Source organism: Protopterus annectens, chromosome 2.part2 (assembly GCF_019279795.1).
Source record: "Protopterus annectens isolate FY-2018-M chromosome 2.part2, PAN1.0, whole genome shotgun sequence".
Lineage (NCBI taxonomy): Eukaryota > Metazoa > Chordata > Ceratodontiformes > Protopteridae > Protopterus > Protopterus annectens.
Window position 1 is genome coordinate 1,147,928,091 of NC_056730.1, and position 72,089 is coordinate 1,148,000,179.

Below are 72,089 nucleotides of genomic sequence, written 5' to 3' on the forward strand. Positions count from 1 at the left end.
AGTTAGAACAAAATGGGTATTACGTGCACAAAAATGAAAAGACCCCAAAGCCCACAGTTAACCGAAGACGCAAAATATATGCAATCACAATGCGCCGACAACGTTAGATATTATACTAAATGGGTTAATAAATATGAATTTGATGGGAAACTAGAAATTAGGAGTTCCTCGGGCACACAGGTGGATTGAGGAAGTAAACCGAAGGGAACAAAAGAATAAAAATTCAAAAGCAATGTTTCTAGACAAAGAGGATAATAACTTAGTTATAGCATCAGCCCCTCCTCCCTCACCGATTCCTTTACCAGAATATGAAGCAAAAGAACAAACTGGCCCACCTCCACGATATCCAGTTATTCCTATAAAACCACTACCGTTTGTCAGAGATCCTATCGAGACTAGGTCTCGAACATGTAATTTAAAAGGGGATATTGAATTATATCAAATAAATGGAAATTCATGGGTTATGAGTGAAGAAGAGATATGCCCACTCATAGAAGTACCAAATCCTCAGGCAGGACAAGAAGGGCAGGACCCAACTCTCTTAGTATACAGACCGTGGACACCGGAAGACATCCGGAAAGCCACAGAGGGAATTCCCCATCCAAAAGTTAATTTTAGAAAGTTCTTAGAAGACTTACAGGGCATGAGGTTAAGTTATCACTTAAATGGAGAGGAAGTAGAAAAAGTAGTCAGACAAATAGTAGGTCCAGATTGGCACATGATCAGTGGCAACTGGAATCCCCATGATGCTGCACTTAGGCCCCTCCCACATAGCAGCGCAGAACTAGATAACAGAGTGAAAGGTCTGACAGACCGAATTTCTGAGAAATGGAAGCCTAGGGCAGACTGGACTTGCATTAATCAATGCATCCAACAAGAAAGTGAAACTGTTGATAGATATTTTGCCAGATTATTAGAATGTTTTAACAACCACTGTGGAATGCAGCTGCCTGAAGACCAGACACAAGATTCCCCATATGAGAAGCAGTTAAAGAATGCATTTTTGAAAGGCTGTATTGCACCCGTAAATAGTTTCATTACTAAACATATGGTAGACCATCGTACAAGCAGATTACAATCACTGCTTGAATATGCTAGACATGCCGAAAGGCATTTTAATAACAAAAAGAAGAAAGCCCAAGTATTTGCTGTGGAAGATGGAGAAGTTTATTTAGTACAGTCCAAACAAAAGGGCAAAAAGAATGCCCAGGGAAACAAACAATCTAATCAATGATCAGAGGACTTTGAAGGGAGAAAGAAAAGAGGTGAGTGCTTCAAATGCGGGAAAAAGGGACACTTGGCAAGGGATTGCAAGAAAAATAAGAAGGCAGCAGTGGAAGACAAAAACGATGAGGGTGAGGACTGACTATATGAAAGTCAGGAACCACTAGATAGGAATAATAGAGAAAGGATAAACGAGAATGTGATAGAAGGAGCAGAGAATGTGATAATAGAGGAAGTGCAGGAAGCTACCGATAGTGAAGAAAATGAAATATTAGACCTAGCCTTACTGAGCTTAGAGCTCTATCTAGCTGACACAAAACCAGAAGTGACACTCTTGGTAGAAGGGAGGGAAGTCAAATTTTTGTGTGATTCAGGGGCATCACAAACCCTAGTACACCCCTCTAAACTACCAGAAAATTCAGAATCACATGACTTTATACTAGTAAAAGCAGCTAATGGACAGCTATATTGGGAGCCTCTCTCCCATAACATTACAATAACAGATCCTGTTTCAGGATTAACCCAGAAAAACAAAATTGTTGTTTCTGCAAAATGCCCAGTGAACCTTTTGGGCAGAGATCTTATGCAACTATTAGGCATAGCAGTAGTTCCAACCATGCAGGGTATGGAAGCACAGCGACAAACTAATACTTTTGCAGTGCAAACGGAAGGTGAGACATTTTACTGGTACAGCCAGGACTTGGTTACGACTGGCCCTGGAGCAGTAACTGAAGAGTTAATGAATGCAGCTATCAGTAAGTTCCCCTCCATTTGCATTGACATACAACACCTGTTGCACTGTACTCTGTATTATTGGAATACACCAGGACCTGACAAAGAATATGAACAAGAATTGTTTAGAAATCATGCAAACAGATTAGTACTGTGTAATTTGTACTGGGACATGAAAGGGAACAGTGTAGTTAGCTGTTCATTACCCCAGGAGTTCTTTGCACTTTACAAATTAAATCTATTACTGCATGTTAGTTTAACTAAAGAGAAAGATTTAAAATGGGTAAACCTAGGAGAAAAAAAATCACAAAATGGGAAAAACAGACAGAATCAGAACTGTCAGAACAGGGAATACAAAGACAGAAACTGAACTGGATAGCACAAACACATCCAGCTGTAAACTTGCAGTCCAGCGAAAACAGCTGAGAAGCCCTCCTATTAGAAGAGGAAGAAAAAGCTTTGTTAGACATACCAGAAACTCTCTGGTCAACAGGAAAGTCAGACGTAGGACTTATTCGCACAGCAGGACCAGTTACTATCACGCCAAAGTCAGCATTTAGACCACAAAAGAGACAGTACCCCTTGAGAAAAGATGCAGAGGCAGGTATTAAACCAATCATAGCAGCTTTACTTAAGAAGGGAATACTGGTGGAATCTCCTGATTCGCCATGTAACACACCCTTATTCCCAGTTAAAAAAGCAAATGGAGAATGGCGTATGGTCCAAGATTTACAAGCTGTAAATGACGCAGTAACACCAAGAGCACATATGGTGCCAGATCCACATACCTTGTTGAATGTTTTAAAAGCTCAACAGAAGTATTTTTCTGTGGTAGATATCAGCAACGCATTCTTTTCGATACCGATACACCCTGACAGCCAGTATTGGTTTGCATTTACATTTCAGGGGAAGCGGTATACATATACGCGACTACCACAGGGCTATAGTGAAAGCCCAACAATATTCTCACAAGAGATGGCAAGTAATTTAGTGGGATTTATCCCACCGAGAGGTAGTCAAATTTTACTTTATGTTGATGACATCCTGCTGGCCGCCCCTACTCAGCAAGATTGTAAGGAAGATACTATAGCATTATTAAAATTTCTAGCAGTTGAAGGACACAAAGTAAGCAAAAATAAATTGCAGCTTTGGAGAAAACAAGTGAAATACCTTGGATATGTAATATCCAAGGATGGCAGAACATTAGATGAGGACAGAAAAGTAGCGATCTTACAAGCACCAAAACCCACAACCAAGAAGGAAATGATGTCCTTCCTGGGTACGACTAATTTTTGTCGAAGCTGGATCCCAAACTATGCTTTTGAATCTGCACCTTTAACTGACCTGATTTTTAAGAAGCCTATGGCAGCACAAGATTTAATGCAGTGGACACCAGAAGCAGAATTAACCTTCTGCAAACTGAAACGATAGCATCATCATTAGTTTTAGGATTACCGAATTATCACAAATGTTTTTTCCAAACTGTAGATTGTAACAAGGTTATATGACATCAGTATTGACTCAACAGCATGGGGACAAAGAACACCCCATTGCTTATTATTCATCACAACTGGACCCAGTGGCGCGGTCTCTACCCCACTGTGTACAAGCAGTAGTTGCAGCTGCAATGGCAGTGCAGGCTTCAGCCTCAGTAGTGTTATTCCACCCTCTCACATTGAGAGTGCCTCATGCAGTCGCAATCATTTTACTGCAAGAAAAAGTAGCATATCTTTCCCCTGCTAGGCATCTTTCTTGTATGACTATATTGCTGAGCCAACCTCACATGACAATTGAATGATGTACTACTTTGAATCCGTCTACCTTGCTCCCAACTCCTGTGGATGGCACACCCCATAGCTGCCTGCAGGTAATTGAGCAAAAGACACTGCCTAGAAAAGATCTCACAGATGTTCCCTTGGATGATGCTGAGGTGACATATTACGTGGATGGCTCGTGCAAAAGGAGTCCTACAGGACAGAACCTAACAGGTTATGCAGTAGTTTCTGATACTGAGATTGTAGAAGCGAAACCTTTACCACATAGCTTATCTGCACAAGCAGCAGAGTTGATTGCCTTGACACAGGCATGTACCTTAGCAAAGGGTAAAAACATAAACATTTTTACAGACAGCCAGTATGCTTTTTCTACTGTACATGTTTTTGCACAACAGTGGAAGAATCGAGGAATGGTGACATCTACTGGCAAACCGATTAACCATGCACAGTTTATTTTAGATTTGTTAGAATCTATTCAGTTGCCTCAGAAAGTAGCTATTTGTAAATGCATAGCTCATACAAAACAACAAGATAGGATTTCAAAAGGCAATGCGAGAGCTGACACAGCTGCAAAGCAAGCAGCCTCAGAAGCATTTCTTTTGAACGAGGAATTACAACCTTCTGAGATTTTAGACTTAGAAATGTTGAAAACAATGCAGACAGTTACTACACAAGCTGAAAAAAAAATGGAAAAAATGAGGAGCAATTCTCAAGGAAGGGCTGTACATCTCCAAAGAGGGAAAACTGATATTACCGTCTAATTTATTTAGATATGCAGCTTTGTTGAGCCATGGGCAGAGCCATGTCTCAACAGGGGGGATGGTACAGTTAGTGAATCGGGTATTCGCTACGTACGGATTTACAAACTATACTAAAAAATTTTGCCTGTCATGTCACACTTGTAATAAACATCATGCACAAGGGGCATTAAAGCCCAAGCAAGGGAGTTTCCCTACACCACCATATCCATTTCATACTATCTGTATGGATTTCATAGAATTGAACAAATGTGAAAACAAAAAGTACTGCCTTGTCATTGTGGATATGTTCTCCAAATGGGTAGAGGCCTTTCCGACTAGTAAACCAGATGCAGCCACTGTTGCAAAGACCCTAGTTAAAGAAATTATTCCTAGATTTGGCATACCAGAAAGGATCTACAGTGACAATGGTACACATTTCGTTAACCAAACTATACAGCAGTTGAGCCGGTATTTTTTGATTTCTTTAAAACATCACTGTGCATATCACCCTCAATCTGCAGGGTTAGTAGAGAAGCACAATGGAGTTTTAAAGAATAAGCTTAAAAAACTCATGGTAGATACACAGAAGAACTGGGTGTACTGTCTGCCCCTGGCACTGTTGAGCATGAAAACTGTTCCAAATGCAAAAGGACTGACACCTTTCGAAAAGATTTTCGGAAGAGCTTATTATATACCTCAGTGGAAACCTCTCATGCCTGCAGACCAGGAAGCAGATTGGACACTTGCAGAGTATATGAGGAGTATGCTGAATAACAAACATATTTTACAGTTTAATTCTGTTTCAGATCAAGACCAAACCAAACCATCCGAAGTGGCAGTAGCCCCAGGCACTTGGGTCTGGGTGAAGACAATCAAAAAGAAGAATTGGATGACACCAAAGTGGGAAGGTCCATATCAAGTACTGCTGAGCACGCCCACAGCAGTCAAGATTGCGGAACGTTCATCTTGGATTCATTTGACACACTGTAAATTAGTTAAAAACTTTGAACTTGATAAAAGTCTTGCTAACACACAGCAGCAGTAGAATGACAAGACCCAGAGATAATAGAAATGCTGAACGACTTCAGCAGTGTTGCATAATCATCTTAATAACTGTATTAGTGGCAATGTTCTTTTTGCTGTGGCTTTTGCTGTGGCCTTTCTTTTCTTCAGCCACACCAGCTAGACTGAACAAACATGATTCAACACTCATAGACTGGCATCCAAACTTTAACACTTAGCAAGCAATCAAATATGTGTATTCTGAGACTTTTAATATTTCAAATTGTTGGATTTGCACAGCTATACCAACAGCATACGGGGGATTACTGATGGCTGCTGTCCCCCTAGGGGTCAATGATCTGGGAAAACTTGATTTTTGAGACTACACCTGTAAAATCTAGAGACAAAATTGCATTATTCCTACCTGTTACACAAACAGGAATTGTATGCTTTTTCAAGAATGACATGGTTCAAGTAGGTTGGAGTAAATGTAATGTAACGGTTTCTTATAAATGTTATATTAAACCTAAAAATGCTAAAAATGCAGAAACAATTTGTGATGCAGATTATGACTCATACTTTGAGTCCTTGCATAAAACTGTCAGTGATATACGACATAATCCTGTTCTTTTAAAGCAACTGTCTATTATAGATAAGAAAATGTTTCATGCAGGGAAGGTGTATATCAATACTAAGGTAGAAAACTGTTATTTCATATGTGGAAAAAAGGCATACAAATGGTTGCCTGAGAATTGGTCTGGCAGTTGTTTTTTGGGTTACCTGGTCCCGGCCATACAACACACTACAGCTTTGCCTCATGGGAGAATTCGAAATGTCAGAGATGTCGCATAAAAAACTGAAAATCCAATCAAGAAACCTGAGAATCTGATGGGACAGATCGTAGCAGGCTGGAGAAACCATAACTCCGTGAAAGCCAAGAATAAACTAGCACACATGGACTTGAGTGACACTATCATATCCTGGGCTGGCATAGCCCCTGCATATGGTGCAGTTAAATCAATTTGGGAACTGAGAAAGCTATCCAAACTTCTCGAGGTCATGAGCAATGCAACTTTTTCCACTCTTGAATTAATGACTGATGAACTGAATGCGATGAGAACTGTGGTGCTTGAAAACCGCATGGCTCTTGACTTCACCCTAGCGGCGAGAGGTGGTACGTGCACTTTAATCAAAGACGAGTGTTGTTCGTTCATTCCCGATAATAAACATGAAATCAACGATCATTTGGAAGTGATTCAGCAAGTGTCCAACATGACCAGGCCAGGCCCGAATCCACTGACAGACTTTTTCCAGAATTTGTTTGGGGGGTGGGGTGCCATCCTAATGAACATCCTGATTGCCATTTGTGTGGGATTACTTTTGTTAGGAGCATGTATTTGCTGTGGTATTCCCTGCATGAAAACTAATCAAAGATTTTATAGACATGTCAGTTTCTGAGACTTTGTATCAAAGTACTGAAATTGAAGAACTGTTGAAAAAGGAAACACTTTCATAAGTTTAAACTGAATGACTCTCTTAGCTGCAAATCCTCAAAGGAAGAGGTTAGGAGAAGAAACAAACTGTTTATGCTTTTGAAATAGAATAAAAAGTATTAACAGGGGGAAATGTTAGAAAAATATGTATTAACATATGTGTGTAGTGCTTATTTTAAATAAGGGAAGATTAACACGTTTTTATTCTATATGCAGCATTAGTTCTATTTGAAACTGAAAACATGCTTTTCTGAAATTGTGCTTTCTGACACTGCAAGATGCACTCTGACCTAGTTTGCTAGCACAGCAAAATACATGTTTATGCTTTGGAAATGTACTGGAAAGCAGGTGATTTTCTGCTAGGTCAGGAAATTAAATAAAGAATAATAATAATTTCTGTAGATCCATTCATTATGGACAATAAGCTCTGTTCATGCTAATGAAAAAGTGCACAAGCTGCAAGAAAGTTAGATACTATAAACAATGAACTGCTTCAGAAATCTGTACTTGCATTGTACTCGAATTAGCCATAGTAACTAGACTTCTAACATCACATAGCAAGAAAGTTATAACTGACCGGTGGTCGTCAAGGCCATCATGTTTACTGAAAAATCTTTTTTAAACTTTGAAGAGTCAGCTAGAAATGTCATAAACATCTGTAAAGTAACAGAATTGTGAACTGGTGATCTGCTACGTCAGTCATAGTGGGCAATGTCTTGAAAGAAAGGTATAATAATTGTGACACTTCCTGATTTTAGTCAGACAAACTCTGTATCTGCATTTTTTGTCTCCTTGCACAAGAATAAAGATGCCTGAACTGAACCTTATGCTTTTGGTCTTTTGAAGTATTTTCTTTGACACCCATCCACTCATCAAGATTTTTCTTGAAGACTGCTAATGAGGAACTTTGCTTTACATAGATGGGTAGCTTGTTCCAGAGTATGGGAAGTCTTTGGGACAGGAATTTATCCATCCAGCATGTCCTGTTTATTGTGGTGACAAGGTTTTGGTCCCTACAGCATGTAGCTTGGAGGGATTGGGATTTCTTTAGGTGTAGCATGTCCAACAGCTCTGGGTTTGACATAGCTTTATATGTTAGTCAGAGATCACCTCGGAGTAGGCGATATGCTATGGAGTAAAGCTGGAGATTTTTGAGACAGTCAGTGTAGGGCATCTGTTTGAGGCCAGTAATCTTCTTTGTAAGGTACTTCTGTGGCCTTTCCAGCTGCTGCAGATGTCTTGTGAGGTACATTCCAAAAGGGGCATTGTACTCTATAATGGGTCTAATGAGTGTTGAGTAGAGGGGAACAATGACCTCTTTTTTTCCTGGATGAGAACCCTTTTGTGATGGGGTGTGCCATGTAGAAAGACTTCCTGACTACTGTGGCAATGTGATTATCAAAAGAGAGACTACTGTCCACCTGGGTCCCAAGGTATCTTATCACACATTCGGTGTTGAGTAGACTGCTGCCTATGTGGTAGTTCATGGGTACAGAGTTTTTACCAAAGGAGATGACAATGCATTTTTTGGCATTGAGCTTGAGGCCATGGCTCTGACACCAGGCATCTGTCTCAGTGAGGCCCTTCTGTAGGAAATCCACATAATTTGTACCTATACCTAACCTAAAAACTCACTTGCTGTGGAAACGTACACCCCAACCCAGGACCCAATCCATCACTCCACACAAACTTAAATCAACAAAAACCCTCTTTATCAAAGGGCAACCTCCTATCTCCTTCTCTGAAGCATAAATGTAAGAAGTATACTTAACAAAATTCAGGACCTCTATGCCCTATTAGCTTTATACAAACCAGATATTACTGTACTAACTGAAACTTGGCTTAAACCAGAACATCATGATAATGAGATTGCACCCCCTGGCTACAATATTATACGAAAAGATAGGACAGGGAAAAAAGGAGGAGGCATAGCCATACTGTTTCAAAATCATCTCACTTTGGAGCAGGTTGGCTGCAGTTCCCAGGAAGTCAAAGATATAGAACTAATTCTTGCTAAATTAAAATTAAACTCTAGCAAACATATAATAATAGCAGGTGCCTATATCCCACCAGGCAATAACATTGGTACTATGGAGAGCCTGCTATAATGGATGGCTACCTTCCTTCCACAAGAAACCATACTGTTAGGAGATTTTTAATATTGACTGGTCTGACTGTACCAAATACAATCCCTCTATCCACATTAATCTTTATGGTTTCACCAAAATCATAACCACCCCCACAAGGGTCGACAAGACATCCAAACGACAATCCATCTTAGATTGGATACTTCTGTCTGACCCCACCTTTGCACACCAATCAGGCTGTCTGCCTGGTAATCTGAGTGATCACCAACCAACCTACCTAATTAGAAATAAATCCCACCATAGTAATCAACCCATCCTTAGAACTGTTCACAACAAAAAGAACTTTAAAGCCAAAGACCTAAACAATGAACTAAAATACTGTAACTGGTCTCTCCTAAAACAGCTACCCCAGATGAAGCAGTAGATTACTTTAACTCAACTTTCCTCAAAATCCTAAACTGTCATGTATCAGCCCGTACCATCAGATTCAAAACAAACTATACCCCTTGGTTAGCAAAAGACACTAAAACCATAATAAAGGATAGAGACAGAACCTGGCCTCAATATCATAAAATTAAAACCACTACCTCAAAACAAAACTACTTAACACTCCGCAACAAGGCCAAAAAGCAAATAAAACTCGATAAAACCAATTACTACAAAACCTTGCAAGAAAAACACGCTCACAACCCTCAAAAATTCTGGGCCTCAATAAACAGTTTACTGCACCCAGGTAAAGCCACCACTCCTATACCCATTGTACCAACCAACAAAGAGGACACCCCCACACAATTCAACAAATTGTTTACTGAAACAGTCCTAGCTCTATCTAACACCCTAAGTAGCACCACTGGCCCTATACCTTCTCCCACCTCTACTAACCCCAGTACACAACAAAATCCCTCTAGCTTTTCCTTGTCTCCAGTGCCTACAAAAGTTATTACTAAACTCCTCAAAAAACGTAAGCCAACCACTCTGGCAGCTGACAAACTTCCCGCTGATTTCCTTCAACTTTTGGCAGAAACCATAGCCTATCCTGTGTCAGTCCTCATAAATAGATCCATATCTGAATGCAAAGTACCTGACCTGTGTAAAATATCACATATTATTCCACTCCACAAAGGTGGTAACTCCCTTGAGCTCACCAACTACCGCCCAATCGAAATTTTATTACCTTTATCAAAAATACTCGAGAGAGTAATACATTCACAACTAATGCAATACCTCCTGAAAAATAACCTTATATCTAAATCTCAACATGGCTTTCGACCCTCCCATAGTACCACAACAGTACCACTGTCATATACCAAAATAGTCAACCACCATAGAAACAACAGACTTTTTGTATCCTCTGTATTCTTAGACTTATCTAAAGTCTTTGACATGCTTCTCAAAACTCTATCTACCCTTAATATAAACTCCTCCACTATATCATGGTTCAATAGCTATTTATCAGGCCATCAGCAAGCAGTTCTTTGGCAGGACCAACTGTCCATCAAGGTTCCATACTTGGCCCTTTACTATTCTCCCTATTTACAAATCAGATAGCTGCATCCTCACCCTTTGCCTGTATAGTGCAATATGCAGATGTCACCACCATTATATACACCGCTCCCACCTTAAGCAAACTTCAAACAATAACACAACATAAGTTTACTCTTGCTGACGCATGGTTTTCTAACATTAAACTTATACTCAATCCCAAAAAAAAACGAATTCTCTTCAGACCTGGTAAAGCTCCTCCTCTGAACAATGATTTCACCATAAACTCCAAGGATAATACCACAATCACCCCAACAACACACACTAAACTACTAGGTGTAGTAATCGATAACAATCTTAAATTCGATATACGCATAGCTCAAACAATCAAAAAAGTAAACAAAAAGCTTGGTCTCCTGTACAGGAACAAGTAATTCATGACCAATTATACCAAAGTCACTATTGCAAGAACTCAACTCTTATCCACCCTACTTTATGCCTCCCCAATCTTGACAAATCTTTTCCATCTCGAACTAAAAAAAATGGAATCTTGCTATAACAAGATTGCCAAGTTTGCTACAGATGCCTCTGATAGATCCCATTACTGCCCCAACTACTGCTTATTAATCAACTCGCTATAGCTCACAAACTGTATTACCTCCCTGACAAAACTCCAGCACCACAAGATCTAACACAGCCCTACACCACCACCCAAGCCATAAGATCCACCAACCAAAATTTCATAAATGTCATCAAACATAGAAATGAAGCTGGTAAATCTCTCTTTGCCTGTATGATAGCCAAAATTTGGAACTCACTCCCAAATCACATAACTTCTACAACCTCTGCTCCATAATTAAAAAAAACTTCTCAAAACCCATTATTCCCACAACTGGCTTTGCCCATGTGATTTCCCCAGGCTAATCCATTACATTGCAGCGTTGCAAGGATTCAGCTAAAGATCACCTGTTAGTCCCTCTAACCTCTTGAATATTAATTCTTACCTATACATACATATAAATAACCTGCTCTATTGAGTTCACAAAAAAAAATGCTGAAATGGATTCTAATGTGTATGCAGAAAAGTAAAATATATTCTTATATGTCTATTTGTAGGTCTTAATGGTATGTTTATGTATCTGTACACACATTCAGCGCTTATGTACTATTGTGTTAAAGTGGAGCTTTTCTCCCGGGCCTCTGCTGAAAATGGATCTGTGCCAAGTTGGATTTTCCCGGTCATCAAATGTAAAATAAAAATAAATAAATAACATAACATACATTTGGGGACTCGACTATGGCTCCTAGTTTGCAGTCATCTGTGAACTTCGTTAGCCAGAGGCCTTCTGTGTTAGCCTGTAATTCAGAGAAGTAGATACCAAACAGGAGAGGTCCCAGGACTGAACCCTGTGGTACTCCACTTGTCACTGGTTTGAAGTCAGATTTGGAGTCTGCAACTTTCACAGTGTGGATTCTGTCAGTGAGCCAGTTGGCAACCCATCTTGTGACGTAGGGATTTATACCTAGTTTAGTGAGCTTAGCTATAATTCCATAATGGGGTATGGTGTTGAAAGCCTTGGCGAGGTCATGAGAGGCTGTGTGAACCACCTTACCCTCGTCTACGGCTTTGGTGACTGCCTCAAATAAGTCGATCAGGTTCAGGAGGCATGATCTGCCTTTCACAAAAAAGAACTGGGTGAGGTCTAGAGTTTGAAGGTTACCAATGTCTTTGTTTATGAGTTCCAGGATGATACATTCCATGGCCTTGCAGACCAGGCTCGTCAGGCTAATAGGGCAATAATTCCCTGGATCAGTAGTGGCTCTCCTTTGTGGAGTGGGATAACTGCTTCTGTGCACCATTCAGTAGACACAAAGCCTGATATGAGGCTATGATTGAACATGGTGCTTAGGTGGGGAGCCAGTTCGTTCTGAAGTTCATGTAAAATGCAGCCTGGAATGTTGTCCAATCCCATGGATGTTGTGTTTTTGGCTTTAGAGAGTGCAACTTTTACCTGCATAGTTTTGATTACAGGGACTCTGCATTCTTCCTGTATAGATATGGGCCTTTTAGGGGGTCAGACGGGGGTAAAGTTAGCACTGAAACTATCTGCCAGGATGTTGGCAATATCAGTTGGTTCTGTAATTTTCGTGCCATTGTGCTGTAACTCAGAGCAGATCTGGGTATTGCCATTGAGATTCTTGACATAGATATAGAATGGCAAACACAAAAGGGGCTCTCCACAGCTGAAAATAATGAATAGCTCCAGTCTTCACTTCAAGAGATTTAATGAAATAAAACAGATGCAGGATCCAAGTAAGTGCTTTCACGTTCAAAAAACGTTTCATCAGACTTCAACAACAGCATAGCACTCTACTTTATCTTATATAGCGTTATCAATTAGCCGTCATTAAAATAATTCAATTAAAATTTGAAAATGTTCAATTAAGATTTAAAAACACACTTGTTTGTTTATAAAACCATTTAAAACAATGAATGAAACATTTCATGTATATCTTGTGACACAATACATAAATGAATAGCTGAAGTAATGTTCAAATTACAATAATATCAACAGCAACATGTTTTTATGCCATAAAGTATAGAATTTTAATGCTTATAAGGTCTCGCTGCCAGAAATGGTTTCAGTGAGACCTTTTCATTCAAACCATATGCTTTATGTGCTTGTAGCCTCATTATCCATTTACATTCTATCTCTTCAGTGTAATTCTTTATATTACCAAGTCTATTGGTCTTTTTCGCCAATTCCAAAACCCTAAATTTAAAAGTGTGTGTCATGCCATTATCAATTACATGTTGCGCCAAGGCATTGCTTGTATTCTCTTTGTTAATGGCATATAAATGTTCCCTGATGCATTCTCGTAATGTCCTATTGGTTTTTCCCACATAAAAAAAACTACATAACTGGCACTGAGCTAAATAAACTAAATCCCTGGACTTACAATCGGCATAAAACTTAAATATATACTCACGTCCAGTCTCTGGATAAATAAATCTATCATCATTATTTATATACATACACTGGTTGCAAGATCTACAAGCATAGGTCCCTGTCCTCTGGGAAAATTTACTATCTTCATTATTTCTATTATTATTTATTTTTGTGTTTGCTTTTCTTTTGGACATTGACTTCTTGAGGGGCACTTTACTCAGCATATTGTGTTTTTTGCTGACATAGATATAGAATGCTTTGTGGTTGTCCTTAGAATCAGTGTCGATTTTGTTTTCATAGCTAGCTTTGGAGGATCTTGTAAGGGATCTCAGCTTCTTACTGAGGCTGAACAGGGAGCTCCTCCACTCATGGGATTTTACTCTCTTTTTCAACAGTTTCTTCCTTCTGTTGTACAGTTTGTTTATGGCAGGAGACCACCAGATTGGCTTCCTTTTTTAGAAGATAGCGTCTTGGTTCTGTTTGGGATAGCACGAGCCATGCACTCGTGTAAGTGCTTATAGAGTGCATTTGTGCAGTATTTAGCAGTCGTAACTGTATTGTCCATCTGCATGGGTGTCATGAAGTTTGGCACTTCTGTCTTAAGAAGCATGAAGTTGGCTTTGGAGAATTTTTTTACCGTGGTTTCCTTAATGGGGAGCAGGACTGGGATTTGGATATCTAGGGTTATTAGCTTATGGTCGGATCAGACCAACAAGGTGTTGACTTCAGGTGTGGAACACTGGTCATTCATGCTGGTAATGACTAAGTCTAGGATATTGTTGCCCCTGGTGGGGGTGTGGATAAGTTGATCCACGGCACTGGAATTTATAAATTCCAGAAAGTGTTGAGCAAAGGAGTTGGTACATGAGTCGCTTTCCCAGTTAATGGTGGGGTAGTTGAAATCGCCCATCATTAGGGTGTTTGGTTGAACCCTAATATTTTCCAGTATATCAAGAAAAGAGGAGTGGGAATCCTGGGGCATGGTGGGGGATCTGTAGCAAGCTACAATTTGGATTGCAGTTTTGCCCAGAGTTATTTGCACTGGATAACCTTGGATGCATTATGCTGAGCAACTAGCCTGGAGGTGTGGATATCCTTAATGAATATGGACACACCTCTGCCTCTGGTGTTCCAGTCCAGGATACATGGCCGAAAAGTGTGGTATGTGTTATGGCCTGGTAGTGCAAGGGTGCTCTCTGGATCCTTGAACCAGGTCTCAGTCACTGCACAAATATCAATGTTTTCCATTTTAAAGAGTGCCTCGAGTGAGTGCATTTTGAGATTTAGACTTCTAGCACTGAGTAGCATTATCCTCAGTTTTTGCTTGCCTGTTCCTGTTACAGTGGTGAATTTGTCATTTGAACCTTGCCTAAAAAAGGCACTATAGGGGTGGCAAGAGCCTTAGCTAGTATCCAGAATCCCAGGGGCGACAGGTGCAGGCCATATCTGGCAAAGCATCGTGGTCTGTCGATCATGTCATCCCAGGCAGACAGATACTGGATCCCCTTAGAATTACACTGGAAGCTTAGCCAATTGTTGAAGTCAATCATTTTGTCCTTATGCTGTGGTATCATTCTGGGTGATGGCAGATTGCTACTCAGGGCTAGGGTCATACCTGCCTGGGGTACAAGATCGGAGAACACTTTCATGTCTCTTTTCATGTAGTCCAGGGAGGTCCTTCTCAGGTCGTTCACACCAACATGGACAATGACAGAGTCATATTTGTACTTGTTGTGAAGTGACCTGAGTGCATGGGTTATGTGGCAGATTCTGGCACCTGACAGGCAGCTGACAGTACCCTTCTCCTTTTTTAGCCTGGTGAGTGGGACATCAGTGTGTCTGACTGCAGAGTCACCCATGACTAGTGTGTTGGGTATGTTGTTTTTCCTTATGGGTTGCGGTTGAGTGGCACACTGAGTCTGTGGGCTATGTGTCATTTGGGTTGTGTTGAGGATGGAGGTTGCTTGCATTTCTGCTTTGGAGGTCTCTGTTGCTTGAGCAGATTATTATTGAGAGCCTCCGTAAATGTTTTTCTGTTTCTATGTGTGGATTTTGGTGGTGTAGATTTAGTGGGACTATGTGATGAGTGTGGTGTGGTGTGGTGCAAGTGTTTACCTTCTTCTCTTGACTGTCAAGTTCAGTCTTGGTTGGAGAGAGCTTTACCTCCAGTTTGGCTAGATGAGTGCATTTCTCACAGGTTGTAGTGTTGGCTGGTAGGAGGAGAGGGTTGTCTGTATACATGAGGCAATTGCTACTTTGCCCCAAGATGCCCAGATTCATCAGATAGACAGGAGAGAACACTGGGAGCTGACCCTTGGACATGCCTGAATAAAGAACTATTTTCCTCTAGATAAGTGAGAAAAGTGAGTACAAGAGCTGTTTTTCTCTAAGCAAGTGAGGAAAGTAAGTACAAAAAACTGTTTTCTTCTAGCTAATGAGGAAGGTTGAGTGCTGTAGTAATTTGTAGCTTATTTATTGCTTACAACAAGTTCTGAACAAAAAAGTGCTGAGCATGAATAATCAAATTCAAGTGCTAAAACTAAGAATCTGTATCTGGACTAGACTAGTTACAGGAAAGAAACAAGTGCAAATGTGGGCTTTTAAATCAGAAAGTTGACAGAGATGGAAAAATTGCCCAAACTGCCGATAACTACAATTTCTGGGCCAAAAAACATTCCTTATGTGGTAGATAGGTTACCTAGTGCTTACCACTCCCACTGATAAGCTAGCAGGCTTTCTTTCAACACAGAAAGGCTTGGGGGGTCAGGAGCTTACAAACAGTCCTGGATACAGCAAACCTGTATCTGGACTAGACTAGTTACAGGAAATGGGGAAACAAGTGCAAATGTGGGCTTTTAAATCAGAAAGTTGAGGGAGATGGAAAAACCTGCTCACACAGCCAATGACTACAATTTCTGGGCCAGAACCACTCCTTATGTGATAGATAGGTTACCTAGTGCTTACCACTCCCACTGATAAGCTAGAAGGCTTTCCTCCAACACAGAAAGGCTTGGGGGCTCATGAGCTTACAAACAGTCCTTGATACAGCAAATCTCTAACTGGACTAAACTAGTTGCAGAAAGGGGGGCAAACAAGTGCAGATATGGGCTTTTAAATCAGGAAGTTGAGAGAGAGATGGAAAAACTGCCCAAACGGCCAATAACTACAATTTCTGAGACAGAAACCACTCCTTATGTGGTAGATAGGTTACCTAGTGCTTACCACTTCCACTGATAATCTAGCAGGCTTCCCTCCAACACAGAAAGGCTTGGGGGGCTCAGAAGCTTACAAACAGTCCTGGATGCAGCAAATCTGTGTCTGGACTAGACTAGTTACAGGAAAGGTGGGAAACAAGTACAAATGCGGGCTTTTAAACCAGAAGTTGAAAGAGATGGAAAAAACTGTCCAAATGGCCAATAAACTACAATTTCTGGGCCAGAAAACACTCCTCTTGTCGTAGATAAGCTACCTAGTGCTTACCACTCCCACTGAAGCTTACATACAGTCCTGGATACAGCAAATCTGTATCTGGACTACACTAGTTACAGGAAAGGTAGGAAAGAGGCCAATAGTTTTTTTTTTACAGAAAAGCAGCTAAAACAGCACTAAAAACAATTCAAGTGCAGTGCAAGCTAGCACACTTCAGTGTGTAGCAGTATTAAAACAAATACAGCTTAAATAAGTGCAATTTATTCAAAATGTATTCTGAACTGAATTTAATTATTGTTTTATTCAACTCTGAACAGTTAAAAAGTACCAAAAATATACATATCAGCTGAGAAGCACACTCAGTCAGAATACAGGGAGATTCTAGCAAAGTTTTTTTTTTTTTTTTTTTTTTAGTAAAGTGGAAAGGGAGAAAGGAGGAGCAGAAGATAATTCAAGTTTAACAAACTAATTGGGTTGGGCTTCTCAAATGTTTTCTCTGTAATAGATAAAATGAGCTAATGACTCTAGACTGGGGGGAGTGATCCAGACAAAATTTACAGTAGGGGTGGGCAACTGCAAAGTCACCAAGTATAAGAACAAGATACCAACAGTGAGGGTGGGTAGGAATACAGCACCAATATAAATAATAAACAAATGTATAAATAGAGCACAGTGCAAATTAATTTGCAAAAAGTTGACTTATCAGTTTGGAATAGATTCCAACTCTGCCCACAGCCAGGAGATCTATCAGCTTTGCACCAATTCACAGAAATGCAGTCTCCAGACCTGATTGCATGTAACTGCATGCACAGAAGGTACTGCATTATTAAAATCATTCCCTATCAAGACATCTGCAGGGATATTCTCAAACACACCTACGTGCTTGTTTCCTTTTCTATCTTTTCAATCAAGGTGGACCCTGGCCAAAGGTATTTGGAATGGGGTCCCTCCTGAAGCTCTGACTGAAGTGGACTTCTGAACCAAATACTGTTCCTCTTTATCCACTGCAGACTTCTCAACTGTTATTTCAGAGGCTGTGTCTCTTTTGGCAGTGACTTTTTTCCATCCACCAGGATAAGATGCAAACTCCAGTGATAGACTTGTACCCCTGTTGTCTCCAGACAACTTATCACTGGCATACTGCTATTCCACTTGCTGGCTCCTCCCACCTTTTGTTCCCCACCTTACTTTAGTAGACATTTGTGTGTTACACAGCCCCTCTGGTTATATTTAATACATCTAAACCTTGATCCTGTCTGTGTACCTGAACTAGTGTATTCTACTGTTACTGGTGGACTCTGTTGGGATGGTTTATGCTGCCCACCATGGGTTTCCTTATATTCATGTGCAGCACTGGGTATCTCCTTCTTATGTAATGGTAACCTGCTTGCCAAGTAGAGATCGCCTTTTCTCCCCAGTTCATCTGCAGAGGTACATTTCTGGTCTGCTAACCAGATTCTAATGTCCTCAGGCAAAGTGCTAAGGGCTTTTTCCCTCACCAAAGTGTCTGCCAGCCTTTCACAGTGGTGCCCTGACACCCACTCATCTACCTATGAAAATAAGTGCTTAGCTCTGCAATATAGTCACATACATTTTCATCTGCCTTTTGTCCATACTCATAAAATGTTTTTCAGTAAGCTTCAGCTGTTAACTTAAAGCATTTCAATAAACATTGTTTAACCTTGTCATAATTTAAACAATCAGTATCAGACAATTTAAAAGCAGCAGTTACAGCTTCACCATGGATTAAGGGAGTCAGAAACTGTACCCAGAGCTCTTGGTCAACATTATACTGTTTTCATATTCTTTCAAATATATGAATAAAACTATCAAAAAATATCACCTTCTTTATACTGTAGAAGAAAGTTACTGACCTTTGTTGCTTCCGGCATTCAGCTATTCCCTTCTTATTACCTCCATATTCCTGTCGAAGGGTCAGCATGTCCCTCTCATGTTGATGCTGCTTCTCATTTTCTTTGACCTCCAAACGCTGCAGTCTCTCTGCCGAGTCCATGCATTCTCCCTCCAGGTCAAGTCTCTTTAACTCCAGAGTTTTTAAATCCTCTGAGGAAAAGGTGAACTGTCCTGTTTCTGAAAACTGCACATTCCCATTTCCAGACTGGCTGTCCTTCTGGTTGCTGGTATGTACTGCAGCTTTGACTAAGGCTGAAATAATTTCCTCTTTAGTCAACTTGCTGTGCACCAATTTTTTGGATTTGCACACCTTAGCAAACTGGTTTACTGTCAGCTTGCCTTAATCCTCTGCTGACATCTTTGACTGCTTTCTCAGACTAAAGTATACTAATAGAAATAAATAAAACTGTTGTGAAAAATGAAACTCTGCATATTTACCTTGTGGCTGCTGATAGTGCTCACACCTTTAGTGATAATTGCTTACAGGCTACCTAAGTTCAGTTAATATCCACACCACTGCTCACCAATATGTGATGCCCCTCTTCTGGGCCAGTAATCAAAGAGCCTCAATCCTCACCACTGACACCAGTGGGGAACATTTGCTTAGAACAAAAATAGATATACACAGTAATTTCAGATTCAGCTCTCTGCACCAAGCACAATTTCCATTAAGAGCACACAGGGACCACACTCCAGACCTGGTGCTAGACTTCCTCCAGTTTCTCTGGAGGCATGGGTTTGAATCCCACCACTGCCGCCAGTATGTGATGTCCATGCTTGAAGTAGCTGAGACACACACAAATACACACACACACACACACACACACACACACACACAAATACACACACACACACACACACACACCTGGGAAAGGCTGGCACAGATTTACCCTCTATGCCACCTCCACCTGGACTATAAGGTAGATTCACTGCCACCAGCCAGCTACTTTAAGGATCTTACCAGGGTACCCGATTGCTCTTAGTAAAATTAATGCTTATACAAATGGTAGTGTTAACCAATCAGCAAGACTTTCAGGAGTGTAAGCCATGGTGCCACCAAGTAAATGCAATTACTCTCAAAGGTTAAAATGTTTTCTAAAAGACCAGTTAAGTTACTTACTTAAGCAAGGCAAGATGAAATGTGCGAGTGGTCTTGTCAGTTCCAAAACAGAGTGCTGAGTGTTTTTGTCACATCTCTCACTAGTATCTAAATAAAATTTCAGTGCTGGCTACTAAATGACATCACATCTGGTCACTTGACTCTGTATTTCCCACACTACCTCCTCACTAGAAATTGAGCCAGGATCTAGCACAGTTGTTTCACAATACACACCTCAAACTTTGTTAAGACTTATTCCAGCATCTGGAGACTGTAAACCAATTCGAACCCTTTCATCCTTCCCACAGAGGCTAACCAGCCATTTTTCTGGTACCTCAGGGTGACAATTAGTTCACCACTAAGGACAATAAGAGCAGGATCCCAGCACAGACATTGCATCTCTGGCTGCATTTAGGCCTGAGAGATAAAACCTTTATGGCCTAAATCAAATTCTTTGATTTCAGGCTATTTTTCTTCAGGTAAGCTGGGCTGAGCTTAACCCCTTCCCTTCCAGCATCCTCTGTTAACATATATACATTTCATCAGTTACAATACTGTCTGACATACATGTACATTTCTTTTCTTTCCAGCAAGACCCACTGCTGATAGATTTTTAACACAAGCAACTTTACAAATATATTTTTAACACAAGCATTTGTACAAATCAGTTTGATATTCAAATGACACAACATTCTTTACAAAATTCAAGCTAATTATGCTAATATGCTGACATATGTTACACATAGACTGCCCTACTCTTTTTGGCCTAACGGCACTAACTTACACCATCACAACTACCTGCAAATGTGATATACAATGCATTAATGTGTTTATTTGACTTTATTATCTTAATATTTACTCTTAAGACTACCACCACCTAACAGATACCTTTTACTTTTAAGACTGCTAGCTCCTAACAGATCCACAATATGCTACAAATTGCAGCAAGTACTCCTTTACATCTCCATATATTGCACATATGCATGTTCCACTTATACAGATTACAGTTTATAGCAGGACTTGTGTGTCACTGGTATAGAACTTTGACTTTAAAGCTTTAAGTTACGCATGATCAAAGAATTAACAGTATTGTATATTTGGGAAGTGTGGAATTTGAGCCCCATAACCGCTGACTAAAGTCTAATATTGTACGCTTGGTTTGTGCTCAGACTAATGCATGCATACTTTCTTTTACAGTTGAGATATGGATGCTCATTTTGATACAACTTTATACAATACCAAAAAAAGCTATATTTAACTTTTAATGTTACAATAACACAACTCTTCTGCTGCATACCTACCACATGGTTCCTTCATCCTCACCAGTCTAGCATCATGGTCCTAACATTGATCTCCCTTTCTATGGCAGCTCTGGAAGAAACAGAACAGAACAGAATACCATTATTAATACTAGTCTTGCTTATATTCAGCTCTTAAGTCTTAGAAGTACTGACTGTAGTTGATACTTACATAGGTGTGGGATGTCTGCAGTCCTAAATTTCCCAGTCCAATGGTTGAGGGTATCCCTCTTCCTCCTGCAGAGGTAATTGGAGTGATACCTACATTGTTCAGCAGTGTGGGGGGTAATGGTGGCACTGGTTAGAGCCCGGGACAAATTATCCCAAGTCTTTGACTTATACTGGGACCCAGAATAACCCCCCTGCAGTAGCCTGGCACTATGGTGTTTCACTTGGAGTCCAACAAAAATCCTGGACTTCTGGACAAACCATCTGTGATCCCTAAATCTCACACGCTCTCCATGAACACCTGCCATGGTGACCACAAATCAAGAGCAATGGAAAATTATGTTTTCCTGCTAATTCCAGTTATCTCATTTACTGGGAGTGCACACAGTCTTTGAAAATGTTGCACACAGCTTACCATTGTGCAATCTTGGTGCTCACCTGTGTGCACCCTCAAGTCCCACTTTTGCATGATGGTAAGCAGTAAACAGCAGTGGCAAGCAGTGAAAAATTACACAGGCAGTTGTGTATGTGTGTTAGGCACATGTGTAGGCCATGCCAGTCCAGATAGCAGAACTATACTTACAAGAACATAGCACATAGTATACCCACAGTCATACATTTGATAATAATGTGATAATACATAATGAGATTTTGACAATAAAAGTTTGTGGAACATACTGTTTTCTAACCCAGGACCATGTCTATGGTAGTCCTACACTTATACCTATTGCCACAGGATAGTTGAGAAATGCTTGTCTATGTTGCAGTTCACTGTTTACAGTGTCCTGTCATCTTTCTGAGTGGTCCAGTTGGCCAATCTAGTTACTGCAGCATTTTGTGCAAACTAGATAAACACAGCCAAACCAGCCATTCATTTTTCTTTGTTTTTTGCAAACACTGGCCAAAAAAAATGAGAAGGAGAAAAGGAATGAACCCAGTACCAGCTGGCCCCACAAAGGAATGCATCAGTGCATTAACATGTGCTGCCACAGTGTCAGTTAAGTAGTAGGTGTGCTTTATAGACTCAGTACTAACTGTCAGACTTTACCTATGCAGCTCACCTTTGCACAATGCTTACCTACATGGAAAAGTGTATTTCATATGAATATGCACTTTGATAACTGTTGCACAAACCTGCTGCTTGCAGTGCTATGGAAAACTATATATTATTAAGTATTACTGCTGTTTATTGCCCATTTCTTGTGTATAATATGATGATGCTTTTGAAAACATAAACAATTGAAGGCCCTACCTCACACTATACCACATATTTATAATATAGCCATGTCTTGCCCTTCCCAAGCACTGCAACCCTGGTGTCTCGGTACTTTTTCCACACATATATCACCTACACTACAGAAAGTAATACCAAATGTTGTGCTACAAGTAATGCACATCAATCTGGTAGCATGCAGAACTACAACTATTGACCCATAAACCTAAGAAGTTTTATCTGCAAAGATATGGAAGGGATCAGCATGAACCTTACCCACAGGGCATAGGTGACATTCAGCACACTTCAGTCAACTCATGTTGTGTTTTTCAAGGCTAAATCTTGACTGGTGAACCTTGTGGATATCTTTGATACTGGCCCTAAAAACCTGAATGACAGATTACAGGACAAACCACCTATATTCAGTTATCCAAGGCCTTTGACAATATCCCTTATTCATGTCTCATTGTGAAAATGTCCCATCTGTGAATTAAGCCATACAGTACAAGCTGGGTAGCCAACTGGCTCACCAACAAAGGACACACTTTCAAGGTTAAGGACCGCACCCCTCACAAGCCGTTCCCATTATCAATGGAATACCACAAGGATCTTTACTCCGCCCTCGACTGTGTGGAAACTACATCCCTGAAGTGCAAGCAATGGTAGATGGCCTGTGGTTTACCACATTTCCAGATGACTATTAATGAATGCAATCATATAGATTTACCCCACTGATGAAAATATTTTACAGGATGGGCTGACAGAGACAAATTATTGGAGCCAAAGTCACAGACTGAACCTTACAGCAAACAATGCGTTATTGTACCCTTTAGCAATGAAGTACCCCTGCTAATTATGATAAACATAGCATCCCTATCAGCGCAAACACAGTGTTGTGAGACTTGTGAACACATATTCATAGCAATCTACACTTTCATTGCTATATGTCCATAGTGTTGAGACACACATTCTGTGTTGCACACCTCATACATATGGACATCACATTGAAGACCAGGGAGGTTGTAATTCACCCTTATCAGACCACTAACTGAGTACAAAACTCCCTTCTGTCTGTACCTCACCAGACAACTGTAGCAATTTGAGAAAAAAATAGAGGTTTATGACTGGGAGAATGCAGGTCCTACAAACATCAGACACATCCTTGACCTGGTAATTACTAACATGGGAGACCATACCAATAGTAAACTCCTCCTAATCACTTTGGAAATCCACACACCCCCCACCCCACAAAGGTAACCATCATGAAAAACTTCTACAAAGTTAACGTTGGGCTCCTAAAAACAGAGGTGCCTAACTTCACGGCACCCATGCAAATAGAGAATAGTTGCATGCTGGCCGAATCATACACCAATGCGCTGTATGGACATGTACACAAATGCATGGATCTCACCATACCCAATAGAACCAAGATGCTCTCCTCCAAAAAAGGGAAGCCAATCTGGTAATCACCTGCCATAAACAAACTCTACAACAGAAGGAGGAAACTGATCCAGAATAAGGTGAAGTCCCAAGACTGGAAAAACTCCCTTATCAGCATCAACAAAAAGTTGAGATCCCTCATCAAATCCTCTAAAGCTAGCTATGAAAACAGAATTGCAACAGATAGTAAAGACAACCACAAGGCCTTCTATAGTTATGTAAAGAATTTCCACAGCAATACCTAGATTTGCTCTGAGCTACTGCACGATGGTACCTCCTATACCGAACCAACAGATATTGCCAATATACTGGCCAACAGATTCAGTGCTAACTTTACCCCTCTTGCCCCCCTAAAGGACCACTCACAATATGAGTAGATTGCCAGATACCCAGTATTACTGCTGCACAGGTTAAAACAGCACTGTCCAAGGCCAAGAATACAGCTTCTATGGGACCTGACAATATCCCTGGCTGTGTTCTACCTGAACTACAAAGTGAACTGGCACCTCACTTGTGTACCCTGTTCAATCACAGCCTCACCTCAGGCTTTGTCCCTACCAAATGGCACGCTGCTACAGTCATCCCTCTCCACAAAGGAGGAGTGTCTACAGACCCTGAGAACTATCGCCCCATTAGCCTGACAAGTCTGATATGGAAAGCTATGGATTGTATCATCATGGACCTAATAAACAAGGATAAAACAAGGATACAGGGAACTCTGGAGCCCACACAGTTTGGTTTTCTGAAGGGTAGATCATGCCTGCTCAAACTGATCGACTTCTTTGAGTCAGTCACCAGAGCTGTGGATGAAGGCAAGGTGGTTCATACAGCCTACTTTGAACTGGCCAAGGCCTCTGATACCATTACCCACTCAGGAATCATAGAAAAACTCACTAAGCTAGGCATCAATCCCTATATCCCTTGGTGGGTTGCAAACTGGCTCACAGACTCACAGATAGAAGCCACATTGTGAAAGTAGCTGACTCTAAGTCAGACTGCTGACCAGTCATGAGTGGAGTCCCACAGGGATCGGTCCTGGGTCCTCTCCTGTTTGGTATCTACTTCTCAGAAGTCCAGGCCAACACAAAGGGACTCTGGCTGGAAAGTTCGCAGATGACTGCAAGTTGGGAGCCATTATTAACTCCTCAAGTGATATTGACATCCTACAGAAAGCCCTCACTGAGACCAACGACTGGTGTCAGAACCATGGCTTTAAGCTCAATGCCAAAAAATGTGTCATCATCCCCTTTGCGAAAAACCCAGTTCCCATGAATTACCACATCAATGGTAGTCCACTGAACACAGAAGGCGTTATAAGAAATTTGAGAACACACATTGACAGCAACCTCTCTTTTGACCACCACACTGCCACTGTGGTCAGAAAGTCCTTCTATGTGGCACATCTCATTAATAGGGGTTTTGCATCCAGGAAGAAAGAGGTCATTGTCTCCCTCCACTCTTCCCTCATTAGGCCAATCATCGAGTACAATACCCCATTTGGCATGTACTTCACTAGACACCTGCAACAACTGGAGAGGCCACAAAAGTACCTCACAAAGAGGATCCTACTTAAACACTTGTCCTATATGGACAGACTCAAAAAACACCAACTATTCTCTGTCTCACATTGCCTACTTTTAGGCGATCCCTGCTTGACATACAAAGCCATGTTGAACCCAGCTCTGTTAGAAATGCTACATCTAAAGAAATACCAATCCCTCCACACCACATGCTAAAGAGGCCTCAATCTCATTACCACAATCAACAGAACATGCTGTAGAGACAGGTTCATAACCCAGAGACTACACATGCTATGGAATAGACTTTACATACATGTCAAACAGAGCACCTCACTGGCCCTCTTCAAGAGAAACCATGATGAGTGGATGGGAAATAAAAAATTCATCCCAGGGATCACTCCAATGGCAATACTCGACAGAAGCACTAGGAAGTAAGGTCAGGTGGCACGATGCCAGGGTAATCCTATGGGCTAGGCTTGTAAAGGCTCCAAGGCCATTAGCCTGGTATACACCTATGAACCTATGAACATGGAAAGACTAAAAGATCTGTCACTGTACTCAGTATCCTGCAAGATGGTGAGAGGTGACTTCTGCCTGACTTACAGAAATGTCTCAGACCTTGTCCTACTCGAAATGCTGGATATCTGCAAATCAAATGGGACAAGAATTAATTGTCCCGGGTTCTCAACCTAGGCTGTGACATAAACAGAACATGCTGGTGGGACAAATATATCCCCCAGCAACTGACATTCCTCTGTAATAGGCTCCCACTGCATGTGCAGTGGTGTCCCTCAATGACCTTGTTTAAGTGCAACCTTCATGACTACTAGTTGAGTGATTGCAAAGTCACCTCTGGGGTGGCACCTATGTCTCTCATAGACAGGTTCCACTGTTGCTGCTCTCAAAATTGTTCTGCTAGCAAAGGACCATCTGAATATGTATAATAAGGGTACCTGTGTTTTTACACATACAGGCTTCTATTTCCTCATGTATGGTGGTAATCATGACCTTCTAATACTTGCAAATACAGTATGTGAGAGATGCGAGCATACAATGAATCTAGAATAACTGCTATGCCTCTCAGGTAACAACAAACCAGATATCAAACAGGTTGTCACATTTCACCTCCTCAACAAACCAAGTGTACAACACATAAACTCACATGCACAGAGGTACTCATTAGAAACTTATCAAAAGATCAGAGACCTTGTAAATGCAAACCTTCTGCACACATTACAGTCTCAATGGAACCACTACACATAAAAACAAATGTAAGTGTCTCACCCATTAAGCCCTTAAGACAAAACACATCAAAACTAATGTCTTGGTCATAGGCCAATCCATACTGAGAAACACAGATGCCCCCTTCACCAGGTTGTGCAAGGAGAAAGTCATGGTCATCTGTCTGTCAGGTGTCTGGATCCACAAAGTCATGCACGCACTCATATCTGTCAACAGCAAGCACAATTACACAGCTGTCTTACTCCATGTGGGAGTAAATGACTTCAGACATACCTCACTGGGCTATATGAAGAGACATATGACTGAGCTCTCAGATTATGTGTCCCAGACAGGTATGTCCGTAGTCCTAAATAGCATTCTTCTTTCACCCAGGATGATGCCTCAAGACAAGAAAAATAATTATAGATGTCAACAATAGGCTTAGCTGCTGGTGTCAAACCAGGGGGATCCGGTATTTGTCAGCCTGGTATGATATAGTCGACAGACCATGCTGCTTTGCTAGGGATTCTCTTCATTTGTCACCTCTCGCCTTTCGGTTACTGGCCAAGGTACTTGCCTCCCCCATAGTGTCTTTTTAGGTAATGTCATAAGAACAAAATTCCTGATGTAAAAATATCCTAAAAATATAAACTAAAGGTTGTGCTGCTTAATTCTAGAAGTCTAAATCAAAAACTACACTCAATGGAGGCACTTCTTACTTGGGAAGATGTCAATGTTTGTGTAGGCACAAAGAGATTTTTTTAGGGCCACAGAGAGTACTCCAGCCATGAAAGGCTGTAATGCCTTCCACACATTCAGGTTGCAAAATGAATATAAAAGAACCAAAGGAAGAGATGCATCCATCTTCCTAAAAGACAAATACACTTCAAGACTGCTTAAGCAGTATGACTCCCTAGAGTTTCTCCAAGTCCAACTAACTGTAGTAAAGACCCGTCTCCATCTCATTGTTAGCTACAAGTCCTCCAACATGAACCAAGAAAACCCACACAGTGTCTTCCTGGACCTACTTGAGTCACTCGTAATACAGCCAAACACCCTAGGCATGGTTAGCTTTAACCATCCTTCCATCAATTTGGATACATATATTAGTTCAAACATGCTCAACCTAAGGTTCCTGCACTTTGTAAACATGAATACTCTGGAACACTTAGTCTATTCCCCCACAATGGGCTCGAATGTCCTTGACCTAGTACTCATCAACATGGGAGATCACTGCATCACGCCATGTGTGAGACCCGCACTTTAAGGTCTGACCATAAATCAGTCACACTCAGTGTAACATCGTACCTGACCTCCCATCACCAGGATCCAAAAGGCTGAAAAATTTCTCCAAAGCAAAATATAGCCTCCTAAGCAATGGCATAAATAGTTTCAAATCTCCTGCTACTACTGACAGTAAAGACTCCTATACTGAGGTGTACACAAATGCCCTATATGAACACTTTACAAGTATATAGACTTAGCTGTACCAGAATGGATCAAAACTTGCTCATGAAAAAACAAGCCACCCTGGTGGACAGCTAGTATAAATAGATTGGGTACCTGACAAATCTTTGAATGCTCAAAATTTTGAATGTTACATGGTCGAGACCAAACGTTTGAAATTTTAAGTGTTCAAAGATTGACTTTCAATGGTGCCGTATGGTGCAGATAGGGAGAATTTCCCTTTTCTGCACTGAAGTGCAGTCTTGGAGTTGGTGTATATAAGTGTGGGAGGTGGGGGGTGCCCCCCGCCCACGCTGTTAAAGTGTTTTTTTCTTTTTTTAGTTTTTTTTTTATTTGATGTTTGAACATCCAAATGTCGAACATTTGGTCTCGACCATGTAATGTTCGACATTTTGGATGTTCGAATATTTTACATAGACCCAATAGATTATACAGCAAGAGAAAGAAACTGATGTCCAGGAATAAGAGGGAACAGTCTTAGCAAAAAAACACCCTCCATAGTTTGAACAGTCTTAGCAAAAAAACACCCTCCATAGCTTGAACAGCTTATAAAGTTTTCTAAAGCTATTTATGAAACTAAGATAGCATCCATAGCTAAGGAAAATCACAAAGGATTCTTTATCTATGCCTGTAAATTAAAAGGGAAGGCCTGGCTTTACAGCAAATTTGGAGAGGTTGGTACCACCCATACTAAACCTGAGGACATGGCCAACCTGTAAGCAGACAGGTTTGGCAAAAATTTTACACACTCTGTCTCCACCAATCATACCCCAAAGCATATCTCTCAATAGTTCTCTATCTATTATCTCTAAAGAACTGGTCATAACTGCACTCATCAAGGCTAAAAACACAGCCTCTATGGGACTGGATAACATTCCAGGCTGCTTACTAAATGGTCTAAAGCAAGAGTTAGCAGACACACTGGGTACTCTCTTCAACCACAGTCAAAATACTGGTTGTTTCCTGGCAGAGTGGAAAACAGCAACCATAAGCCACTTGCACAGAAGGGGTCCTTCAACCGACCTGGGGAACTATGCAACCATAATCCTGACTGGCCTTGTCTGTAAGGCCATGGAGAGAATCATCTTGAACCTGATCAGCAGCGGCATTGGTGACCTTCAAAGTTTTCACATAACCCAGACTGCCGTTCATTAAGGGCAAATTGTCCCTGATAAACCCAGTGGAACTTTTTGAGAGTGTCACCAAAGCCCTGGATGAAAGCAAATACACCTCAGGGATCATCATTTCTGTGGCTCTGCTTGACAGTGACACAAGAAAATAACTTTCTTGGGTGATGTAAGCCAGGGAACCTTGTTGGCTAGGTTTACTTAGGCCCTTGGGCCAATAGCCTAGTACCTACCTATGAGCCTATGAACTAAATACTGCATATCTCGACTTGGCCAAGGGCTTTGATACACTCCCCCACTCAGGCGTCATTGCAAAACTCATGCAGCTGGGGATTAATGCATATGTCTGTAGATGGGTAGCCAACTGGCTTACCAACATAACGCATACAGTTGTAGGTTGGGATTTTATCTCTACCGACAGACCTGGTACCAGTGGTGTCCCAAAACTGTCTGTGCTGGGTCACCTACTGTTTTGCAATGTATTTCTCAGAAAATCAGGTGAAAACAAATCACCTGTGTCTCACCAAGTTTGCTGATGACTACAAACTCGGTGCAATAATTGAATGATGTTAACATACTACAAAATGGGCTTACATACTCAAATGATTGTTGGCAAAGCCATAGACTTAAAGTTAATTCAAAACATCACTATTTTCCCTTAAAGCAAAGGAGACGTCCATGCAGATTACACTATTAATAATAACCCCCCCTATGTTCCAAACAATGGGGAGAGATTTGATTATGCAGGTTGACAGCAATCTCAACTTTAATCGTCATGTGTCCACAGTGGTAAGGAAGGCATTTTTCATTGCTCACTTCATAAGTAAGGGCATAACTTCCAAGACTAAAGGGCATCATGACTAAGGATGTTATAACTCCACTGTACTCATTCCTCATCAGACCAGTAATGGAGTAGCATGGTCCCTTTTGCATGTACCTCACCAGACACCTGCAACAGCTGGAGAGACCCTAGAGCTTTCTCACTATGAAAATCTAGGGACTTCCAACACATTACCTGCATGGACAGACTGAAGGGCTTGTCACTGTACTCTGTATCATATAAACTGCTGAGAGGCGACTTGTGGCTGGCCTACAGAGCAATCATGAACCCTGCCTTAATGGAAATGTTGCACCTCCCCAAATCAAATGGGACAAGACTCACTCATGGTATCAACTTAACCTAGTCTGCGACATTAACAGGACATTCTGGAGAGACAGATATGCATCCTAGAGATTGCCACTCCTATGGAACAAACTGCCACTTCACATGAAACTAAGCACATGAATGACCTTATTTAAGTGTAATTTAGACAATTGGATTTCATTGATGAGTGGTTTCATCGATATCACTCTTAGATGGGACAAAAAATTGCTCAGTATGGATTCGCAAATATGGACCACATATCTTGGTCTATAAGGGAACAATGGTACAACTTAGCTAACCTTGAAAAGGTCCTAGGGCCATTAGACTAGTAATCTTCTATGAGCCTAACACCATTATGGTAGTAGCCTTGTATGAACCTATGAAGTTATGAACCTATGCAGGCCTGCCAACATTTTGTCTAAAACATGGGCTGCTGATGTGAGTTACTATAAGTTCAGCAGCTGCAGCCTTGCAGAAGTCAGACTTCTGCTGTGGATCTTGTGTTAAGTACTGTGTTTTGTAGTCTGTGTACTTAGATAGGTAGGCATTCTATTCTCACTGCAGTCAAGTGTGTGTGTGTGTGTGTGTGTGTGTGTGTGTGTGTGTGTGTGTGTGTGTGTGTGTGTGTGTGTGTGTGTGCATGAGTCATCTTGCCTGACATTACAGAGAGCCTTTTATCACAGCATGTGGTACACTGCTATTATCTGTCTCAGCAGACACCGCTGATGTTATCAGGTATATCAGATTTTTGGATATACAGTACTCTCACCAGGACAGGCTCAGAAACTGGACTGTGGCTAGGCAGAAGTCACACCATCCTATACAATAATGTTTACAATGACATGGATTTTAATCTATCAATACACATCATGGCATGGTTTGTAGGCTCTGTGCTATCTTGCTGAGAAAGCCCTGTGGCCTCACTAGCCAATGCATGTGTCTTCTGAGGTACGTGCAAAAGAGAGCATTATACTGTATTACTGTTCTGATGTGGTTTGACTACAGTGCTGTCATACAATCCTAAGATCTGAATATGATGGCATGAAATACCATACATTTGTCTTGGAAAATCATTAAAGAGAGAAGTTAGAAAGTAATGATATACATTGCAGTTACTGACTTCATAATCTTTGCAAGAGCATTCACTAGAAAGTTGTGAAATTTTGTTGCTATCAACTGTCTCACTTTGCAAGGCCAATATAAGTCAAAGCTACAATGACCCGTTCAACAACACAAATGCAGATATACTAAACACTAAGTTACCTAAGCACCTTGAGCATCAGACACAGCTTTTTTATCCCTGAATTCAAAAGAGAGAAAAGAGGGATATAGCACAGTTATCATCACTTGCACAGGGTGTTGTGTGGGGAATGGGAAGCCTAGACTGACCCAAAATATCAGTGGGTGTGTGTGAGTAACAAGGAGAAGAAGGCAGATACTGGGATAAAACAACAAATGCCCAGTGAGACAAAATGAAAAACTGTTGTGTGTGTATGTCTGTAGGGGTCCTCCATGTGACACTGGTGTGTGAGTGCCTGCATGAGCACAGCCAAGCTCTGTGCTAGCTCTATGTCTTGGTCTGTCGGACAAATGTGAGCCATGCATGGTAGGGGTGGCAGTTCATTGTTGTTGTCCCTGACCATGGGAACTGGCTCTGCCAGGAGATTGACTGGCACCTCCATGTCCAAAATCAGAAGCAGTGCTGCTACCTGAATGTGGTTGATATTTGCTGGATGAACTCCTTTCATGGGGATGCCCAGGACCATGACCCCATGGCCTGATACTTCAGGGTGTGGAAACCACACTCACTGACAGAGCAGTGGAAGTACTGTCACTATTGGACCATGATCAGGCATGGCCACATTGGCTGCCAGAAGATGTGTCATTCACCAGACCCAGCGAATTGGCAACATTGTGGAGGCAGTCATGCATTTCAGACTATGTTACATCCACAACCCTGATCATTTGATTGGAGCACCTGTGGGAATGTGCCTGTGCCTTCAAGACAGCCCTAAACATATGTTGAGTGGCATGGAAAGTGACACCTGCATCAAGTGGAGCAGGGACAGTAGGCCCCCTCCAAGGACCCAAATCAATCCTCCTGTGTGGCCCCTTGCCCACAGTTTTGCTACTGCCAGACTCACAGGCACTGAAGCTGCACTAGCCTCACTTTCCTGATCGATGTCCTCACCCTCCACTTGTCCAATATCTGTGGGCTTAGTGGACAGGGTAGGTGTAGGCCTACTGACTGTGTCTGCTGGAAATCAGGGGATGGCTGTATGCCAACCACTGTGTCAGATTCAACATCTGAACCCCCAACTGTTCCTCAGCTTGGCCACCATCATCATGAAACTCTGCTGATACACTGACATCAAGTGGCACAGGACCCACACTCCCACTGTCAGTATCACCTGTGATAAAAAGTAAGAAACATAGGAATACATTAATACCTGCACTACTATAGTGCAATACAGGCTAACAAACTAACAGTGCTGCCACTATTACAGACAGTACAGCAATACACAAAACAGGCCTGAGATCAAAATCACACACCCAATATTTCTTTAAATGACTCAGCAATGCTGACATAAAAATATTTGGCTTACCGTCTGCAGAAGACATACTGTGCTGTAAACCAGATGGTCCTGGAAAAAGTTAAGCAAGAGGTAAGGGCAACATCATCACAATTTACAGTAAATCAGGGGGTAATACAGTTTCCCTGTTATGTGTGCATTAACTCTACATTCAACAACAGCAGGGCTGACAACTCCAACCTAAGCTTATAACTATAGCAATCTTCAAACCCCTCCCCCAAAAAAGACATGTGACACAAAATTAACTTATTTATTTCAGTTGTTTTACTATACAACAGAATTCAATTGCTGATTAGAAAGCCGACCTGGAAGATCCTCCTGGGATGTGCTTGATGTCTGGGAAGCTGTTTCACCCACATTCAGTACATGCTGTACTGCCCTCTCCTGGGAGCTCTCTGTATCTCTGATACTGGCCAGGAAATCTTCATTGGACATTATTGGTCATTCCCTAACAGCCACTCCCCAATAATGATTTGGCCATGGCCTTCTTCAGCTGCTCACCTCCCTGCAGATATGATCATGTCAGTGGCCCAGTGGTGCACCTCTTCATATGTTCTGCCATGGCTGCCCAAGGTACTGACATCCTGTTCAACCTTCTACCATATTCCCACCCTACATGCCATACCCCCATCCTCTTTCCAGGAGAAAAGCACCGTGTTGCCTAAACCCATCAACTATTAATTAGTTTTCAGCATAGATGAAAGGGGGGTCTCCGTGGATTGACACACCTGAGTGGCATACTCATTGGTGTCCTAAAAGACAAAAGAAGTGTAATACACATAAGTATCACATAACTACAAAATAACTGTTTCCAGATAAAACAGAAAAGGTAAGCAGTCAGTATACCCTTGCAGAAACATAAAACAGTCTACAGATGTGAAATAAAAACAACAGGCAGAATGCGAAACAAGGAGAGAATCAAGAACAACATGTCCTTGTTTGTGCCAGAACAGTAACTCACCTTTGCCCCCCCAAAAAAAGAACAGGCAAATGATTCAATTTGCTAAGAAAATACCTTTGAAATGCTAAAAAGTGCTATCAAAGGATCTGTCCCTGAAACATTTGTATGTATTTTTCACACAGCATTCCATTTTCATGTATTGGCAATCATGTGTACCTCTGAAATGGCTTGAAAAACATGCCTATCCCATCAGTACACTTCTAACTAAAGCATACAAATAGAAGTGCAAAAGTCTTTGCTTCACATTATTCTTAAATACATTCAAGCATATGCATTGTATAGGTGACAGAACATACCTGCATACGTTCAATGCTCCTCTGTACAGATATATTCTGAAGAAAAAGCATTTTTGCAGTCTTCCAAACATATGCAACTCTCCTCGCCATCAGTTTGGTTAGCTACATAATGGCCTTTTTATGTGGTGGAGATTATTAATGGATTGCATCTGTCTTTGTGTTTCATAGATGTTAATAACAGCATAAGCAGTTGAGTTGTATGCTAATCAACCAATCCAACACGATAGAGCTATTCAACAAACTGTAAAGCATCCATGTAGACTCCATGCTGGATTTTCCTGCTGATTTCAAAACTTTTGGAATACAGACATGGAAAGTCTACACAATCACATTATGTGGAAATTTTAGAGCACTGCAGGGTGGAAAGTGACAGACTAGAGGAACTCTGTGAACTATGCCACTCTCACCTCAGAGCCAGAGCCATCCAAGGGGAACACATCCCAGTGGAAACTAAGGTATGTGTAGCCTTTAGAATCTTAACTACAGGTACTTTTCAGAGACCAACAGGGACATGGGGGTGCCACAGGCATTATAATCCAGGATCCTCCACCAATTACTTGATGCCATGCTCCAGCATGTCACTGAGCATATATATGTTCCCTGTAGATCTGAGGAGAGGGACAGAAATATGTAACAGTTTTACTGGGTAGCTCATTACCCTGAAGTACTGGGTGCCATATATTGCACTCATGTAGAAATTAAGGCACCACCTGGGGAACAGGCTAGGCTCTACATTAACAGAAAGAGCTACCATGCTATCAACTGCTAAGTCATATCTAGTGCAAAGGGAATCATCTTGAATGTGTGTGCTAGCAACCCTGATAATTACCACAACTGACATATCTGGCACACCTCCCAACTGTACCAGATGCTTGCTAAGGGGGGGATATCCCACAGGGTCATTTACTGGAGGATGCAGGCTATGAACTGGAACTGTGGCTGATGACACCCATCAGAAATGCAGACATACCCACAGAAGAGCATCATAATGAGACACACTCAAATCAGAAATGTCATAGACCATGTGTTTGGGTTGCTGAAGTCACAGTTCCACTGCCTAGATACATCTAGGGGAGCCCTTCAGTACAATCCACAGATATGTAGAGAATTCTTCACAGTATGTGCCATGCTACACAACATAATCCTGAAGAAACAGATGCAGCAGGATCAGCAAGGGGAAGGGGCACACATCTCACCACCAATGCCAAGGTCACCACAGCCACAGGCAGATGAGGAGTCAGAGAGGGGACCACCAGCTGCTGTGGGTGTAGGCAGATATAGGCATGCTCAGTATGTCCTTGCATTGGCTAAGAGACAATGCATAGCACACTCACCCACCACCTAGGGGCCTAAAACCTTCCTGCTACCCACATAGTTATAGTAATATTGATTCACACAACCTTTACCTCCACATGTATTGGCTGTGTAGTGCTTGCATCAGACAGAGTCAACCCTGAAATAACACTGTGGCAACTACTGCATTTACAAGGTAAGTCCTGAACCTGGGGTGTATTGTTTAATAATATTATGGCATATCATTCTATTTCATCACTTGGTATAGTAAGCAAGTAAAATGTGAAAGATTTGTATAGAAATTACCTTAACATGTGGCAGCAGAAACTTTTTTTGACTTATATGTTTCCATTAGTAAGTAGTAGGCCTCAGGCATCAAAGATTCACACAGTCATACCTCTCAAAGTGCTGATGATCACTACATGCCCTCAGTTTAACACCATGTGTTTGTACTGGAAAATCATTAAAGAGAGACGTTAAAAAGTAATGAAACATATTGCAGTTTCTGACTTCAGAATCTTCACAAGATCAGACAACAGGCAGGATGAATGGGAGCTGGAGAAAAAAAATTAGGTTTGGCTGTGCTCATCTCTTTTCTGCAAAATATGGCAGTATACAAACTGGACAACTGGATCACCCAGAAAGTAAACAACCAAAAATAGAAATACGATACATTCAGTTAATGCTATTGGGCAGTGCACAAACCCAGTAAGTGGCATTGCGCAACTGTTAACAGCTAGACCTTAACAATGATTACAGTAAAATAGGGGATATCATGTAACTAGTCCTGTGGCAGCAGGTATAAGTGTAGGGCTTGACGAGAGGAGGTCCTGGGTTGTTGTACAGGTTATGCAACTCTTTTTCCACTGTTGTGACATTGCAGTTTATAGCACTGAACTGAAACATGAACAGCTGTTATTTCAACTCTCTTTTGGCAACAGCTGTAAGTGTACAACTGTAATACACATGGTCCTGGGTTGAAATACAGCATATTCCATACACTTTTACTGTTGTTCACTTCCCATTATAGTCACTCTCACTTATAACACTTGACAATTGTATGTATGAGAGCTGAGATACTAATATTGTGATAGATTATTTATTTATTTATCTATGTATTATTACATTTATTATCAAATGTATGACTGTGGGTATACTGTGTACTATGTGCCTGTAAGTATATTTCTATCTGGACTTGCATGGCCTGCACATTTGCCTAACAAACATATATGACTGTCTGTGTAATTTTTCACTGCTTGCTACTGTTGTGCACCACTGCTGAGCACAGTGTTTGAGCAATGTTAAGTGGTGTGCAACATTTTCAAACAGTGTGTGGACTCCCAGTAAACATGATAACTGATATTTGTGGGAAACCATCATTCTCCATTGCTCATGATCCATCATAGACATTGCAGGTGTTTGTGCAGAGGGTCTAAGATTAAGAGCTCAGAGATAGGGTGTCCAGGAATCCAAGATTTTTGTTGGACTTCTAGTTAAACATGACAGTGCCAACCTACTGCAGGGGATCTGTTCTGCTCCCAGTGTAACTCAAAGGCTTGTGATAGTTTGGCCTGGGCTGTAACCAGTGCCACCAGTATCCCCACGCACTGGTGGCCAATGTAGGCAATACTTTAGTGACCTACTTTGCAGGAAGAGGGATAGCCACAATGCTTAGATTGAGGAATCTAGGATGGAGGACATCCCACAGATGTGTAAGTATCAACTACAGAGAGTACTTGTAAGGCTTAAAAGCTGAATATAGGCAAGACTGGTATTCATGTGTTACTATGAATACAGAGGCACAGAAAAATGATAGGCATAGTTTTTATTCAAACTAAAGGGGTGGCGAAAGCCACATAACTATGGGCTAGGCTTATAAATGCCCTTGGGCAGATAGCCTAGTATGAACCTATGAACCTATGAACCTATAATATTGTATTTAATTTGTCTAGTTATCAGCTAAATGCCTTTGTGCATAATGTTTTGAACAAAGGTCTTACCTTTGTACCAGCGACTGTCTTTGATATTTTTAAAGTTTTAACAGATAAATTGTTTGTGAGAAAACAGAATTTAAAGATTGCTATTTATCAAAAGTCCAACGCTGCACCCACACAATACCATAGAACTAGCATGTATACGCCTTTGTCTAATAACATTGCATCGGCTTATGAGAAAATGCTTGAGAAGGAAATATATGAGCTTTACTAATCCAGTTCTAAGTATAAAGGAAAATTTTTCAACTTATGTAAAGAAGAATATGATGCTATCCATGCACTTTATTTGAATGAAAATATAGTCATTAAGCCAATAATGGCAGTGGAGTTGTGTTGGGGAGAACTTATTATCTTAATTCCATGTTAACAATGTTAAATTCATCTGATTATTCATGTGTTACTATGCAAGATGTTAAATCTATACATAAAAAAGTGAGTGAGTAGATGCTATGCATGTTGAAAAATGACACATTTTTAAGAAATGTGTGATTTCTTAGACATTGAAACAGCCATTATCCCTGTTATTTATGGGATACCTGAAATGCATAAATCCCAAATAGAACCACCTTTGCATCCAATAGTTTCATCTAGGGGATGGGTCACTGAACCCATTTCTAAATATTTAGATGGTCAGTTGAAACAAGTATTGGCTACATCTACCACGGTTGTTAAAGATAGTACAGACTTTTTAAAACAGCTGTATGAATGGACAAAAATAATAATCTACTCAAATGTTACATTGTCACTTTGAATGTTGAATAATTATTTATATGCATTCCAAATTAGGAGGTCATTGAAATAGTGAAAAAATATACATCTGCTCAGTTGGTATTGAAACATATACAAGTAAACTTGATCTGTGACATGCTAGAAATAGTTCTAACAAATAATGTATTTTTATTTAAAGAGAAAGTATTTCAACAGAAAATGGTGTTCCCATGGGTATTCCCATGGCAAACACTTACCCAATATAGTTCATTGCGTCAAGAGAAAGTGTTTAAACAAGAAAATTGTGCTGCCAATATAGGTATGAACTCTTGGAAAACTACAGTACTATCTTCTGAGAGCAATAATTATTCTAAAAATTTCTTTTTTTACAAATGATTTGTAGATGACCTGTTCCTAATTTGGGATGGTCCACTACATAAATTTGTAGACAACCTGTTCCTAATTTGGGATGGTCCACTTTATTTCATACTTGCATAGTACAACATCTTTTTTAAGGTTTAAGAAAAATGTGCAATATAAGCAGATAGACTTTTTGGATATTACGCTAAAGAAAAATACCATAGGTGCCTTAGAAACAACATTATATAAGAAATCGGTAAAAAATGCACATACCTAGCTAGGGGCAGCATGCATCCTCACTTCATGTTTGACAATATTATCAAAAACTAAATGGTCCATTTATGTAGATTGAATACACAGGATGAAGCTCTTGGAATACAGTTAGAATAAATGGAGAAGTATTTTTGTAATAGAGGTTATAATAAGGAAGTTGTACAGTATGTCAAAAATAATATTTTGAATGATAGACATACCATGTATCCACCTATTTTTCTAGTACTGATAGTGACAAACAAGTTAAATGGGTGAAACAGAGGGATAATGCTTGCAGGTATATTCTGACATATGACTGCCAAACAAAAAATATTAAAGATATTGTTAGAAAATATTGGTCAATTCTTTTTCAGGTTCCAGAGCTTAAAAACATTTATGAAGCAGGACCTGAATTCAGCTACAAAAGGAATGTTAGTTTAAAGAATAAACTTTGCTGCAAGGAACAAGTGAAAATATAGGACAGGCAACAAACAAGAACGCAACACGTATGTGTAACAAATACGCTTTTTGTGAGCAAATATACAGAGAAACTCATAACTCATCCAATATCAAGGAAAACATTTTATTTACAAACAAATGGTAATTGTGCCCCACATTTGCATGATGGTAAGTGGTGTGCAACAGTAGCAAGCAGTGAAAAGTTACACAGGCAGTTGTGTGTGTGTGTGTGTGTGTGTGTGTGTGTGTGTGTGTGTGTGTGTGTGTCTGTGTGTGTGTGTTAGCCAACTGTGTAGGCCATGCCAGGCCAGCTAGCACAAATATACTTACAGAAACATAGTACACAGTATACCAACAGTATACATGGCTAACTGCTGTAAGTGCCCTGCTTTTTACACAGGAAAAACTAATAAAACATTCAAAGAAAGAATTTGCAGTCATATATCAGAGACAAGACGGCAGAAGACAAGTGATGCTCTATATAGACGTATTTTTGACACAAATCAAACACATACTTTTACATTTGCAATTTTATACTTAACACCAACATATATTAGAGGAGGAGCTAAGAAAAACATGATAGAAAAATAAGAAATGAGATGGATTCTGTGTTTTATCGCTCAATGACCACCATGATTAAATGATCTTTCAGCATCAAACCAATTTTGAAATATTTATAACATAAAATCTAAGCAGTATTTATTTATTTATATATTTTTCACACATTTTGAACATATGTATAAGTTTATATATATATATTTTTTATATATTCATACATGTATCAATATACTTTATATACAGATAATCTTAAGTATGTTTTAGAATAGTTTTGTTCTTTGTTTAGTTAATAGGATAATTGTTAAATTGTTTCATTAATGCCTTACAATTGTGTCTGGATTATAAGAGGTTCTAGTCTTTTGTTTCCAGAAGAAGCAGCATCAGAACATCCTCTGGAACAGAAGTAGGAATTAAGACATGTTCTGCAACAGGAACATCGTCCAGATTGTTCTGAGATCTAGAGCCTCTATCACAGGATTAATGCTGCAATATCAGTTCCGATACAGGAAGATGTCTGCAATCTCTCATGTATTCCACACCCTCAGATTTCACAAAGTAGAATCTCAGATCAGTACATACACCTGTAACTTGACCAATATGGTCGAAAACGTTTGCCATCTGTATCCTCACTGCCTCTCCTTCTTTCCATGGACAAAGAAATCTGCTCGATTTATCATAGCTTGACTTCCGGAAAGAAAGCTTTCTGAATAGTTGGGTTTTCATTGCTCTGTTATTTTTAGCTTTAGGCCTCAACAAACTGGAATTGATAAGCAAGGTTGTTTTGGTTTGCCTAGATAGAAGTCTCTGAGCAGAGAGCCAAGTATATCATCTTGGGGTATGTTTCTGAGATTGACTAAATTCAAAAAACATTGGTATTGTCACACTTTGACTTCTCCAGTAATTGCTTTGCACTCTGTACTGCACATTCAGCTAGTCCATTTGACTGTAGGTATTCTGGACTACTAGTAAAATGTACAAAGTCCCATTCTTTTGCAAATTTCTGAAACAATTGACTGGCAAATTGGGTAACCTTGTCAGAGATAAGTTTATGTGGACTGCCATGGACTAATAAATGATGTTTCAACATAGCTATAACAGCACTGGACATTAGGTTAGGTAGAAAATCAATTTCAAACCAGTTCAAATAAAAGCCTACAAACACTAAGTAATGCTGATTATTCCACTTGAATATATTAGTGGATTACTGTTGGCCAAGGTAGTTCAGGAACTTGACATAGTTGAAGTAGCTCTTTTTGCAAATGCGGTTTAGTGCTATTGCATACTGAATAAAAAGAAAGTACTCTATCAATGTCTTTTGCTGGAGAAGGCCAAAATAATAGTCCTCTCACACTTCTTTTCGTAGAATCAGAACCTGGGTGACCACAATGCAAAATCTGGCTATTCATGTTGTAAGGAAGTAGGAACAACAATTTTAGGACCTTTGAAAATAATGCCATATTCCAGGAGCCTCTTATCCCTGTAAGGAAAATAAGGTTGTAGTTTAGGCAGTACACTGGATTGCTTTGACGGCCATCCAACATAAATGAAGAGGTTGCGTTTTTGCAAAACTGGATCAGTCTTTGTATGATCTCTTAGCTCACCAAGTCTTCTGGTAGAAAAAGTATGCACTTCCATGACATCAAAGTCAAAATTCTCTCTGTCAAGTTGTTCAATTGTATTTCTGGGCGATCTGGATAAGGAATCAGCCAGATAAAGAAGTTTGCCTTTTGTATACACTATTTTGAAGTTGTATTTTTGCAAATTGAGCATCATTCTTTGTAATCTTTCTGGAGCAGAATGCATAGGCTTCTTTAAAATAGTGACTAGTGGTTGATGATCAGTTTCAGTCTGAATAGCTTGACCATAAATATAATCATGAAATTTCAAATATGCAAACACAATAGCCAAAAGTTCTTTCTTGATTTGAGCATACTGCAACTCAGTTTGGGTAAGTATTATAGATGCAAAGGTTACTGGTATGTTCTCTTGAAGAGTAACTGCACTAAGACCAAATTTTGAAGCATCACAGAAAAATGTTACTGGTTTATTGACATCATAGTACCCTAATGTAGGTGGGGTGGCAATTTTCTGCTTAAGATCTTCAAATGCTCTCTGGTGCTGTTCTAACCAAGACCATGCAACATTTTTGCACATCAGCTCTCTCAAAGGCACTGTCAATTCACTGAAGTCTGGTATAAACTTTCCCAAATTGTTGACATACCAAGAAAATGCTGTAGAGCTTGAACATTATCTAGTGCTGGCATCTCAAGAATGGCTACCTGCTTGGACAGGTCTGGTCGTAAGCCAGTGCTAGTAAATAAATGACCTATATATGTAAGTTCTGGTAGCCTGAAATTGCACTTCAGAGGATTGAGCTTTAAGTTCACTTCATTTGCTCTGTCTAGAACTTTCCTGAGGTTTCTGGATAGCCTGAATGAATTTGCTCCATTGCAGGCTGAAAGACTACACTTGCAGAATTTATTCCAAATGGTATCCTGCAAAATCTATATCTACCAAATGGAGTACTGATAGTAGTCAGTAATGAAGATTTGGGATCAAGCATCACTTGCCAAAATGAACTCTTTGAATCCAAGACAGAAAAAACAGTGGCATTTGTTATCAAGGCTGTGACTTCCTTGACTGTACACATAGGATGATGAGGTCTCTAATGTTTTGCTCAAATCTCTTAGATCAATGCATATTCTGATTTTCTCTGAGCTTTTTTTGTGAGCTGCTAACATGGATGACACCTATTCAGTAGGTTCAGTAATTGGGCAAATTACACCATGCTGCACCACTTTAAGTTTGTACTGCATAGTTATCAGAACTCTTCTTGCTGGTCTGACCACTAGACTGGCCTCTGGGTCTAACTTTATAGAATATACAGCTGGAAGTTTGCCTAGCTTGTCATCGAAAACATCAACATATTCTGAGAAAATAGTGTCACTGATGCTGGAACTGGCACGTGCTTATATGATGGACTTCTTTGGTAAAAGAAAGCAATTTCATTCTCAAACTGTCTCTGAGACCCAATAATGACTGCACATGTCTTCGGACTACATACAATAGTAAGCTGTAACTGTTCCCAGCCAAATAACATGAAAGCACTACTGAACCTTCGGTTTGAATTTCTTCAAATCCGTAAGCAATAAGTTTCACACAACTGGCCACATTAAGTTGCTCACCAGCTCTCACTTTAGCAAATGTTTCTGCTGACATAACGTTACACCCAGTGTCTACTTTGAGCTCTGTGGGTTTACCATTGCTCAGAACAGTACAAAACGCTTCCTTCTTTACCAGTTAATCTACTGTATTAATCTTTTCCCCAACTACTTATACACTATCCACATAGAAAGTAGACTATAATCCAACATGATCAACTTACCTTTTTAAGTGACCATTCTTTATAACTGAGTGAGGTTCACTTGATTTGCAAAACTTTTGAAAATGGCTCAATTTTTTCCACTTGTGACATTGCTGACCAAATGCTAAAAATGTTTCTCTTTTAGACTCAAGGTTGGCACCACAATTGCGACAGTTAACAATAAAGATTGACTTGGGTTTTGATGACGTGCTCTTGTACTGCACTTAGCATGACCGTTTTACTGAACTAGTCTTACAACTTGCTGGAAAGTTACGACTCCTCCCAGGAAACCCCATAGGTACTGCAGCTGCCATGTGTTTAGGCCTATTTCTGCTAGTTACATGCTGCATTCTGTTTAAATTTGCTCTGGACCCTGTTGAAACTACACTGTTATCACTTGCAAGCATACGTGGGTGCCTTTCTGAAACTTCATGGATTTGACACATCTCAATAGCTTTACTCAGCATTAAGCACCATCACTAAGCAAAATCTTTTTTACTGCAGCATTATTAATACCACACACATGTCTGTCCTTTATTAACTCATCCTTTAAACCACCAAACCTGTACATTTTAGCTTTGTTTCTCAGATCAATAATATCAGCCACAAAGTTTCTCCTGGCCTTTTTATCTTTTGTGTAAAACAAATGCCTTCTTAATGTAACATTTGTCTGGGGGTTGCACATTTCTCTAAATTTGCATTTCCAACACTTGGCATTCTCCCTTGATTCAGCCTGTACAACAATATCATGATTTTCTTCCTATCTTTCATATACTGCTGGTGCAAATACAAATGAATGCTATCTTTAAATGGCCTCTGACCCAGCAAGGTTTAGCAAAATTAATGTCCTGGTGTGTGGATCTTTATGAGAATAAGATGCTGATGTGATGACCGTGCCCTGGCCCAGCAGTCAAGGAGCCTCAATCCTCACCACTAACACCAGGGCGGTCATCTCATAGAAAAGAAAATGATAACTAATACACACAGTAAAGTACAATTTCCCTTAAGTGCACACAGAGATCACAGTCAGTCTGGGGCTAGCTGCTCCCTTGCTCACCAGGTCTCCAATAAGACTCCCCACTGACACAGCTATAGCATCCAGGTCTCAGCCTAACTGGGCAAGCTAGAACCTCTAGTACCCTCTCTGTCCAACCAGTGCTTTGTGTCCCTGCCAAGTAGCAGTAGTAATTACTGCCACCACCCAGTTAATAATATCAGCTACTAAAAGGCCCTTAAAAGGGTGACCAGTTATTACTGTACAATATTATTATCCAATGGTAGTATGACTAACAATCAAGGCTTACTTTAGAGTGGCCTATTACAATAACCTCTATAAATATGCAATGCACTCTAGAGATTATCTCTACTCAAATCAGCCAAAGGTAAAAGGTTTTAAAAATATTTAATAATAAATAATTAAAACACAAGACAAAACTACTACACCACAGAGATATCTAAGAGTTCAGAGATCACACAGAAACTTAAAATAATACAGTAGAACATGTCTGATTTCAAAGAAAAATACCTAATTAATCTTTACTAGCTTTAACTATTCCTACAAGAAATCATAGTGCTAAAACTTACATGTGAGCACAAGGCATAGTGCTGATAAGTTAGATGTCCAAAGACAAAATGCTGTCAGTCTCTTGTCAGAAGTAGTATTTAAACATTACTAACAAACATGTCTCTCAGGCCTTCCCAAATTACATTATTTTTGACACTTAGGTTTTCCCAGTATTCATATTGCATCATCTTAACACCTGGTCTGAGTTTTCAGGCCACAAACTGCATTATTTAACAATCTAACAGCTGCACAGAAACTTACAATAGATGACATTTCACATGTATATTCTAACAGAAACTAGAGCAATAAAACACATTCCACATCTAAATTCTAGTCATAAACTTTAGCCTTAAAACAATGGGCATGAAATCTTCATCCATCCACCCTGGAGCCGAATTCTAACATGAAAGGGTACAACATGCTTCCCTAGGCCAGTAGAATGCAATGTTGTCACATATTTTGCAGTTCCACATTTCACAGTATTCTCTACACTCAAGAAACATGCATGTATTTTAAATTTATTTACAAATAACAGAATTCTATATCAAATTCTATTTGACTAGGTGGGAAGCCTTCGCCTATCTCTCCCCAATCATCACATCTCACCCCCCCCCCCGGGGAACTCAAGCAAGTTTTTCAAGTGCCCCTTGAGAAACATCACTTGAGAGTGTCAGGTCTATCTCGGTGTACCTCACCTCATTCCCTGTCTTAAGACCCCATCTGCATTGGCATTGCTACTCCCATAGCAGTGCTGCACTGACATATCATATGCTTGCATCTCCAGACCCCATTGCTGATGGGCTCTGATTAACCATGTTAGAGGGTTGGGATCTGTCATCACAGTAAATTTTCTTCCATACAGATAAGGCTGAAGTTTTTGTATTACCCAAACTATGGCTAGACATTCCTTTTCTACCACTGCATAGCATTCCTCCATGGGTTGGAGCCTATGACTGAGATAAACCACTATGTGCTCTTCTCTCTCTCTGAAGAAATCTGGCTAAGTAAAGTCCCCACCCCATAGTTTGAAGCATCTACCTGCACAACAAAGTCTTTGCTGTAGTCTGGACTGGCTAACACAGGGGGTCCTCCCAAAGCTTCCTTAAGCTTCTGAAATGCCTGCTCACATGCTAGGATCCACACTACCTTATCCGGCCTGTTCTTCCTTGTCAGGTCAGTGAGGAGAGCAGCTATGGTACTATAATTGGGAATGATCTCTCTGTAGTACCCTGCTGTCCCTAAGAATGCCCTCACCTGCTTTTTGGTAACAGGTGCAGGCCATGCCTAAATAGCTTCCACTTTGGCAGGTTCTGGCCTTACCTTACCACCCCCTACTCTATGTCCTTGGTAGGAGACCTCTGCCATTCCAACCTGACATTTGCTTGGGTTAATGGTCAACCCTGCCCTCTGTAGTCTGCCCAACACCTCCCTGACATCCTGAAGGTGCTTTTGCCAGGAATGGCTGTAGATAGCAATATCATCCACGTAAGCAAGGGCAAACCCTCCTGCTCCTGCTTAGATATGATCTACCAGCCTCTGGAAAGTCGCTGGGGTATTCTTCATCCCAAAAGGCATCTTTGTGAACTCATAAAAGCCAAAAGGAGTCACAAAGGCTGACTTCTGTCTAGCACTGGGAGTCAAGGGCACCTGCCAGTAACCCTTGGTAAGATCAATGGTTGTAAGATACTTAGCCCCACCCAACTGCTCTAGGGCCTCATCTGTCCTAGGCATGGGGTAAGCATCTGACTCTGTGTGACTATTTAATTTCCTGTAAGCCTCACAGAACCTGGTGTTGCCATCCTTCTTTGGCACCAGTACCACTGGGGAGGCCCAGGGACTGTTGGAATCCTGAATCACCTCTAGTTTCAACATCTTCTGTACCTCTTCCCTCAGAGTCTGTTTGACTCTCTCAGGCACCCTATAAGGGGCCTGCCTGATAGGCCTCTGGGGTCCTATATACACCTGGTGCTGCACCAGGTGGGTGCTCCCTGATTTCCAGGTGAACATGCCCCCAAACTCTTGCAACACTGCTCGGATTTCTCGAACCTGGGTAGGAGATAGCTGCTGGGACATTGCTACCCCTTCCACTGAGTTGTCAGCCCGAGCCTCACTGAGGAGATCAATCCGCAGATCTCCCTCAGACTCCTCCTGCAATCCACTGCAAATGCTCAGCACAAGGGCCTACCTATTGTGGTAAGGTTTCATCATGTTAACATGGTACAATTTGTGCCCCTGCCATCTGCCTAGCACTTCCACCATGTAGTTAACATCACTTACCTTTCTTACCACCTTGTAGGGTCCCTCCCAAGCTGCTTGCAACTTGTTGTATCTGACAGGAATGAGAACCATCACCTGCTGCCCTACAGCATACTCTCTAGCTCAAGCATTCCTGTCATAACACACCTTTTTCTGTTGTTGGGCTTCTGCCAGGCTCTCCTGGGCCACGCCCATGAGTTCCCTGAGCCTTGCCCGGAGGTTCAGGACATATGCCACAACAAATTCCTTGTGATACTCACACTCACCTTCCCACTCATCTCGAATTAAATCTATAGGTCCCCTCACCCTATGCCCACACATCAACTAAAATGGTGAAAAACCTGTGGATTCCTGGGGAACCTCTCTGCAAGCAAATGACAGATGTGGCAAATATTTGTCCCACTCCCTCTTAAACTGATCTGCAAATGCCCATAGCATGGGCTTGATTGTAGAGTTTAACCTCTCAACAAGACCATTAGTCTGGGGATGGTAGGGGGTGGTCTTCATGTGCTACACCCCACAGGACTTCCACAGCCAAGCCATCAGGTCTGACATAAAATTGGCACCGCTGTCAGACAGTATTTCCTTTGGGAAGCCTACTCTGCTGAAAATATCTAGCAAAGCATTTGCCACCTTCTCAGCCTCAATGAAGGACAAAGCCACTGCCTCAGGGTATCATGTAGCATAATCTACAATCACTAGGATATACTTTTTCCCTGTGGAACTTGGGATACTCAGAGGACCCACAATATCCATAGCTACCCTCTGAAATGGCTCCTCAATCACAGGTAAAGGCATCAAAGGAGCTCTCACCTTGTCTCCTGCCTTGCCTACCTTTTGGCAGTGCTCACAGGTCCTGCAGTACCCTGTTACATTTCTAGAAATTCCAGGTCAACAGAAGTTTTGCATAATATGCCTCTTTGTATGTTTTATGCCCATATGACCTGCAAAGGGAATATCATGGGCTATGGCTAGAAGCACCAAACAGTAAACTCTAGGCACTACCAACTGCTTTACTCTCTCACCCTCTAACCCTCCCTCAGGAGGTACTCTCTGTACAGTAACCCTTTGTTCCAGTATACAGATCTCCCCATCCCTTGAGAATCAGGTGCCTCCCTAGCTATCTGCCTCAGGCCTTGCAATGAAGGGTCTGAGAGCTGAGCCTGTTTCAAGTCTCTCCTTGTAACCCTTCCCAGCTCCCCTTTCACAGGAAGTCTGGCATCCTCTGACAGTGGTGCCTCACTGTCCGCCTGGATACTGCTACTCACCTCTACCTTTGCAGTTACCCTGTCCAAGGGAACATCAGTACCCACAAGCAGCTGTGGCTCACATTCAGTCTCAATGCTACAGCATAGCTCACTCCCTGAAATAACCACCTCAGCAGTCCTGGCTGCAACTATGCAGTCTGTCTGGGTCTCTCCCAGGTTACCAGATGCACATGCTTTTCTCCTAGCCTTACTGCATGTAACTGCATAAGTACATAGTACTGCCTCATCCAAATCCTTCCCTCTCAGGACATCTGCAGGATGGTAGTTCCATACCCTGGTTGTCTCAAGACAACCCACTACTGGCATTTTGGCTTTCCCACTTAATGGCTCCCTCAACTTTGGTTTCCCACCTTGCTTCCATGGACATCTGTATGCCACATGGCCCCACTGGTCGCATTTAAAATATTTAACCCTAGCTCCTGGACATGTAGCTGGACTAGTGGCTTCCCCTGCTACTGGTGGATTCTGTTGGGGCAGTCTGAGCTGCCCACCATGGGTTCCTTTAGTCCCATGAGCACTACTGGGGGTCCCTTTCCTGTGCAGAGCTGCCCTGCATGCTAGGTATAGGTCTCCTTTCTTCCCCAACTCCTCTGAAGTAGCACACTGTCTATCAGCTAACCAGATCCTCATGACCTCTGGCAAAGTGCTAAGGGCTTGTTCCCTTACCAAAAGGTCTGCCAGCCCTTCCAAAGTGGTGACCTGACATCCACTCACTCAGTTATGAAAATAAGTGCTCAGTTCAGCAACATATTCACATACATTTTCATCTGCCTTGTGTCTATGCTCGCAAAACTATTTCCTATACCATTCAGGTGTTATCTTAAAACATTCTAATAAATGTCTTTTACTGCAGTATAATCAAAACAGTCAGTGTCATGCATTTTTGCTAAAGAAGCTTTACCATGGAGTAAGGGGTTCAGGGACCATACCCAGAGCCCTTGGTCAACATCATACTGTTTACATACCTGTTCAAACATATGAATGAAGCTATCAAAATTATCTCACTCTTTAAACTGTGGAAGAAATTTACTGACCTTTTGTGCTTCTGGTGTCCGGTTACTCCCTTCCCCATTACCTCCATGACTCTGGCGAAGATTCAACATTTCCCTCTCATGCCTCTTCTGCCATTCATTTTCCTCAGCTTGTAGACTCCTCATTTTCTCGGCTGCTTCTAATTCCATATGCCTGGCCTCCAACTCAAGTCTCTTTAGCTCCAGTTGGATTTTTAAGTCCACTGCAGAAAGGTTGAGCTGTCCATTCTCTGAGGATATTGTATCTCCACTGTCAGTCTGATTGTCCTCCAGGCTGCTGTTCTCTGATGCAGCTGTAACCAAGGCTGCAATCAGGTCTGCTTTAGTCAGGTTTCCTTGCACCCATCCCCTAGCCAGGCACATCTCTCTGCCAGCTGGCTCCTTGTCAGCTTTCCATACTCTTCTGCTGACATGCTTCCTGCTCACCCTGACTAACTAAGCTAACAAAAGAAATAAAACAATTGTGATCTGAACTCTGAGTATACACTGTGTGGCTGTTTTAGAGTACAAAACACTTTTAGAGATCACTGTACATAAGCTACAGAAATTCGCTCTACCCACACCACTATAAGCTAATTAGTATGTGAAGTAGATTCCACCACCGCCAAACACTTTTGATGACCATGCCTTGGCCTAGCAATCAAGGAGCCTCAGTCCTCATCACTAACACTAGGGAGGTTGTCTCATAGAAGAGAAAAGGATAACTAATACACAAAGTAAAGTACAATTTCACTTAAGTGCACACAAAGATCACAGTCAGTCTGAGGCTGGCTGCTCCCTTGCTCACCAGGTCCCCAATAAGACTCCCCACTGGCACAGCTATAGGGTCCAGGTCTCAGCCTAATTGAGCAAGCTAGAACCTCCAGTACCCTCTCTGTCCAACCAGTGCTTCGTGTCCCTGCCAAGTAGCTGACACAACACACACACACATTTTGAGATACATATTTATGCAACTTCACAGACAGTCATGGGAAAGGCTGACACAAATTCTCCAGCTGTGCCCCTTTACCCAGACTATACGGTAGTAATTACTGCCACCTCCGACTTAATAATATCAGCTACTAAAAGGTCCTTAAAAGGGTGTCCAATTATTACTGTGCAATATTATTATCCAATGGTAGTATGATTAACAGTCAAGGCTTACTTTAGAGTGGCCTATTACAATAACCTCTATGAATATGCAATGTACTCTAGAGCTTATCTCTACACAAATCAGCCACAGGTAGAAGGTTTTAAAAATATTTAATAATAAATAATTAAAACACAAGACAGAACTACTACACCACGGCGATATCTAAGAGTTCAGAAATATCAATGAAAAATACCTAATTAATCTTTACTAGTTTTATCTAGTCCTACAAGAAATCACAGTGCTAAAACTTACATGTGAGCACAAGGCAGAGTGCTGATAAGTTAGATGTCCAAAGTCAAAATGCTCTCAGTCTCTTGTCAGAAGTAGTATTTAAACATTACTAACAAACATGTCTCTCAGGCCTTCCCAAATTACATAATTTTGGCACTTAGGTTTTCCCAGTACTCATATTGCATCATCTTAACACCTGGTCTGAGTTCTCAAGCCACAAACTGCATTATTTAGCAATCTAACCCCTGCACAGAAACTTACAACAATAGAAAACATTTCACATGTATATTCTAATAGAAACTAGAGCATAAAAGCACATTCCACATCTAAATTCTAGTCATAAACTTTAGCCTTAAAACAATGGGCATGAAATCTTCATCCAGCCACCCTGGAGCTGAATTCTAACATGAAAGGGTACAATATGCTTCCCTGGGCCAGTAGAGTGCAATGTTGTCACATATTTTGCAGTTCCACATTTCACAGTATTCTTTACACTCAAGGAACATGCCTGAATTTTACATTTATTTACGAATGCCAGAATTATATATCAAATTCTATTTGACTAGGCTAGCAGCCTTCGCCCATCTCTCTCCAATCATCACAGCTTGTATGAAGATATCATATTTTTTTCTCAAATATTCTCCAATTCTCTGCAATATTCTGTTCAATTACAAGTGAACCTGGTCTTTGAAATGTCTCTGGCATATTGACATATACCAGTGAAGGCTTTTGCAAATATGCACAAACACACACACATGTACATATGCCAGACATTTATGGCAGTACTTGTAACTATGTCCAATAGCACAATAAGCCTCTGAATAACTGGGTCCCTATTACGTTATCAAATCACTAAATGCCGAACGGCCAAATACTCGGAATGGCCATTCATCGAAGTGTGTTTTGTGGGGTCACGGTACAGTGGGGAATGGAATATTTGCCCTTTCCCCACTGTAGTGCGACCTCAGAGTTGGTATATATAATTAGCTGGGGGGGTGTGGGGGCACAGCCCCACCACAACAAATGATTTGATGAACGGCCGTTTCAAGTATTTCACCATTCGGCATTTAGTGATTCGATAACGTAATATAGACCTGAATAACTGAGCTTTGCAAAATAATTCTCCTTGGCACAAGCGGACTCTTAATATCAATGTACTCAGAGAAATCACCTCTTACCAGTGTAAGAAACATCTCAAAGTAACTGCACTGTGTGATATAACTGGACAGAAGAAGACCAGAGTAAAATCATTTTGAAGTAACTGCACTTTGTGAATAAACAGTACACAGCACACTGAAACATTAGAAATGGCTGTAGTTTGCTAAATAACTCTTTATAATGCAAGAAACACTCTGTAATGGTGGCACTTTGCGAATAGACACACAGATGGCTATATTTTGACTGCACCTCACAAAATAGTTGCACTTGGCATACAATAAACTCTTCAGAATAAATGCACAGTAATAAACACACACTATAAGCACTTTTAGACACTTTGAGATACTTCAAATAAAAAGAAGTTATGTCCTTACCATAACGTTCCATGTGGAGTGTTCATCTCGCCTTGGTTATTACACATGGGTTCGGAGCCGATCCTCGGCTCCGTGTCGGCCGCCTGCAAGCTCTGCATCGAGAAGAAGCTCGAAATCACCTAATACCCACAACCCCCCTCTGCCTTTACCTCAGATCTAGTTTGCAAGCAAACCAGTCATAGAGAGCACACACACATACCAAAAATTACCTAATGATAGGATTATCTATATACATATATATATATACATACATACACAAGTGTATCGTATAATACAACTAATGCAACTGCAGAAGGAGAATACTCCAGACCAGGCACCAAATCGAACGTTCTTCCTAAGGGTGGGAAGGGTGGGAGTGTAATAACCAAGGCGAGATGAACACTCCACATGGAACGTTATGGTAAGGACATAACTTCTTTATGTGAGAGTGTTCAATCTCGCCTTTGTTCTTACACATGGGTAGCATCCCTAGCTCCATGATCCTGAGGAACTCAAGGGAGAACGTTCTTGAGCACAGTGGAACCAAAGGTTGCCCTATCCCTAGAAACCCTGTCCACTTTGTAATGAGAGATAAATGTATGTGGTTTAGCCCAAGTAGCAGCCGCACAGATTGTGTCTAATGGTAAGCGAGCTGCGTGAGCTAAGGATGTAGACACTGATCTGGTAGAATGTCCTTTGGGTTTCACTAATAACGTTTGATTAGAAGCCTCATAAACGTATGTGATACAATCAGTTAGCCATTTGGAAAGAGTTCATTTCGTAACTGCTACACCCTTTCTGCTGTCAGCAAAAGCTACAAATAGTTGATCAGATTTCCTGTGATCTTTTGTTCTATCCAAATAAAATCTGAGTTGTCTATGGACATCCAGTTTGTGCAACATATACTCCAATTTATTAGAGTGGTTTTTGAAGAAGGTGCGTAATTCAATGGACTGATTAATATTATTAGTAGAGCAAACTTTGGGGAGAAAGGATGGATTAGTGCGAAGGGATACTCTGTCAGAGTGGAAAATTAAATAAGGGTGTTTAATAGAAAGGGCTTGAAGCTCAGACACTCGCCTAGCGGATGTAATGGCCACTAGGAATAGAGTTTTCCATGACAAAAATTTCAATGGGCAAATTGAGGCTGGTTCAAAGGGGGGCAACATCAATTTAGAAAGCAAGAGGTTCAAATTCCACGGTGATGTAGGACTTCTGACTGGTGGTCTGATATGAAAGGATCCTTTTAAAAAGGCTTTACAAAGTCTGTGAGCCATAATAGGCGCACCACATTCTTCCACATGATAGTTAGAAATGGCAGCTAACTGCACTCTTAACGTAGCAGGAGAAGCTCCTTCATGAAATAATTCTGTCAAGAACTCCAATATCTTGTTCAACGGAGCTATAACAGGGTCCAAATGATGTGAATCAGCCCAGAAGACGAAACGTTTCCATTTACTGGTGTAGGTCTTTGTAGTGGAAACTTTATGAGAAGCCACTAAAATATTTTGAACCGCCGGTGTAAGGGAAACAGACCTGGCTAGAAAGGGAAGCGGAGCAGCCAAGCTGCTAGATGGAGTGATTCGAGAGATGGGTGAGGGACTCCTGACGAGTGGGTCAGTAGATCCGGCTCTGGGTCCAGCATCCAAGGTCCCCGAATGCGGTGATGCAATAGAAAGGGGAACCATATTTGACGAGGCCAGAATGGGGCAATGAGGATTATAGTCCTCTGAAGGTTGTTGGCTTTCTGCAGAAACTTTGCAATTAGGGGAAATGGAGGAAAAGCATATAGGAGACCCGGGGGCCAATCGTGCACCAGCGCATCCCTGGGGACTTCCCCTGGAGGGGGTAATAGGGCAAAGTAGCTCCTGCATTTGGCGTTCATTGGAGACGCAAACAGATCGCAGGAAGGCTGGCCCCACTTGCGAAAAATCATGCTCGCGATTGACTGTTTGAGGGACCACTCGTGAGGCAACAGTATTGCTCTGCTCAGCCTGTCGGCTATGACGTTGGATGACCCCGGGATATGCGTTGCGATCAGAAAGCGACCCGTGGACTCCGCCCATTGCCAAATTCTCATGGCCTCTCTGCATAGTTGATAAGACCTGGTTCCCCCTTGCTTGTTTATGTACCAGACTACGGACATGTTGTCCGTCTGAACTGCAATAGTCCCTAGAGGAAGAAGGGGAGCAAAGTGTTGCAACGCTAAAAACACTGCCCTCAACTCCAGAACATTGATGTGCAGATTGTACTCTAGATTGGTCCATTCACCTTGGACTGTCTGTCCCTGAAAGATGCCCCCCCACCCTATCAGGGAAGCGTCCGTGGTTATCGTCGCTGACGGTGCGGGTAGCACAAATGGTCTTCCGCTGGACAGGTTGCAAGTCTGTAGCCACCAAGTTAGGTGTGATTTGCATGTGTTTGTTATCAAAATTTCGTGAGTCAGAGGTAGTTGTTGGAATGACCATTGTGCAAACAGGAGCCATTGTAGAACTCTCATGTGCAGTCTTCCCAATGGTATCGCAATGAGAGAAGCTGCCATGAGACCCAAGACCTTCAGAACCAGCTTTGCCGGGGACTTTTTGGACGACAGCAGGAGAGAAATGTTGTTTTGAAGTGCTACTATCCTTTCTGTAGGAAGCCTTAGAACCAAATGATGCGTATCTAATTCCGCTCCTATGAATAAGATATGCTGTGATGGCTGTAGCAAAGATTTTTCGAAATTTACGGAAATTCCGAGGTAAATACAAAGTTGTAGGGTGTAATCCCTGGCCTGTATCAGTTGACGCCTGGTGGTGGCAGACAGGAGCCAGTCATCCAGATACGGAAACACCTGGAATCCTAGGCGTCTCAGATGAGACGCTACCACTGCCATGCATTTGGTGAAAACCCTGGGGGCTGAGGTCAGACCAAAGGGCAGGGCCCGAAACTGATAGTGACTGGCTCCCAGCCAGAAGCACAAATGATCCCTGGACGCCCTGGCCATTTTGATGTGGTAGTGTGCGTCCTTCAGATCTATTGAGCACATCCAGTTGTCCTTCTGTAAGAATGGAAGGATCGATTGAAGCGTGACCATTCGGAACTTCTCCTTTTTGACAAAGGTGTTGAGGTTGCTTAGGTCCAGAATCGGCCTCCAGTCCCCTGTCTTCTTTGGAACTAAAAAGAACCTTGAGTAAGTTCCGAATCCTATTTGGTCCACTGGGACTGGTTGGATGACTCTTTTCTAGCAGCTTTGAAATTTCTGTAGCTGCTGGGTCTCGCAGATGGGGTGGTACATCTGGGAGTTTTCTCTTTGGAATGGGGGTGGATAGGAATAGTATTTTGTAACCTCTGGTAACAACGCTTTTTACCCAGTTGTCTGTAGTAATGTTTTGCCAGGCCTGAGGGTATAAAGCTAAGCGACCCCCGACTGCCTCCAGAGCAGGACAGTCGGGCCTCCTCTCAGGAGTGCTGAAAAGGTTTACCAGGGGGGGTATCCCTGTCACCTTGGTTTTGCGGACCCCCTCTGCCGCCCGGGCGGCGTCTTCCACCTCTGCCCCCTCCTCTGCCTCTAGAGGGGGCATCACCCTGTGTGCTTGGGAAAGATCCTTGGGGTTTTCGAAACCACATTTTCCCACCACGTTGCCCTTTGGGGTACGGTCTGGAAGGGGTGGAAAAACGGACTCCGACAGCAGACAGAGTCTTTCCCTCCTGTTCACACCGGGTAAGGGTCTCCTTTACTTTAGGGCCAAAAAGTGTGGCACCATCAAATGGGGCGTTAGTAAAGGAAGACTTGAAGGCTTCCGCAAACGAACATAAGCGCATCCAGGATTGTCTACGAAGAGCAATCGCTGAAGCCGCTGCCCTACTCGATCCTTCGGCTGCGTATGATATCAGCCTCATGGATGAGTTAACAATGGATGTAAGGGTATTTAGATGTGCTGAAACCTTCTCTGAGACAGCAGCATCTGTAATACCCTGGAGGGTATCTCCCAACTCTTTGACTAGATCCCTCTGTAAGCGTGTAAAATGAGTCAAATAGTTCAGGGAACGCATAGAAAAAGCCGCTGAACTAAAAATGCGCTTCCCGTATCTGTCCATAGTCCTAGAATCTCTGTTAGGCGGATGGACAGATGAGGAAGACTCCGACATCTCCTTTTTCGTGGCCGCTGCCACCACCATGGCGTCTACTGGGACTCCTTTAGTGAGGTAAGCCTTGTCCTGGGGTGCAGTGATGTACTTATTAGGCTTCCTAGGGACTGGTTCCACCGTGTCAGGTGTCTCCCATGCCCTTCGAGCAATCAACTCCATTAACTCATCGAAGGGCGGAGTGACCCAGGAGGAGGAAGGGCGAGCACCAAATGCCTTCAGCAAGACTGACTCATCCTCAGAAGGGGAGATGGACTGCCAGTCACCTCTCTGTTTTAGGATCTCCAAGATGTCAGAAAAAGAGACATCTTCTGAAGGTGACTTAGGGGACCTTTCTGACTCATCCAAGTCAGTATCGGATGTCAAAGATTCTTGTGGAGAATCTAAGTGTCTCCTCTTACACAATCTTTTCCTAGGGACTTCTTCGTGGGGAGCATCCGAAGAAGCCTCCGAGGAAGAGGGGGCACCCTCCAGGGGTGGCTGAGACACAGGTGCTCGACGCTTAGCTGTAGCCGTGGGTGCAGAGGAGGATAACGGACCTTTATGGGGAGGAGAAGCTGTTTCTGCTGATGTGGTTGTCTGGGTAGACAACACCTTCCTCATGAGGTCGAAGGCCCCCGGGTCCCGAGTCGAGGTATCTCCCGGTTCCGAAGAAATGGGAAGAATCCCCGAAACAGGCACCGAAGGCACCGACCCCGAGGACGGAACCGAGTCGATCCGCGCCGAGGCCCCGAGAGGGAGCGTCGGAACCGAAAAATCGGTCCGACTCTCGGTCCCGGAACCAAGGATGGATCTTCGGCTCCGAGACTCCGGTACCGGATCGGACGGAGTCGAGGTGAACGGAGCCGACCGAGAAAAGGACGGTTCTGGCACCGAGGGCTCCACAATCAGCAGCTCAGCTTCTTCCGGCTCCGAAGACTGGACAGGTCTCGGAGGAGGAACAGATGGAGATAGTGGAAGGCCTTCAAGTCTCGACACCAATTGAGAGGAGACCGAGATGAGCTTGGATAAGGCCGTATTCTCCATTAACTTCTGCACCACGCGGTCTACATCGGTGTCGGAGAGGGGTCTGGAAGAACGAGTCGAAGGGATCGAAGACGGAGCCGACCTCAACAGAGTCGGTGGAGGGAGCTCCGTCACCGGTTCCAAGACTCGAGGCTCGGAAACTGCCAACAGTTGAACACTCGGCCCCGAAGTCTGTGGAACCGGTGATGCAACTTTACTTGAAGAGCTCGGAGCCGATGACTTGGGCTCCGACGTCTTCGATTCCTTCGAGGACTTGGATGCCTGGTCAGAAGCATCCAGAGCCTCCTGAAAGGAAGGTTTTAATAAACCCCTGTCCATTAATTTCCTGCGTCTAGCTGTCATGACCCTCCCACTGAAAGAATGACAAATAGAACAGTCTTCTTGCAAGTGGAGAGGGCCAAGACAGTAGACACAGGAAATATGGTTGTCAGTTACTTACATTTTTTGCCCACACTGGCAATGCTTGAAACCTGATTTGGTCTTTTCAGACATGTCAAGGTAAGTAGAAATATAGTCAAATCTAGAAAAAAACAGTCAAGTCTGGTAAAATTGTCAAATCCAGAAATGAGTCAATCCAGTTGTCAAATCCAAAGAGTGGAGGTAGGCCCCGAAGAGAAACCTGACTAAGTTTTATAACTTAAACGGAACCGAGATTTCCCTAAACCTTACCACACTCACACAAAATATTATTAAACAGTTTCTAATACTAAAGAACCAGAGAAAAAGCTAGAATAAAATTCTAAATCTTATCTGAGGTGCTCGAGCTCGACCCAGTGATGCGAACGCTGCAGCGGCAAACTAGATCTGAGGTAAAGGCAGAGGGGGATTGTGGGTATTAGGTGATCTCGAGCTTCTTCTCGATGCAGAGCTTGCAGGCGGCCGACACGGAGCCGAGGATTGGCTCTGAACCCATGTGTAAGAACAAAGGCGAGATTGAACACTCTCACATCTTTAGTTAAACCCTGAAATGCTTCATTCAATGCGAAATAGTAGTTTATGCCAAAACACAGTAATTTGCCAAAAACATGCAATCGCCTTGCTTTATTTATACTTAATGTGCCTTTTTGCCCTTTGTTATATTAATTTTTCCCATTTAATTTCTTTTCATGCCTTGTATACTTTTCTTGTGCTTGTTTTAATCTAAACATGCTTGTGTTGCAATTCCAAGGTAACTCTGAACACCTTATGTGCTTTTTCTGAATATAATTTTATTAAATATCTTAACTTCAAAGACTAATTAATATGCTTTTTGTGCCTTTCGTTTGCTTAATAAACCTTTCCTGTGCTATTTGCTTGCTTAATAATGCATTCTGTGCCCTTGTAATGCTCCATTTTATCTTTTTATTAAATAAGTCATTCATACAAGTTTTCTTTACCTTTAGTTTATTGCTGGCTCTTGTTTGCACTCAGTTCACTTAGTTCACCTTCACTGTTAACTCTGCACCCTGTAGCTCTGAATAGTTGTCTCAGTCTGAAATCTCAGTTTTGACACCATGTCGCTCGTCTGGTCAGGATGAAACAGATGGACATTCGTGAGTTCTGTTCAAGCAGCTTTATTATGTACAAATACATCAGGATTGAGGCTTAGTAACTTTAACTTAGATAAACTTATAAACAAACTGACTCTCATACATGTTCACTCTCTGGCTGCACTCTCAAAATGACACCGAAGCTTTCATGTGCTTGTTATTTATACACATGTGCTGTCCCTGGAAATGCTTCTTAAAGGTACAACACACACACTGTTCTACAGTTACTAACAGTTATGTGCAGGGGTGCTGCCCGTTCCCACTGCACACACATTCTCTTCAGTTATTACAACACATGCATTAAAACAGTTACCAGCACAGTTATGTGCAGGGGTAACATCCACAACCTGTGCACATTCATTCTCTTCAGTTACTACAGCACATGGATTAAAACAGTAACAAACACAGTTATGTGTGGGGATAACACCCACACCCCATGCACACCCATTCCCTTCAGTTATTACAACACATAGATTACCACAGTCACCCTCACAGTTATGCACAGGGGTAACATCTGCATAACCTGTACACCCTTTTTCTTCAGTCATTACAACACATGGATTAAAAGAGTAACAGCACAGTTATGTGTAGGAGTAACACCTGCACCCCATGCACACCCTTTCTCTTCAGTCATTACAACACTTGGATTAAGGGTTATCAACAGAGTTCGGTGCAGGGGTAACATCCACACTCAGTACACACCCATTCTCTTCAGTTACTGCAGCACGTGGATTAGCATAGTTACTCCCACAGTTGTCTGTAGGGAGTTACACCCATACATCCTGCCCACCCTTTAGTAATTATTCTTACTCCTCATTCACTGCAGCACAGGGATCAGCCAGTTACCCACACAGTTCTTTGGAAGGTAATGCTACACCCTATGTACACCCATTAATAATTATTCTTACTTTACAGTCATTACAATACAGGTATCAATACAGTTGCCAACAAAGTTATGTACAGGGGTAACACCCACACCCCCTGCAAACCTGATTTTCAGTCATTACAACACGTGTTAAAACAGTCACCAACACATTTATGTGCAGGGGTGACACCCACACCTCATGAACACCCATTCTTTTCCATTAATACAACACAAGGATTAAAACAGTTACTAACACAGATATGTGCAGGGGTACCACCACACCCCATGCACACCCATTCTCTTCAGTTACCACAACTCATGGATTAAAACAGTTACTTCCACAGTTATGTGCAGGGTAACACCTGCACCCCATGTACACCTTTTCTCTTCAGTCATTGCAACACATGGATTAAAAGAGTTATTAGCACAGTTATGTGCAGGAGTAATGCCTGCACCCTCTGCACACCCATTCTCTTCAGTTACTACAACACATAGATTAGCACAGTTACTCCCACAGTTATCTCTAGGGGGTATAACCCGCACCCCCTGCACACACATTAATAATTATTCTTACTCTGAGTCACTGCAGAACAGGGATTACCGCAGTTACCCCCACAGTTATGTGTAGGGGTAACACCTGCACCCTCCATGTACCTATTAATAATTATGCATACTCATGAATCAATGTAGCACAATGATTAGCATGGTTACCACCACACTTGTCTGTAGCAATAAAACTCACAACTCCTGCACACCCATTAATATTTTCCTCACTCCTGAATCACTGCAACACAGGGAATAACACAAGTACCCCACACAGTTGTGTCTAGGCAGGTAATACCCATGCTACCTGCACACCCAATAAAAATGATTCCTACTCATGAGTTACTGCAGGACAGAGATTAGCATAGTTACCCAGACAGTTATCTGTAGAGGGTAACACTCATACCCCCTGCACACCTATTAATAATTATTTTTAATCCTGAGTCTCCACAACACAGGAATGAGCACAGATACCTCCACAGTTGCCTCTAGGAGTTAACACCTACACCCCCTGCATATCCCTTAACAATTATTCTTACTGCATAGTTACATCCATGGTTGTCTGTAGGGGATAACACCTGCACCCCCTGCATACCCATTAATAATTTGTAATTTCCAGTCACAAAAGCACAGTGATTAGTATAGTTATTCCCACAATCGTCTGCAGTGGGTAAGACCCACATCCCCTGCACAACCATTAATAATAACTCTACTCTTCAGTCTTTTACAGAACAGGGATTAGTAAAATTTCTCCCACAGATGCTATAGGAGGTAACACCCTCACCTCCTGTATACCAATTAATAATTTTTCTTATTCCTGATTCACTGCAGAGCAGGGAATAGCAAAGTTATCCCTACAATTCTCTATAGAGGTAACACCCACACATTCTGCACACCCATTAATAATAATTCCTACTCCTGCATCACTGCAGAACAGGGTTACCACAATTATCCCCACAGTTATGCATAGAGTAACACCTACACCCTTGCACACCCATTAAAAATTATTCTCATTTCTGAGTTACTATAGCACATTGATTAGAACAGTTACCCCACAGTTATATGTACGAGTAACACCTACACCCTTGCACACCCGTAAATAATTATTCTCATTCTTGAGTTACTATAACACATGGATTAGAACAGTTACCCCACAGTTATGTGTACAGGTAACACCAACACCCTTGTACACCCATTAATAATTATTCTCATTCCTGAGTTATTATAGCACATGGATTAGAACAGTTACCCCACAGTTATGTGTACGAGTAACACCTACACCCTTGCACACCCATTAATAATTATTCTCATTCCAGAGTTACTATAACACATGGATTAGAACAGTTACCCCACAGTTATGTGTACGGGTAACAACAACATCCCTGCACACCCATTAATAATTATTCCTCATTCCTGAGTTACTATAACACATGGATTAGAACAGTTACCCCACAGTTATGCATAGGGTAACACCTACACCCTTGTACACCCATTAATAATTATTCTCATTCCTGAGTTATTATAGCACATGGATTAGAACAGTTACCCCACAGTTATGTGTACGGGTAACACCTACACCCCTGCACACCCATTAATAATTATTCTCATTCCTGAGTTACTATAGCACATGGATTAGAACAGTTACCCCACAGTTATATGTACGAGTAACACCTACACCCTTGCACACCCGTAAATAATTATTCTCATTCTTGAGTTACTATAACACATGGATTAGAACAGTTACCCCACAGTTATGTGTACAGGTAACAACAACACCCTTGTACACCCATTAATAATTATTCTCATTCCAGAGTTACTATAACACATGGATTAGAACAGTTACCCCACAGTTATGTGTACGGGTAACAACAACATCCCTGCACACCCATTAATAATTATTCCTCATTCCTGAGTTACTATAACACATGGATTAGAACAGTTACCCCACAGTTATATGTACAGGTAACACCAACACCCTTGTACACCCATTAATAATTATTCTCATTCCTGAGTTATTATAGCACATGGATTAGAACAGTTACCCCACAGTTATGTGTACGGGTAACACCTACACCCCTGCACACCCATTAATAATTATTCTCATTCCTGAGTTACTATAGCACATGGATTAGAACAGTTACCCCACAGTTATATGTACGAGTAACACCTACACCCTTGCACACCCGTAAATAATTATTCTCACTCTTGAGTTACTATAACACATGGATTAGAACAGTTACCCCACAGTTATGTGTACAGGTAACAACAACACCCTTGTACACCCATTAATAATTATTCTCATTCCTGAGTTACTATAGCACATGGATTAGAACAGTTACCCCACAGTTATGTGTACGAGTAACACCTACACCCTTGCACACCCATTAATAATTATTCTCATTCCAGAGTTACTATAACACATGGATTAGAACAGTTACCCCACAGTTATGTGTACGGGTAACAACAACATCCCTGCACACCCATTAATAATTATTCCTCATTCCTGAGTTACTATAACACATGGATTAGAACAGTTACCCCACAGTTATGCATAGGGTAACACCTACACCCCTGCACACCCATTAATAATTATTCTCATTCCTGAGTTACTATAGCACATGGATTAGAACAGTTACCCCACAGTTATGTGTACGGGTAACACCTACACCCTTGTACACCCATTAATAATTATTCTCATTCCTGAGTTACTATAAGACATGGATTAGAACAGTTACCCCACAGTTATATGTACAGGTAACACCAACACCCTTGTACACCCATTAATAATTATTCTCATTCCTGAGTCATTATAGCACATGGATTAGAACAGTTACCCCACAGTTATGTGTATGGGTAAAACCTACACCCCTGCACACCCATTAATAATTATTCTCATTCCTGAGTTACTATAGCACATGGATTAGAACAGTTACCCCACAGTTATGTGTACTGGTAACACCTACACCCTTGTACACCCATTAATAATTATTCTCATTCCTGAGTTACTATAACACATGGATTAGAACAGTTACCCCACAGTTATGTGTACGGGTAACACCTACACCCTTGCACACCCATTAATAATTATTCTCATTCCTGAGTTACTATAGCACATGGATTAGAACAGTTACCCCACAGGTATGTGTACGAGTAACACCTACATCCTTGTACACCCATTAAAAATTATTCTCATTCCTGAGTTACTATAACACATGGATTAGAACAGTTACCCCACAGTTATGTGTACAGGTATCACCTACACCCTTGTACACCCATTAATAATTATTCTCATTTCTGAATTACTATAGCACATGGATTAGAACAGTTACCCCACAGTTATATGTACAGGTAACACCAACACCCTTGTACACCAATTAATAATTATTCTCATTCCTGAGTTATTATAGCACATGGATTAGAACAGTTACCCCACAGTTATGTGTACGGGTAACACCTACACCCTTGCATACCCATTAATAATTATTCTCATTCCTGAGTTACTATAACACATGGATTAGAACAGTTACCCCACAGTTATGTGAACGGGTAACACCTACACCCTTGTACACCCATTAATAATTATTCTCATTCTTGAGTTACTATAACACATGGATTAGAACAGTTACCCCACAGTTATGTGTACGAGTAACACCTACATCCTTGTACACCCATTAAAAATTATTCTCATTCCTGAGTTACTATAACACATGGATTAGAACAGTTACCCCATAGTTATGTGTACGGGTATCACCTACACCCTTGTACACCCATTAATAATTATTCTCATTCCTGAGTTACTATAACACATGGATTAGAACAGTTACCCCACAGTTATGTGTACGAGTAACACCTACACCCTTGCAGACCCATTAATAATTAATCTCAATCCTGAGTTACTATAACACATGGATTAGAACAGTTACCCCACAGTTATGTGTATGAGTAACACCTACACCCTTGTACACCCATTAATAATTATTATCATTCCTGAGTTACTATAACACATGGATTAGAACAGTTACCCCACAGTTATGTGTACGAGTAACACCTACACCCTTGCACACCCATTAATAATTATTCTCATTCCTGAGTTCCTATAACACATGGATTAGAACAGTTACCCCACAGTTATGTGTATGAGTAACACCTACAGCCTTGTACACCCATTAATAATTATAATCATTCCTGAGTTACTATAAATCATGGATTAGAGCAGTTACCCCACAGTTATGTGTACAGGTAACAACAACACTCCTGCACACCCATTAATAATTATTCTCATTCCTGAGTTACTATAACACATGGATTAGAACAGTTACCCCACAGTTATGGGTACGGGTAATACCTACACCCTTGCATACCCAATAATAATTATTCTCATTCCTGAGTTACTATAACACATGGATTAGAACAGTTACCCCACAGTTATGTGTACGAGTAACACCTACACCCTTGTACACCCATTAATAATTATTCCTAATTCCTGAGTTACTATAACACATGGATTAGAACAGTTACCCCACAGTTATGTGTACAGGTAACAACAACACCCCTGCACACCCATTAATAATTATTCTCATTCCCGAGTTATTATAACACATGGAATAGAACAGTTATCCCCACAGTTATATGTACGGGGTAACACCAGCACTCTTGCACACCCATTAATAATTATTCTCATTCCTGAGTTACTATAGCACATGGATTAGAACAGTTACCCCACAGTTACATGTATGGGTAACACCTACATCCCTGCACACCCATTAATAATTATTCTCATTCTTGAGTTACTATAACACATGGATTAGAACAGCTACCCCACAGTTATGTGCACGGGTAACACCAACACCCCTGCACACTCATTAATAATTATTCTCATTCCTGAGTTATTATAGCACATGGATTAGAACAGTTATCCCCACAGTTATGTGAACGGGTAACACCTACATCCTTGCACACCCATTAATAATTATTCTCATTCCTGAGTTACTGTAACACATGGATTAGAACAGTTACCCCACAGTTATGTGCACGGGTAACACCAACACCCCTGCACACCCATTAATAATTATTCTCATTCCTGAGTTATTATAGCACATGGATTTGAACAGTTACCCCACAGTTATGTGCACAGGTAACACCTACACCCTTGCACACCCATTAATAATTATTCCTCATTCCTGAGTTACTATAACACATGGATTGGAACAGTTACCCCACAGTTATATGTATGGGTAACACCAACACCCTTGCACACCCATTAATAATTATTCCTCATTCCTGAGTTACTATAACACATGGATTGGAACAGTTACCCCACAGTTATGTGTACGAGTACACTCTTGCAGACCCATTAATAATCATTCTCATTCCTGAGTTACTATAGCACATGGATTAGAACAGTTACCCCACAGTTATGGGTACGGGTAACACCTACACCCTTGCACACCCATTAATAATTATTCTCATTCCTGAGTTACTATAACACATGGATTAGAACAGTTACCCCACAGTTATGCATACGGTAATACCTACACCCTTGCACACCCATTAATAATTATTCTCATTCTTGAGTTACTATAACACATGGATTAGAACAGTTACCCCACAGTTATGGGTACGGGTAACACCTACACCCTTATTCCTCATTCCTGAGTTACTATAACACATGGATTGGAACAGTTACCCCACAGTTATATGTACGGGTAACACCAACACCCTTGCACACCCATTAATAATTATTCCTCATTCCTGAGTTACTATAACACATGGATTGGAACAGTTACCCCACAGTTATGTGTACGGTTACACTCTTGCAGACCCATTAATAATCATTTTCGTTCCTGAGTTACTATAGCACATGGATTAGAACAGTTACCCCACAGTTATGGGTACGGCTAACACCTACACCCTTGCACACCCATTAATAATTATTCCTAATTCCTGAGTTACTATAACACATGGATTGGAACAGTTACACCAAAGTTATGTGTACGGGTAACACCTACACTCTTGCACACCCATTAATTAGAAGTTATGTACTCACCATAACGTTCCATCTGAGTAGGTGACTTCATTTGGATGCAACCTGTGGTTATTGGATCCGACCTCGGATCCGAGCCGGCATTTCAAAAGCTTAGGCTCCGAGCTCCTAGCTCCTCCCTCTTACCCATAACCCCTTGCCAAGCCCTGACTGACCCCAGATTTTGTTTGCCGCTTTCAAGTTGCGACGGATTCCTTGAGCTCCTAGTGCAGATAAGTGTTTTTGACAGGAAAATTTTCAAAAACTTTAACTTTTTTAATTTTATTAGTTAGAAGTGATTGTGTTAGGCTTTCCTCTCTCTTTCTTTTAAATTTTTCTCGGGTTTTGCGTAGTTTGTGTGTGTGTGTTTGTTTTAGGCCTGTTAGGGCTTGTCATGTCTGAAGCCCATAAGGCTGTATTCTCTAAATGTACCGAGTGTGGCCATAAGCTGTCCCCAGCGGATGGCCACACTGCGTCAAGAATCTTGGGGGTTGAACACCTGTCATCTGGTTGTACCATTTGTGCAGGGTTCAACCCCCGAGCTTTGAGGGAGCGGAGGTCGAAGCTGGTACTGGCGGGACTTTTCCCTCCAGACGCCACTTCGGCTTCTGCCCCTTCTACTCAGCAAGCAGTTGCTGTGGGCTCTCCTCCACCGGCTGGGACTCAACCTCCCTCTAAGATGCCGGAGGAGAGAGAGTCTTCTAGGGAGAGAGAGAAGAAGGAGAGGCACAGGGAGAGGCACCACAAACGGAGAGCTGAAACCTCCAGTTCGGCTCCTCCATCTAAGCGGGCCTCCCCTGTGCCTTCTAGCTTTCCTCCTCCTCAGCTCCACTCCCCTCGGTTCTCTCCTGGGCCCGAGGAGGAGGAGGCTAGCCCTTCAGCGAGGTCCCCAAGGCGGCTCTCTAGGTCCGCTTCGGTGGCCTCCACCAGGTCCACATTCTCCATGAGTGAAGCAGATATGGACCGGATGATGAGGAAATTCATCCAGGCCCAAATGCAAATGGGAGTGCTCCTAGCCCCCCCCCATCCGGGAGGGGCTTGACCTTTTCACCTTTGGCTCCTTCTCCGACCCATACCATGGGTTCGGAGCTGTCGGCGCCGGGCAGACTTGGATCCGGGGGTGGGTCGGATCCGATAGGTCGGCGCACCTCGGATCCGTCCCATCCCTTGAGTGCTTCGGGTACTTCGGACCCGACCTCTCGGAGCCGGGGACCGAGCCTCGGATCCGAGGGAGCTGGTGTGTCTTCGGCTCCGTCCAGGTCGGAGCACACTGGCCTCTCGGATCCGACGGTTTCAGCTCCGACTCCGATCCGTGCGTCGGATCCGAGTGGGGGTCGGCTCTCGGGGTTTAGAGAAGCTGGCTCCCCCTCGGCCTTCGACGTAGTGGAAAGGGCACTGTTGAGGACGTCCGGACCCCCGGTCCCTGCCACGGCTCCATCCCGCACTCCCTTGCAGTTGGGCCAGGGTCCCACCAGCCGGTCCCAGGGACAGCCCGCCTCGATGTCCCAAGTAGTTTCCTTGGAACATCCAGCTGCGGAAGAGTACTCCTCGGACAGCCCCCCCGATGAAGTACCTCGGAAGCGTAAGTGCAAAAGGAGGCACATGGACTCCCCCAAGTTCGTTACCGAAGATACAGACTTGGATGAAGGGGAAGGCTCCCCAAGATCACCCCCTGAAGACGTCTCATTTGGAGACATTATGGAAATGTTAAGGATCGGGGGGGGTGGTCTGCCCCCAAGGCTTCCTCAGACGAGTCTGTATTCTTGGAGGCATTCGAGGCGGGCCCATCTACCTCTTGGGTGTCCCCTCCTGCCGACCCTCTGGTGGACCTTATATCCATCAGAGCGTGGAAGGATCCGGACACCGTTGAGCCTGTACCCAAGCATCCTGATCGTATCCTTTCCCTTCCGGCGGACCGCACTCACTGGAGCAAGGGCCCCCCAGTAGATGCCATGATGATGGCTGCAGCCACCAAGAGGGAATTGGCCCAGGAGAGTCCCTCTATGCATCCTCTGGGCAAGGAGTCCCGCTCGATGGATCGCATTGGGAAGCGAGTTTTCAGTTCAGCAACCTTCTCTTTGAGAGCGCTGAACTACATGGCACATGTCATCAGGATGCAGCGAGATCTGATTAAAGAATACGCTGCATCTCCCCCGGAGTCCATGTCGGGTGAGGATAAGCAGGTATACTCCACCCGAATGGCCACTCTCAGAGCGGTTTCTAACACATCTATGCGGCTACTTTCTCATGCTACCGAGGGAGCCGCTAGAGCCAGCGGAGCAGGCCTTGTCATGAGGCGGCAGGCCTGGCTCCGCCACTGTGACTTCGCAGAGCCCTTCAAGGCGACTTTCGCGAATGCCCCCTTTGATGGTTCTGCCTTGTTTGGCAAGACTGTTCGCGAAAACACTGGTCCAGAGCGAAAAGGACGGGAAGACGCTGTCTGCCATCGGAGTCCGCTTCTCAGCTCCCCAGAGGTCTTTCTCGAAGAACCAAAAGGGACAGAAGAAGATGTGGTTCTGGAAATCGCAGCAGTCCCAACCTGCTCCAGATAACCAGTCCTCCCGTGGCAGAGGAGGACAGGGAGGTCGCCGTCCTAGAGGCAGGGGGGCTCCTAGAAACTTTGGGTCCAGAGAACCTTTCTCTGAGAGACCCACGCAGCAGCCCTGAAGGGTTGCCCGGCGGTCCATCTCTGGAGGCAGTCGGGGGGCATTTCTCGAGGCACCTAACTTCTTGGGAGTCCATCACATCAGACCGTTGGGTGCTTCGCGTGATATCCAGAGGTTATACAATCCCCCTGTACAAAGTTCCCAGATTTCGCAGCCTCCCAGATGTCCCACCCGACCAAAGGGAGGCAGCAGCTATCGAAATCGAACAGCTGCTAGAAAAAAGAGCTATCCAGTGCGTCCCCCCAGATCAAACCGGGTCAGGGTTTTACTCCAGGTTCTTTTTGGTGCCAAAGAAAACGGGGGACTTAAGACCAATCTTAGATCTCTCCCTGCTGAACCTGTCAGTAACCAAGCAAAAGTTCCGGATGGTCACCCTTCAATCTATACTCCCCCTCTTGAGGGAGAACGACTGGATGTGCTCCATCGACCTCAAGGACGCGTACTACCACATTCGTATGGACAGACGGTCCAGGAGGTTTCTTCGCTTCCGGCTGGGAGCCAGTCATTACCAGTTCAGGGTCCTCCCCTTTGGTCTCACCTCAGCCCCCAGGGTGTTCACCAAGGTTCTAGCGGTGGTAGCGGCCCACCTGAGGCTCCAGGGATTACAGGTCTTTCCGTACCTGGACGACTGGCTCCTGACAGCATCATCAAGGCATCTTCTGTGCTCAGCCAGGGACTACTTTCTTCGACTAGCCCCAAGGCTGGGCATCACTGTCAACTGGGAGAAATCTTTACTGCACCCCACACAAGTTATAGATTTCATAGGAGGAAGGCTAAACACCAGGTCAATGCGAGCCTTCCTCACTCCAGACAGAATTGCCAACCTGAAGTGTCATGTAGCAGCGGTCCTGCAACCTTTTCCGACTGCAGCTTCGGTCCTGAGGGCCCTAGGTTCGATGGCGGCAGCTATCCCTCTTCTTATTCATGCACGCTTATGCATGCGGGTTCTTCAATGGACCCTTCAGGTTCAGTGGTCCCCTCTCTGTTCCTCTCTCAACACTCCGATAGCGGTCAGCAAAGCGTGCAAGGATTCCCTTCTTTGGTGGCTTCTTTCTCCGGAGCCCCTGACAGGGACACCTTTTTGTGCTGCATTTCCCCGAGCCACAGTGACCACGGACGCTTCTTGCCTCGGGTGGGGGTGGCATTCTGCGGGAAAGATTATCCAAGGCACGTGGAACCCCACAGAGACGACGTTGCATATAAATGTCCTGGAAATGAGGGCAGTGCTCCTAGCGTTGCAAGCACTTCACCATGTTCTTCCTTCAGGGACTATTGCGATTCAGACAAACAACATGTCGGTAGTCTGGTACATCAACAAACAGGGAGGAACCAGGTCCTATCCCCTTTGTCGAGAGGCCATGAGAGTCTGGGAATGGGCAATTTCCACCAAACGCTTTCTGGTAGCAACGCACTTTCCGGGAAAATCCAACATCCTTGCGGACAAACTCAGTCGCACCATTCTATCACCTCACGAGTGGTCTCTCAATCCTCAGGTAGCGAAGAAGATTTTTGCCGTTTGGGGGCAACCCTGTTGCGATCTTTTTGCCTCTCCCTCAAATGCCAAATGCGACAATTTCTTCGCTCTGCTTCCCCCACCAGGGGAATCCCCGAGAGATGCTCTGGTGCATGCTTGGCCTCCCGGTCTCCTTTATGCCTACCCTCCACTACCTCTGATGCAGAGGCTTCTGCAGAAAGCCAACAGTTTGGGGAGCAGAATGATTCTCATTGCCCCATTCTGGCCTCGTCAACCCTGGTTCCCCTTTGTATGGTCTCACAAAATCAATCCACCCTGGATTCTGGATCCAATTCCGGATCTCATCTCACACCCTCTGGGAATTTCGGTTCCCAATCTACGCACCCTGAAATTGACAGCTTGGCTGCTCCAGTTCCATCCTTGATTAGGACTCCCGGTATCTCATCACCGGTCAAGGCCATCTTAGTGGCTGCTCATAAACCTTCCACCAGGCAGGTTTATCGGAGTAAATGGAAGAGATTCTCTATTTGGGCGGTTCAGAGAACTTTGGATCCTTTCTCAGCACCTATGTCAGCAGTGCTGGATTTTTTAACAGACCTCTTTCATCAAGGGGCAAGTTCTTCCACGATTAAGGTACAATTGGCAGCCATCTCGCATTATCACATTGGTCATGAGACAGCTCCACTCATGGCGGCGAAATTGTGCAAAACTTTTCTCAAAGGGATTTTTTTGTTGAGGCCTCCAGTCAAGGAGGTTGTACCACCTTGGGATCTATCTTTAGTTCTGCAGGCCCTTACTGCTCCTCCCTTCGAGCCTGCAGCTTCTACAGACCTAAAGTACCTTTCCTGGAAGACTGCCTTCTTAGTAGCTATCACTTCAGCCAGAAGAGTGTCTGAACTTCAGGCTCTATGCGTCAAACCGCCTTACCTTTCTTTCTTTCCAGATAGGGTGTGCCTCAGGACCAATCCATCTTTTCTTCCGAAGGTCTCTTCAGAATCTAATATCAACCAATCAATCAATTTACCTGTGTTTTTTCCCAAGTACTCAAACAAAGGAGAATACAAATTGCATTCCTTGGATGTTCATAGACAATTACGATTTTATATTCACAGAACAGCTGGTCACAGGCAATCAGATCAGCTGTTCGTCTCCTTTGCTAAATTTGCTTTGGGTAAAGCAGTGTCTAAAGTCACACTATCTAGGTGGATTGCTAATTGTATTCTGCAGGCTTATGACTCTTCAGGTAGACCTGCTCCTCAGAGGGTTACGGCTCATTGTACTAGGGCAGTCTCCATGTCAGCCGCCTTTAAGTCCCGTGTGTCATTGGATGATATCTGCGCGGCAGCTACTTGGGCCTCGCCTCATACCTTTATTTCTCATTATAAAGTGGATGTTGTTTCCAGGGGAAGAGCATCCTTTGGCTCAGCGGTGCTCCGGAACATCCTTCCATGATGGCCACCCAAGATTCAGGTAGCTGG